This window comes from Mesoplodon densirostris, chromosome 18 (genome assembly GCF_025265405.1).
Source record: "Mesoplodon densirostris isolate mMesDen1 chromosome 18, mMesDen1 primary haplotype, whole genome shotgun sequence".
Taxonomy (NCBI): Eukaryota; Metazoa; Chordata; class Mammalia; order Artiodactyla; family Ziphiidae; genus Mesoplodon; species Mesoplodon densirostris.
This window is the reverse complement of record NC_082678.1, coordinates 6,217,085-6,284,844: the sequence shown is the minus strand read 5'-3', so window position 1 is coordinate 6,284,844 and position 67,760 is coordinate 6,217,085. Positions and strand designations below refer to the sequence as shown.

The window sequence follows — 67,760 nt, the reverse complement described above, 5'->3', positions numbered from 1 at the left end:
CAGGAGAGCCAAGGGGAGGGGGAGAGAGCGTCCTGCCTGAGCATCTGTGCTCACCTTGGGCCGGGGCCCCCAGGCGGAGGCCTTCCAGTGAGGGCTGAGGAGAGGAGCTGGTGCTGCGTCCTGAGGGGGGCGGGGTGGAGGGCATGCCCAGGGTCAGGCAGCCACGGCGGGGAATGGGCTACATGTGCCAGAGGCAAAGGCGGGGATGGGGGGCAGGGGCAGGAACACGGGTGCAGACAGGATGGTGGACACACACTGTGTTCTCGTTAGATGCCACCGTGCAAGGTGGCTCCTGCCGGGTGACAGCGTGGGAGGGATGACTAGGAGCGAACTCCTCACCCACCTCCTCCGGGGGGACCTCGCCATCCTTGTTGAGGTCCATGTCTTCAAACAGGTTGGCAGGAGGGTCTTCGTGCCACACAAACAGGTAGCCTTTGGGCAGCCCATCCTCCCGGGACACCAGCTCCACCTCAAACAGGAGCACAGCACTTCCAGGAACCCCCCGGGCTGGAGGGAGGGGAGGAGGAGAGAGGGAAGGGTCTGGGCCCGGCTTCACTGCCTGCCCAGTGTGCTCCCAGCCTACAGGCCTCAGTTCCTGCCTTCGGGGCTGGAGAGTGGGGCATGGAATGGGAAGCATTGGGAAGGCCTCTCTCACGCCTGCCAGCAGCCATCCAGGCTCCAGGTGGCGGGGCAGAGGGGAGGAGGAAAGCCATCAGGCCAGTTCCTGCTCACCTCCGCTCTCTCCATGTGCCAGGTGCGGGGGGACCACCAGCTGCCGCCTCTCTCCCACACACATGCCCTGCAGGCCCGTGTCCAGGCCTTCGATCACCTTGTGGGCGCCCAGAGTCGCCTCCTGAGGGGCCCCGTAGTCGTGGCTGGGGGGAGAGCAGATTCCTGGGTCAGTGCTCATCCTGGTCCCCGGCAGGCCCAGGGCAGGGTGCGGGGGCCCAGCGGTGCAGAGATAGGATCCATCCCCTTATCTCGTAACTGCCCTGCAGTGTGGCCGGGGGCTCATCTCTCCCTGCTCGTTTCCCTCCACTGAGTGGAACTCGCAGCTCCCCTACTGCTTACTTCACCCTCCCTCTGCCTGTGGACTTAAGAATTTCAGCTTAGATGGGAACTTAGGGAGGAAGGAAGAGTCAGGGGTGCTGCTAGGAGGACTCCCCACGCCTGGGCCCACCCACCTGCCCAGCCCTGGCCCTGCCCCGGACCCACGAGGAGAAGAGCTTGGTGCCATCCAGCAGAGAGCAGTTGTAGTGGTAGCGAACAAAGTCCCCAAGCTTGGCCGTCTCGTTGCAGGTCTCCGGGGGCCGGGACAGTGTCTTGATTTCCACTGGATCTGCAGGGTTGTGGAAGTCGATGATGTGGACGTCGAAGATCAGCACAGCAGAGCCAGGGATCTTGTCTCCTGGGGCCAGAATGGGGGCGTGGATCAGCTGGAGTCTAGGAGGGGCTGCTCTAGGTCTCCATGGAGGCCGCAGACCTTCCCCATCGTGGGGTTTTAAACAAGGATGGGATGGGATGTTTGTCCACATAGTCAACTCCTGTCATATACTCTGTGGTGGTGAGGAGGCAGGGGAGGGGAGGGGCACGCCAGCTGGAAAGCCTTTTCCACATGTATCTTGCAACCTCCCAATAACTCACCCTGCTGATCGATGTGATTAGTTCCATTTTACAGGTGAGCACACAAAGCCTTCCAGCAAAGCTGGCACTCAAATCCAGGTCTCTTTGCTTCCCAGGGCTCTGCTGTTTCTGTTCTTCCATAACCGCCCTCCCTCCCCGAGCTCAGGAGTCGGCTGCCTTTCTCCAGTGTGGAAGGGGAGAAGTGGGGGACTGCCCCCTGGAGAGAAGGATGGAGTCCTTGTGGCAGGAGTTGGCTGGGGGACCAGTGTTTTCGAGGAGAGGGGCAGAGCGATGGCTGGAATCCGCCCCCTTCGCCCCCGCCCATCAGGGGGAAGGTCAGGAGGAACTGAGGTGTTGGCTTGGGGAACAGGGAGCACGCCTACCAGTCCCGTTCTCCCCGTAGGCGAGGTGGGGGGGGATGGTGATTCTCCGGCGCTCCCCCATGCACGAGCCCTGCAGCCCCTGGTCCATCCCTGGGACGATGTAGCCCTGCCCCACGTAGGTATTGTAGGTGTGGTTTCGGGAGTAGCTGCAATACAAGGCGGGGAGGCGGGCAAGGGAGTCACAGCGGCCCCACCCTTCCCGAAGCACAGAGCTGCCCCCAGCCCCCACCGTCGTCCTCAGGACCCCCCCGGACCTGGAGTCAAAGAGGGTGCCATCCATCAGGGAGCCGTTGTAGTGGTAACGCATGAAGTCCCCAGCCACGGCTCTCCGGACGCAGCCAGGTGGTAGCTCCAGTGTCTCCAGCTGGACCGTGTCCTTTGGGTTGTGGACGTCAATCAGTAGGACGTGGAAGACCAGGGAGGCCTGTGGGGGGATCACAGTCCCTGGGGAAGGGATAGGCTTGAATCATACACGTGGAGAGCAAAGCAGGGCTGCTTCTCCACTCAGGAAGGCCTATGTGAGCACCGTGCAGAAAGGTGCTAACCCTGCTTTCCAGAGCCTTTGACGCCCATCAGCAACCCTGCTTCTTCCCCTGTGAGGCCTGAGCTGAGCTTTCCCCAGGGCCACCACCAGCCCACAGGAGCCTTTGTGTGAATCAGAATAAAGCACCTTTTTTTTTTGGTTTTTTTTTTTGGCTGTGCTTCGAGGCTTGCGGAATCTTAGTTCCCCAACCAGGGATTGAACCCGGACCCCAGCAGTGATAGTGCCGAGTCCTAACCACCCAAGCACCCCTTCTTAGTGAGGTGATCACCAAGGGCTAGATTTCATCACGACTTGCCTCCCTGGCTAGGTGTCCTTGTGCGGTACTCAACCTGAACAACTGTATGTGGCAGCCCACTTGTAGAGAATCCCCAAGTCCCTGCTGCCCTCACCATAGCCTTTCTCGCCATAGGCCAGGAATGGAGGCATGACGATCTTCCTTCTCTCTCCAGGACACATGCCCAGCAGCCCCTGGTCCATGCCCTTGATCAGCCAGCCAGAGCCCACGTAGGTGTCGTAAGTACCACCTTTACTGTAGCTGCAGAGAATGAGGTAGGGGTGAGGCTGCTGTTGGTGGGAGAGGCAGGAAGGCCCCCCACTCTCCCGCTGCATGCCACACTCCCTGGCGCCCCAGGGCTCCTTCCAGCCCTTACCTGGTGTCGAAGGCAGTGCCATCCAGCAGCGTCCCGTTGTAGTGGTAGCGGACAAAGTCGCTGTCCTGGACCATGCGGGGGCACTGGGGCGGGCGCAGCAAGGTGCTCACCTGCACAGTGTCCGCCTTGTTCCACACATCCAGCAGGACCACATCGAAGTAGAGGGTGGCATCCGGGGGAATAAGCCCCGCTGTGTTTGGTGCAGCCCCCAGAGTGGGGGGTGGAGTGGAGGTCTGAGCATCCTGCTTGGCCTCTCCCTCCACCACCCTTAGTTCCCCTTCTCCCAGGTCAAGCTAGGATCCTACCCAGGGCCCTATTATTGCCCTTCCTCCCGCCCCAGGGGCAGGAGACAGAAAAGTCTAGTCCCAGACCTGCCGCGCTATTCATTCTGCTGCGCATGCAGTGTGACCTTGGAAAGCCGCTCTCCCTCTCTGAGCTTCAGTTTTCTGGCCCTGGGCCCTTGCTTCTGCCTCCTGGTCTCCTCCACCCCCATGCCTGGGCCCCAGCTCTCCTCACCCACGCCGATGCTGCCATAGCCAAGGTGCGGAGGCACAATGAGACGTCGCCGCTCATTGACGCACATGCCCATGAGGCCTCGGTCCATGCCGGTGATGAGGCGCCCCACGCCCACCACGATGGCCACCAAGGTGTGGCGGTCATAGCTGGGGAGGGAGGGGGCAGATGGGATACAGTGGCCTCTGCCCATGGTCACATACATGCACGGGTGCACACAAGTGCACACACACACACACACACACACAAAACATCCCCCTCCCTACACAAAGGTGTAGACCCACAGGCTCCTCAACTCTTCAAGCCTCCCTCCTAGGTGGGCCGTGACTCCCACCTTAATAGGATGGGCTGTTACAAAAGGAAGTCCCAGGAGGCCAGGGGCTTTTATCTGCCCTGGGATCGGAGGATGGTGCCAGCAGTCCTATCTGCTGACAGAAAAGGAGCGGGAAGTGCAGACCCAGGGCGGGGGGTGTGGGGAGACCAGTTATCCAGCACTTAAATGATAAGGCCGATAAGGCTTGGCATTTTGCATTCATTATCTTTTTTAAAATATTTATTTATTTGGCTGCGCCACGTCTTTAGCTGTGGCACTTGGGATCTTCGTTGCGGCATGCGGGATCTTTTAGTTGCGGCATGTGGGCTCTTAGTTGTGGCATGCGGAATCTAGTTCCCTGACCAGGGATCGAACCCGGGCCCCCTGCATTGGGAGTTCGGAGCCTTAACCGTTGGACCACCAGGGAAGTCCCTGCATTCATTATCTTATTTAATTCTCTCCCCTGTGAGGTGGGCATTATTCTTATTCTTATTCTTATTTGCCACACCATGCAGCTTGTGAGATCTTAGTTCCCCCACCAGGGATCAAAGCCGGGCCAAGCCGGGCCACAGCAGTGAAAGCGCCGAGTCCTAACCACTGGACCACCAGGGAATTCCCGAAATGGGCATTATTGATTTCATTTTTCTTACGAGAAAAATTGAGACTTGAGAGACCAAATGACTTGCCCAAGGTCACACAGCTAATGTTTGGTCTGTTGCACTCCAAAGCCCACGTTTGGGCCACTGCACCATCAATTCACAGAAGAAGGGAAGGGGAAGCAGAGCTGGCTGGGGATAGGGATTGGTTTTCAATTTTGAAAAAGCCTACTCTAAAATTGCCATGGCTTTTACTTGTTTTTAGTTACAGTTTTAATTTTAAGTTTTCAGAAGTTAAGGAAAAATGGGAGATTATTATTTTGATGGAAGGTGTCATGGGTTGTGAAAGTTTACCAAGCTCAGCACTGCTTGGATCCAACCTGGATCCAAGAGTCCCCATCAGAATCCCCGATAGGGAGGTCACTCCCCAACTTCCAACCCCTCCTCCACTCCTTGGTGGCCACAGGCTCACAGCTGTACTCCTGGCTACTGCCTATGCCTCATTTTGTCCACTGAGCTGGTTGTATGGCCTGCTTCCTCCACAGTGCCATTGTGAGAGCCCAAGCATGGCAAGAAGCTTCTACCAGTTAAACACGACCAAAGTTCTCCCCAGAGTCAAGGCTAATGTGTACTGAACCTGCTTGCAGATTGTAAGGTACTGTGTGAAGTTCACTTTCATTCATCGTCTTGAGTCCTAACATCAGCCTTAGGAAGCAGGGATGCAGTTTTTCAGACTGTTTTTTAATCTCCTTTTTTTCAGATGAGGACAGTAAAGCTTAAAGAGGCAAGGCTCCTTGTCCATGATCACAGCCTGGGTTTGGATCCAGGGTCTTGGTCTCAGGAGTTCGTGTTCTTACCCAATAAACTGCCTGCCTCCAAAGCTACTAATTTCTATAGGCCGAGTTGTGTGTGCGACCTGGACCCAAGGTTTAACTGAGGCTGGCCTGGCCTACAGCCCTGCCCCCACCAAGAAAAAAATGGACTTGCCAGAGCAGACGGAAAGCCTGGACACAGACCAGGAACCCATCTCTCAAACCCCAAGGCTGGCAACATGGGCGGCAGCACTGACCTGGTCGAGCTAAGATGGAGGGAGATGAGGGTGCGGGATCACGGGGAGAGGGAGGCATGAAAACCCTCGGAGGAGCCCAGGGTGGCATGTGTGCCTGTGTGACATGTAGGCAGACAGGGTCCCTACCCCAAGCTATGCCCTGCACTCCCTGATCCATCCTGCTGTCTTAGAGGGCCCACCAGCTTTACCCCACTGGCTGCTAAAAACCCCCTCCCCCTCCCCCCAAAACTCTACTTACTTCTTCTTCTCTAAACACAAAGGCACTGAAACCTGTGGCTGGAACCAGAAAGGGAGTCAGGGTGGATGGAAAGGTAGAGGGTGCTGGGCTGAGACCACTGGAGGATTCACATGCAGCAGGGACCATGCCCTTCCCCCCGACTCTGTGGACCAGAAACCCCCCTCTATGTCTTTAAATAAAGCGCTGGTAAGTAAATAGAGCCGTTGATTCTCAAGCATTCTGAGAGACAGGGAGTTTGTGTGAAAGAAACAGGGGTCTTCTGAGAGGCGAAGGTTTGAAATTGAGGGCAGGGATGTCTGGGGAGATGGACGTCTAGGAGTCCCCCCACGCAGGGTGCTGTGTTTGAGGTTAGCGGATCACGGTGTGAGTAGGAAGCATGCAGACACAGCTTAAAAGCAGCAACGAGGGAACCCCAGGACTGAGAGAGCTTGGTCCCGGGCTCCGGGAAGGGAAATGGTGAGCCTGGGGGCACCCAAGCCATTACCTCGAGTCAAACTTCTTGCCGTCCTCGAAAGTACCGTTGTAGTGGTAGCGCACAAAATCCCCCATCTGCACTTCCCGGGGACAGGCCCTGGGGATGTGGTATCTCTCGATGACCACATCTTCCAGGGGGCTCCCGGCCGGGCTGGCGCGGCCCAGCCCCCTCCCCACGGCCTGCAGCAGCAGCAGCAGCAGCAGCGACTGCAGCAGGGGAAGCCGGAGGACGGTGTGGCTGGGGCGCCCCGCGCGGAACATGGTGCCTGGAGCTGGGACGGCCGGCAGTGAGGGCGAGCGAGAGAGCTGCCGCCGCCGCCAGACTCCTTCCCCCCACTCCTCCCAGAGCTGGCTCCCCCTCTTCCTGTCCTCCATCCTCACCCCCGCCCTGGCTGGTCCACGTGGAATGGGGGCTGGGGAGGCTGAGCTGGCGGGGCGGGGTGGGGGGGGGAAGGGGTGTGGAATAGGAGGAGGAGGACCAGGCTGATAGCGTTAGAGTACGAGGAAAGCGCCACCAAGCCCTCCAGATTTTCCCCCACCCGCATCCTGGGGCTGAGAGACCTGGGAGGGGTAGGGAAGTTCCGGAAAGTTGGGAAAGTCGGAGCCGACTTAAAAAAAAAAAAAGTTCGGAGTCTTTTTTCTGGAGCCCCCCGGGTCCTAAAGCCGGACTGAGGCATTCCTTGTTTCTTTGGCTGGCAACCCCAAATCTAGGTCTCTCCGGGTGGCTGGTGAGGCTCCAGAATCGGAGGGGTATCTCAGTGCTCCCTCCCACCCCTTCTGCCCCAGGGACGGCCTCTCCAGGGACGGGCTGCTTTGTCCTGCAAAAGCTGGACTGCCAGAGGACTTTCTGACGTGGGGATGGAGATCGAGTGGGAGGTGGTGAGAGTGGAGGATGTGCAGGGTAAAACCTGGGGTGTGCCTCCCCGTCGCGGGCTGGGGGGACACTTGGAGGAATCTCTTCGGGGCTGGGAGTGGGGAGTGAGCGGAAGGACCGCTCTGATGGAAGGAAGAGCAGGTTCCAGGGCTTGGGTAAAGTAGAGAGAGGTGGCACTTCCCTCAATTTCTCTATATTAAGGTCTGGGGGGGGGGGCTGTCTTTGTGTGGGAGGGGCTTTCTGGGCTCCGCATCTCTGCGGGAATTGTTCCTCCACCCTCTCACCATCTGCCAAGGGGAGGACCCCCAAGGGCAGGAGGTCGGGGACTCAGGATAGTGTTGGCTTTCTGAGAAGAGTGGAGACACAGCCCTCGGCCCCTCGGGGGATCTGACTCAAGCCACGACCCCGCCTCGCTGTCCCCGGTACCAGGCGCTAAGACCCAGCGGGCGCGCCGGCCAGTCCCTGGCCCCAGAGCCCGCCAGCCTGCCCGGCAGCTGGGCCGGGACGCCAGCTCGCGGAGGGAAGAGACAGCGGCGCGGAGGAGGCTATGGGTCGGGCGGCGTGGGGGCTGCTGTGGCTGCTGCTGGGCAGCGCCGGGGCGCAGTACGAGAAGTACAGCTTCCGGGGCTTCCCGCCCGAGGACCTGATGCCCCTGGCCGCGGCCTACGGGCACGCTCTGGAGCAGTACGAGGGCGAGAGCTGGCGCGAGAGTGCGCGCTACCTCGAGGCCGCGCTGCGGCTGCACCGGCTGCTGCGGGACAGCGAGGCCTTCTGCCACGCCAACTGCAGCGGCCCCGCGCCGCCCGCCGCCAAGCCCCCCGAGCCCGCGCCCCCCGGCCCCGACGGCGGCCGCGGCGACGAGTGGGCCCGCGAGCTGCGGCTCTTCGGCCACGTCCTGGAGCGCGCCGCCTGCTTGCGGCGCTGCAAGCGTTCGCTGCCCGCCTTCCAGGTGCCCTACCCGCCGCGCCAGCTGCTGCGCGACTTCCAGAGCCGCCTGCCCTACCAGTACCTGCACTACGCGCAGTTCAAGGTGCGCTCCCAGCCGGCGGTGCCTCCCAGTCGGGTCGGGGGGAGCGCGGCTCCTCGCGTGTGCTTGGGGCTGCGGGCTCTGGCCCTGCTGACCGGCCCTGTCCCCACGCCGCAGGCGAACCGTCTGGAGAAAGCGGTGGCCGCGGCCTACACCTTCCTTCAGAGGAACCCAAAGCACGAGCTCACCGCCAAGTATCTCAGCTACTATCGCGGGCTGCTGGACGCCGCCGACGAGCCCCTCACGGACTTGGAGGCCCAGCCCTATGAGGTGGGGTGCCAGGGTAGGGCCAGCCCTGACGCAATTCCCTGAGTCCCCCCCATAGGGCCCGTGGGGGAGGGGAGGTGCGGGGGTCCCCCTGACCCCTGTGCCGCGTCCCCTCCCCCTAGGCCGTGTTCCTCCGGGCTGTGAAGCTCTACAACAGCGGAGATTTCCGTAGCAGCACCGAGGACATGGAGCGGGCCCTGGCCGAGTACATGGCCGTCTTTGCCCGGTGTCTGGCTGGCTGCGAGGGGGCCCACGAGCAGGTGGACTTCAAGGACTTCTATCCAGCCATAGCAGGTATCCACCCCGGTGGGCATCCCTTTCATCCGCAGGGCCCTGCTTCCCAGAACTCCTAAGGCACCTTAACACAAATATTCATTCCATACACATTTATGGGGCGCCTACTAAGTGCCTGGGAGGCGGACAGGCATAAGGTGTTATACCGACCCTCAGACCCTTCAGTCGGCGTTGGCTGCAGAGGGGCCAACAGAACGCCTGCCACTGGGTGCAGAGGGCTGCGGTAGGGAGTGTCCAAGGTGCTGGGCATCGGTGCAGAGAGGAGGTGACATCCCAAAAGGGTCTGGGGAGGTTGGGTTCATGGGCCTTCCAGGCAGAGGGCAACGCAGGTGCAAAGTTGCTGAGGTGGGAAACGACCCAGCAGGTGTGTGCAGAAAGCAGTTTGTGGCCAGAAATCACACCTAGTCTGGGGGTCCCTAAGGGCGGAGTCCCTCAGCAGGGGCAGAGGGGACTGTCCTGAGCTTCTCTCTTTGGCCTTCAGTCCCACCTCCAGGCCTCACCTGCCAACCTCCCAGTGTGCCCTGGCTTCCTCTGGCTTTGGGGCGGTGGGTGAGCTGTGGGGGTGATAAGTCAGCCCAGGCCACTGTAGGCTTCCACAGCATCCCTTGTCCCTCGACTGTCTCGTGGGATCAGCAGGCAGAGCTGGGACTGGAAGTCATCGGCCGTCATCCCCATCAGCGGGATGGAGCTGTTCAGCACACCAGCTCCTCACCGCTGCCACCCCCACCCCCAGATCTCTTTGCAGAATCCCTGCAGTGCAAGGTGGACTGTGAGGCCAACTTGACCCCCAACGTGGGCGGCTACTTCGTGGAGAAGTTCGTGGCCACCATGTATCACTACCTGCAGTTTGCCTACTACAAGTGTGAGCCTCCTGGTGGGCTTGGGGTGGGGAGAGCACTGTACTGGGAGTGAAGCCGAGCCAGAATTGAGGACCCTTGGTGATGGGAGGGAAGGCTGGGGGTGGTGAGGCCGGTGAGAAGCTTGTGGCGGGGAACAGAGAGCAGCCTCAGGGGAGAATGCCAGGGCCTCTTGGGTAAATGACTAGATAGTCAACAACTGCACAGCACTTGATAGTTTACAAAGCCCTGCCACATCTGTTTATCTCACTTGATCCTCTCACCAGCAACCGGTAGCTGGCGTTAATGGACCCATTTTTCAGATGAGGAAACCGAGGCTCACAGAGGGTAAGGGGCCATTAGTTACATGGCTAATAAAAAGTAGCACCAGGACTTAAGGCTCTCCTCACTTAAGGGGGATTCTGGCATCAGCCGGGGCTAAGGTGGTCAATCTCCAGGGTCTCTGCAATGCAGAGATGCCAAGATTCAGTCAGGCTGGAGTTGGAGAGGAGGAGCTGAAGACCAAGGGCCAGGATACCCTTTGTGTTCTAGTTGGCAGACAGGTTGAGGTCTGGGCCACCGGCTTCTGATTCCCCAGAACCATCATGCCATCATTCTCCAGCTGTGTGAGCTCAAGCAGTTTACCTGACCTCTCTGTGCCTCAGATTTCTTATCTGTAAAATGGGATGACAGTAAGAGTGAGGCTTAAATGAGTTACATGGGGCATAGGGTAAGTGCCCACTACATTCTAGCTTGTATTATTATTGGGTGGGGTGAGGCACCCAACAGGTATTCTGGGAGGCAGCTGGGCAACCAGGGGCACTGGACTAAATTTGGGGAGATAATAGGGGTGGGTTAGTTGAGGGTTATCCCTGAAGGTGGGGAAGTGCCAGGGCCACTACTCACTCCTGTCCTGCCTGCAGTGAACGATGTGCGCCAGGCCGCCCGCAGTGCCGCCAGCTACATGCTCTTTGACCCCGAAGACAATGTCATGCAGCAAAACCTGGTGTATTATCGCTTCCACAGGGCCCGCTGGGGCCTGGAGGAGGAGGACTTCCAGCCCAGGGAGGTGGGCATCGCCGAGGCATTCTTAGGATATGTGATTTGATTTTTTTTTAAAAAAAGGGCTTCCCTGGTGGCGCAGTGGTTGAGAGTCCGCCTGCCGCTGCAGGGGACACGGGTTCGTGCCCCGGTCCGGGAAGATCCCACATGCCGCGGAGTGGCTGGGCCCGTGAGCCATGGCCGCTGAGCCTGCGCGTCCGCGTCCGGAGCCTGTGCTCCACAATGGGAGAGGCCACAGCGGTGAGAGGCCCGCATACCCCCCCAAAAAACAAACAAAACAAAACAAAACCCTGCCTTCCTCCAAAGGCAGGGTGAGAAATAAAAAGAAGGAATTTGGGTTGTAGTTGGAGTCCTAGGTTCAAAGCCACCGGCTGTGTGGTCCTGGGAACACTACTGGCCTTTACTGAATCTGTTGCCTCACCTGCAAAATGGGGGTGGAACAGCCTACGTCTCCAGCACAGTGCCAGGCATGTGGGAGGTAAAAAATATCTGTCCCTGCCTGCTCCCTTCCCCACTCTTACCATGCTCACTGCTGGCCTTTGCCCTTCTTCCCCAGGGACCCCATAACCTGGACCAACTGAGGAACCCCTGTGGAATTCTAGGGCAAGACTGGCAAATATGGGGCACGTGGTGCCACTCCCCACTTCCTTGTCAGTGGCAGACATTGCGAATAGATTTAGGCACTCTTTCTCACTGAGCCCTCAGAATCCTTCTTAACCCGGCACTTCAAGCAGCTGTGATTTTTCGACCAGCATGTGAACTGATACCTGTTCCCTGCTCCTCGAGCTGTAAAAGGGCCAGAGGGCCCAGATCCTAGGAGCTCTGGCTCCTCCACCATCTGGCAGCAGGGCCTGGCTTACCTCACTTTCCTTCCCTCCTCCCAGGAGGCCATGCTCTACCACAACCAGACAGCTGAGCTTCGGGAGCTGCTGGAGTTTGCGCACATGTACCTGCAGTCAGATGACGAGGTAAGTGGCCCCTTGCCCTCCTGGCTTGGGTGGTGATGGACACCCCTTGATCCTCTTCCTGGGGCCGCTGTGCCAAATCTCAGCCTCAGCTCGTGGCAGTCAGCCATTGTGAAGCAGAGAGATTTCACCTGTCCCTTGTTTACACCTGCCCTCCTCTCCCCACTCCGTGTTCTCACACCCCCCTTCTCTACATGTCTGAGTCTCGCTTCTCCTGGGCCCAGCTCTGGTGGCGCCTCCTCCAGAAGCCCTTGCTGAACGTCCTGGCTCTGTCTTCTGGGCTTGCAGTGCCTACTCTGACCGTCTGTGCCTTCCTGGACCGGAGTTACTTACAGCCCTCGTCTGTCTCACCCCGCCCCTTTCTCCAGCCAGCCTCCTAGAGGACTGGGCTCCAGGACAGGGACCAGGTTATTCCCAGCTCTCCCACAGCACCTGGCACAAGCTGGCCCTCAGAAACTGGGATTGAAGGAACCAGTGAGTGAATGAAGGAACACAGGACGCCAGGAAGGAAGGACTACAGTGTGTTATTACATTGATTCTAAATGAGGGTTTGAGAGCCTGAATTCTCTGAGGTGTTGCTGCCCAGTGCTTATTTATCCATCCCCTCCGTTGTTTGTGCACCCATGCCCCCCCTCATCAAACAGGGGGCCAGGTCTGCCCAGTGAGCCCCCAGGCTTTGGTGCTTACCAGACTTGGCTCCACCATTTCCCAGCTGGATAGCCTCCAGGCAAGTGTTAGGTAACCCTCTAACTTCCATTTCTTCATCCATGGAACGGAGAGAATAACGGCCATCTTACACTGTTGTGGTGAGAATTCAATGAGATCTAGTATGTAAATCACTTACTGTAGAGCTGGCACATAGTAGGTGCTCAGGGGGTGGTAGCCATTTTGATTACTGTTATTTGTTGCTTGCTGTTTGCCAGACACCGTGCTTGGGGCTGTGGTCAATTGATGAAAGGCACAGTCCCTCGCCCAGTCAGCTCACCGTTAGTTCAGTGCAATGGGAGAAGTCAGCACGGGGCACTGGACGAGGCCTCCAGACCCAGCCAGGGTCACCAGCAAGGGCTGCATCCTGGAGCTGATGCCTGGTGTTGGAGGGATAAACAAAAGCTATCCAAGCACAGGGGAGTACAGGTGTTCCTGGCCAGGAAGCAGCATGAGCAGACAGTATTCATGGACTAGCAGTGTGGCCTGTGTATTTATGCTTAAAAGGTGGGCTGTGGAGAGGAAGAAGGTTACACCAACCCTGAAGCTCTGCTGGTGGAGCCCCAAGCATCAGTTCATTGAGGGGGCAGTTTGGGAACAGGACTTAGGGAGAAACCCTCCAGTCTTTCCTGTGTGAGGTCTTGAGTGTGACTGGGAAGGAGGGGTTTGGGACCGAGATGGGATGGGAGGGTCCCTTGGCCAGGAAGGGAGCCGATCTGGGTTTGTGCCTGCTATGACTTGGTTTATCCTCCCATCCTGGGGCTGCTCTAGATGGAGCTGAAGGAGACAGAACCGCCCGTGGAGCCTGCGGAGCCCCCGTCTGATGCCGAGTTTGAAGGGGAAGGCGACTACGAGGAGAGCATCTATGCTGACTGGTGGCAGGAGCCAGATGCCAAGGGCGACGAGGCTGAGGCCGGTCAGCGACTTGAGTCCTGGTGGAGGGGCGGGGATGCAGCCTGGGCTGGACGTTAGGGACAGGAAGATCCAAGCACTGGGCTGCAGAGGCTGTGGAGTAGCTGTGCTGGGTGCTGGCGCCCCTCTTCTGGGGGCTTTCCGGCCTGTTAGCAACCCCTGTCCCACCTGGTAGAGGGGTGGGGGTGACATCCTTCCTGGAGCAGGGACCAGCTGAGACTTGTTCCTGGGGACCCTCACTCCTGTCTGCGCCTCACCTCCCTGAGGACAGCACCCAGAAACCTGTTGGGGATGGGAAGCTAACCCCAATGCTCTGTCCTTTCATTTTTCAGAGCCGGAGCCTGAACTAGCATAAGAAGAGGGCCCCCGGCGCCGCTCAAGAGCTTTGGGAATCCCGGGCCCAGTGGCACCACCCCCACCAGCCTGAGCAGCAACAACTATTTATTAAACATGTCAATGGACATAGCTGACCAGGCCCCATCCTGTCCCAACTGTGAGCACTGCTCCCCAGACCCCTCTTGCCTCCTCTCTGGGTCTCTGGACCACCGGATGATGGTGCTGCAGCTGCTGACGGCCTGCCTTCCTCCCAGCGTCCTCCCCACCCAGTGGGGCAGTCTCCTGGAGGAGAACATGCTAGCTCTTCCTAGTTGGGGGTCTCAGCCTGAATTGCAGACACAGCAGAGGGGCAGCTGGCATCACAAAGAGCACTGGACCAGGAGTCCAGCGGTTCCTGGCACACTGGCAATTGGTGCTCAATAAACATTTCTTGTTGAATGAATCACAGCATTGGGGTCCAGACCCCCCTGGGCAGAGTGGTGAGGGTGCAGGTCCTTCCCTCCCTCCCTCTGCACCCATCTCCCCTCATCAGTAAATGTGGAGACAGGTGAGGGGCCACAGTTTGGCCTCTGTGGACCCTGGGTGTTTGCGACCACGAGGAGCATCAGCCTGCCATTGCAATCTGCCACTAGGGGGCGTGAGGATGCAGCTCTGCCTGAGTCCTGGCAAGATGGTGGTTTCAGATTTCTAAGGTGGTATGTCCTGTATTTTCCTAGTTCAGCATCGCTTCCCTCAGGGAATGTGGGGAGGGGGCCAAGGACACCTACTTCCGGTTTTTACTTTCCAAGCGTTTACTGAGTCAGAGCAAGCATGCCCTGCGCTGCCCTCTCTGCCCATTCTCCCATTCACTGCACAGCAGGGAACAGACCCTCTTAGTGGCCAGAGGGACCCTAGGGATACGGCTTGATAACATGAGACTTTGTGGTGGCAGTGGGACTGCCAGACCATCTTGCCCAATCTTGCATTGGCTCTGGGGGGCAGAGAATTTGGAGGTGGCTACCACCCACCCTGTGATTCCCCCCCACTTCATGTTCCAGAGCAGGGAAGTAGGGGCAAAAGGGGTCTCTCTGGGGAGGGACAGCGGGCTAGGGCCGGCCAGGTGACGGTTCTGGCCCACTGCCCCCATTTCTGTTCTCCCAGCGGCAGGGTGGTGGAGGAACTTTCTCCTCTTATGGAAGGTGGAGCGGAAGCTGGTAAGCCCAGTTGTCACCGTCCACACCCCTGCCCAGATGTGCCAGCTGACGTGGCCTGGGCCCTGCCCATCGCTGTGCCCAGGAGGACTCCCTGCCCTACCCCATGCCCTTCCCCTGGGCCTTTGGTGAAGATGAAGAAAGGAAGGACGGAGTCGGAGTGTGGAGCACGGGCGGGGTCAAAGCTCGGGGCGCTGGTGACCTCACGCCTCCCTCCCTCCCGTAGGTGGGTCTGCAGTCGCAGGGTCTCCAAAGAGTTCCCAGGTACCAGGGCGGCCCTGCCCCACCCCACCCCTCTCAAGCTGCTGTGTTGTCAGCTTCCACCGAGGCCCCGCCCCCTGTTTCTGGGAGGGGCTGCCCTCCGGAGGGTGGGGAGTGGGGACGTGCTCCAGCATGCCTGCGTGAGTAGGAGCTCTGGAATCTGCACCGCTGGGTTTGAGTCTGAAAGCGCCTGTGTGCGGGAGCGAGAAGGCCTGTGTGCTTGTGTGTTGGTGTGGATGTGAACGAGTGCCTGCGTGCACGTGTCTGAGAACGTCCGTGGCAGCGTCGTGGGCGACAGCGGGTTTGCGCATGCGTCCCTGAGAGTGCGCGCATTCGTGACCCTAACCCTAGAATATGTGATTGTACTCAACGCTTATCTGTTGGGCACCTACTACGAGCCGGGTACGTCGCAGGTGCTGGGCATACAATAGTGGGCAAAGCAAGCCAAGCACCCCCTGCCCTCCTGGAGCTTGCATTCCAGCGGGGAGACAGGCAGTAAACAATAAATGTTATAATGAATGAATTATCTGGCTATGTTACATAAGTGCGTTGGAAAAATAGAGCAGGGTGAGAGGATCGGGAGAACAGGGCGGGAATGGGGGTACGGTTTAAGAAGTGTGTTGATGTGTGTGTCCAAGTGTGCATCTGAGGGTGGCATCTGAGGGTGAGGGTGTGTGTGTGTGTGTGTGTGCGCGCGCGCGCGCGCGCGTGTCCTGGGAACAGAAGGCCGCCCCTCTCTAGGTACTCACCCACATCCCGGCGTTAGCCCAGGCCCACCCCTTCCAGTGGGCCTTACACAGCTTCTCCATCCCTGGCAGCCTCCAGCCACTGCCACCTCTCTCTGATGCCAGCGTCTCCCCATTGCCCGGCCAGCTCCCCAAACCGGTGAGACCGAGTTCTAGCGAGTCCCAGCGTGGGCCCTCTGGGGCCCTCCAGCCCATTCTCCCAAGCCCACCCAGCCCAGACGCCTTCACCTCCTCCACATCTCTGTCTCACTCGGTCCTCTCCTTACCCCGCTCCCAACTACCCACCCAGCACCTCAGCAGCCCTACCATCTGTAGCAAAATGGCTAGAAGGGTAGAGACAGCCAAAAAGGCGCTGGGGATGATGACCTCACATAATAGGGCCAGACTCAGATGTCACAGAGGCGTCCTGGACCCAGAAAGACCCCGTCCCAAGCAAAGCATCACTGCTACAATGTATTGAATACCTACTGTGTGCCGGGCACTTGGCAGGTGCTTTACAGGCTTCAAAACAGTCTTCCGGTTCCTGGACTTCCCTGGCGGTCCAGTGGTTAACACTCCTTGCTTCCACTGCAGGGGGCAAGGGTTTGACCCCTGGTCAGGGAACTAAGGTCCCGCATGCCATGCGGCCAAAACAAACAAAAAACAGTCTTGCAACATAGATACCAATTCCCTTCTGCCACAGGTGAGGCTGAGGAAGGAGAGCAACCTGTCCAAGGTTCCTCAAGGTGGGGGGTGCCTGAGCTGGGTTTGAAACATTTCTCCCTAAATCCATGATGCTCAGAGAAGGGAGAGCGCAGAGAACACCCTGGTCTCCTCTCTCTGGTCCCCGGAGCTGGCTTTTTCCCTTTATGCTGTCAGCTGGGGCTGAGGAGAGGAAGGTGAGAACCAGATGTGGAGACAAAGCCCATACATTGCCACAGCTCACCGAGGGAGGCAGAGAGTTCCAGAAGGGAGAGAGGGAAGGAGGAAGGGAGGAAAGCAGGAAGAGGAGAAAGAGCAGGCATTCGAGCCTCACTCTCAGGCCTGATTCCATAGCCCAGTCCCACTTCCCGCTGTTGGCTCCCTGGGATTGGACCAGATGTTAGAAGGCCTGGGGACAGACTCGCTGGGGTCATTTAGACCAGCCTCTTCTTGAATCCTGAGAGGTGATGGCCAAGGGAGGTGGGGGAGGGAGGGTCCTATGGGATTCCCCCAAATTCTTGCAAATTCCAATGGAAGAAATTCCCCGCTTAGGTTTGAGAACTAGTTCTTGAAGTCTCACCCTAGTGTTCTCCTCCTCAGGGAGAGTAGGGTCCCCCTGACCCCTCCTGTGTCGGAAGGCTGTGTCCAGTTGGCACTGGGGTCAACCTCATAAGCTTCCTGGGGGAGTCCTGGCAGCCGCAGGGCCCAAGCTCTGTGCAGCTTCCCAACTCAGGGGCCTTCATCCAGGCCTCCTCTTGCAGCTTCTCTCCAAGGATGGCTCCAGCAGATGGCCCCAATTTCATGGATGGGGAAACTGAGGCCCAGAGAGACTAGATTGGGCTCCCAGGGCTGCATGATAAAACTCCAAGATGACTTGGGGATTAGATGGGAGTATGCTGAGTGCTGGGGCTGTCCACTGGAGCCAGCCCCAGCCCAAACTGGGGACACATCACCCCATAATCACCACCTGCCTGGGTGCCAGCTGGCGCCGGGGTGCCTGAATAGCATCTCTTCTGACCCCCAAAAAGCCCTTGGGGTGGGAGCACCTTTCATGCCCATAACTCAGGTGGAGAAACTGAGGTAAAAGGAGGACATGGCTGCTTGTTTACCCCCCTCCCCCACCCCATATACTTGATCCTCTGAATCTGTGGAAGAACTCACTAAGGTATGTCCCTTGGTAAAGAAGAGGCCAAAAAAAAAAAAAAAAAAAAAAAAAAGAGGCCAAGAGAACTTGACATTTTCTATTTTGGGTCATCTTTTCAGCTTTCCTTTAACACGAAGAGTGCTATGTTATGTTCCTGGAGCAAAGTAAGTGGTGGCCATTTGAGATTCTTTTCTTTTGGGCATTTGGCTAAATCCTGGTGGCTTTCCTGGAGGAGGAGGCTAGGAAGGAGTGAGGTTCAGACAGTCTAACTGGGGAGTCTGGCCTCTTTCCCTGGCCCTGGGTGGGTATGGGGAGCAGGGGGTCTTTTTGGAGGTTTCACAGCCATGAAGGAGATAACATAAATTTTTTGTTATCTCCAAGTGAGGTTATGCACACAGTGACGGAGACACAGGAATGAAGTCAGAAAATGCTTGTCATGTAACTTTAATAACCCCCCCTTTTTTTTTTTTGGTAATACCTTGATATCCTCAAAAATGGAAATGTCCCTGGTCTTGGAGCTCCTCCCCGGCCCCCAACACATACTTTGGATGGAGCTGGCTTCACAGCCGGGTCCAGGCTTCACCCGCCCCCACTCTCCCTGCCCCTCCCCCTCACTACTTCCAGGTTCTCTGCTGGGGCCATAAATTATCCATGAGCTGTAAGTTGGCTGCTTCTTCAACTGCAGGCTGAAGTGCTGATGAAATATTCAAGGATCTCAACTCTCACATTCCCTGGTGGCCGCAGGATGGGACTAGGGAAGCTGGGATTCATGTACAAGGATAGAGGCCTCCAAACCTTGGCCCTAGTTCCCACCGAGGTGGAATCCAGGTCAGGGAAACCGGGAAGGCCAGTGCGCGGGAGGAGGTGGGGGAAGGGTCTCTTTGTATAATCGATGGCGGTGGGTCTGTGTAGGGCCCTCGCCGGCTTAGAGGGTTTAGAGGAAGTGAGGGAAGGTACTGATTTAGTCCCTGAGGAGGGCCGGCCAGCCCCGGGCTGCCCCACCCCTCCCCCAGCCTTGGCTGTAATCCGGAGGTTTGCCTGAAGTCACACCTCCAGCTGACTTCTCCCAAGGTTGGTTCTCATCTGCCCCCCTCCCCGCCACTGCCAGGAGTTTGCTTGTGTGACCTTGGGGAAGTTCCTGTCTTAGCTCCAAATTTAGTGTCCCCAAATATACAAGGAAGGGGGCTCTGATTAGAGTTCTCCTCCCTCTTCCCAAGGATTCTCAACAGGTGGGGGAGAAACTCCAGCCGTGTGTGCGTGCGCGCGCGCGCGCGCGCGCTGACACGCACGCACGCATGCGGGCCGGGGAGGGCTGGCCTCTCGGTGGGAAGGGTGCCTGTCGGGGCAGGCATCGCCCCTGGCTTGTTGTGGGAGGGAGGGGCACGCAGGCTGGCAAGGCGGGTGGGGCCCCAGCTGTGTCAGCCTGTGAGTGGAGTCGCCCAGGCCAGGAACAGGAAGCGGGGTGACTCAGGCGGCAAGGCCTCGTCCCCTCCCTTCCCCCAACCCACTCAAGACGGGCATAAGGTTGCTCAGAGACCCAGGGAGACCCAGCTCCAGAATAGAATTCTGATGCTTGGGGCCCTGCCTTTTGGGCTCCTGAAGCCCTGAAATCGTACTTTGGGACGGTTGAGGTAGGGGAGGGGGGAGGAGGGGGCCGCTCGGAGATGGACATTCTCTGGAGAGGTCCTGACCCTCCTCCAGCCTTTCCGTCCACCACCACTGGCCCCTGGTATCTCGCCCTCGCCTGTGCTATTTCTGGCCCATCCTATCTCTGTTTTCTCGTCTCCCTGTTTTCCCTTTGACATTCCATCCCCGCCCACACACCTCGCCTGGCTGGGAAGTGTGGCTGGAGCTATACCTCTGCTATTAAGAGCCCTCCCCAGGCCGGCTGGGCACACACCCACTGGGCCAGGCCGTGGGCAGCCTCTGGCCTCGAGGTTCCTCCCCTTGGACAAAGGGGAGCAAAAATGGCAGGAGCACACCCACCCTCACCTCTGGGGCCTTGCACGGTGCTGCCCTGTTCCCACTCCTGGCGATGCTTGGGCCCACTCCAGCCAGAGCATTTGGGAGACTCTTCTGTAGCCAATGTCCTCTCCCCAGGCCTGAAGGGGTCACCCTGAGCAAGTCCCCTCACCCCAACGCCAGGGGCAGAGAACAGGGGCAACAGTGCAAACGGAGTTGCACATACATAGATCTACATAAGCGACAAGTCAAGCTAACTGTTCAAAGCTACACCTTATTACTGACAAGGACCTACTGTATAGCACAGGGAACTGTACTAATTTTGTGATAACCTATATGAGAAAAGAATCTGAAGAAGAATGAATATATGTATACGTATAACTGAATCACATTACTGTACACCTGAAACTAACACAACATTGTGAATCAACTATAATCCAAGAAAAAGAAAAAATGGATACGTGAAAATGCTTAGAGAAAATGCTGGAAATATATACAACAAAATATGAACAGAGATTATTTAACTATGATGGGAATATAGCTGATTCTTTTTCTCTTTTTTTTTTTTTTTTTTTTTTGCGGTACGCGGGCCTCTCACTGTTGTGGCCTCTCCCATTGCGGAGCACAGGCTCCGGACACGCAGGCTCAGCGGCCATGGCTCACGGGCCCAGCCGCTCCGTGGCACGTGGGATCTTCCCGGACCGGGGCACGAACCCGTGTCCCCTACATCGGCAGGCGGACACTCAACCACTGTGCCACCAGGGAAGCCCGGCCATGTGTATTTGAGTGTACTGGGGAGAGAGTGCTGACATGGCTGGGGTTTGTGTGTCTGAATCTGTGCCTGTGAGTGTATATCCCTGAGGTGTGAGCATGGAAGGTTGTGTGTGTGTGTGTGTGTGTGTGTGTGTAACGTGTGCAGATCTAAATGTCTACTTGCTTCTGTCTGGGGAAGGGGCCTCCACAGAGAAAGGACTGATTGTGAACAGACAACAGAGACTCATGCACCTCCTTATATGGCCCAGAGGCCCCGTGGAGGTTGAGAAGAAGGGAGAGGAGCTGAGGGGGACAGCCGGGCTGCCTCGGTCACCTTTCTCCAGGGAAACGCCTCCCATCCTCCACCGGCTCCCCTCATCAGACGGGCCCCTCTTTGCCAGTAACTCCTGTCTCTGGGGTGACTTGGGAGGGGCCCCTTGATGCCCTTTCCTTCTTTACTCTGAGGCCCCACAAATCTGCAAGGTTGAATTAACTCCATGTGTTCTTGGTGGCCCAAAGACTCTGCTTCCACTCAGCTCTGGGCAAGAGAAATTAGTTTAAACTGCAGGGATATGAATTAGGGCTAGACACCAGAAGGAATTTACCAGTGTTAGAATAAGGAGACAAGGGTATTCATATAAGGGAGGCTGGAGAATCTCCTTTCCTAGAGATTTGTCAAACAGAGAAGTCCCTGCCTTTAAAGGCTTGGAGGCAGGGGACCGGGTAAGATGGTCTTGTGGCCTTTCCTTCAAGTTCAAGCTACAGAGGAGACTGTGGCCACAGGGACTCTCATCCCTATCCCTAGGCACCTCCTTGCCCCATGAGACCAAATCCCCTATACAGACAGCTGATTCTAGTAAACATCATTTTCTGATTCTTTTCTGTATCCTACAGATGAATCCTCAGTGCCTAGCAGGCAACAGTAGGTGCTTCATAAACATGCAGAAACTCCCTTGATGTGGGAGATGCAGCTCTTCGCCCAGTCTTTCCTGCTGCTGTGGTGATGCCTCCACCCAGTCTCAGGCTGAGTTTTGGGGCCAGCCTGTTGCAGCATGTTCTAGGCTGACATGCAGGGAGAATTCTGGGGACACACACATAAACACACAGGCTTTATTCTGAAGCCTTATTTCTGTCTCTCCACCCCACCCAGGCTTCTCCACCCCTTTGCAGTCAAACAACCTACTGAAGCCAGGAGAAAGGAAGGGGTTAAGCCAGGCTTAGGTCTGGAAGTGTGTGTTGCCTTGTGTGGGGTGTGTGAAGTGGGCAGGGGAAGATGGGAGGTGGGAGGGGAAGATGAGAGGTGGGAGAGGAAGGAAGAGAAACCCTGGAGGGGGCAGCAGCCTAGGACTGGGAGCTCTTTTCCTCCCAAGCTGGGGGCTGGCTGCTGCATGGCGCGGCAGGGTGGCAAGCAGGTGGGTGGGGCACAGGGAAGGTAGGGAGAAAGAAGTTGGGGAGTAGGGGAGACAAAGCACAGGGCAGTGGCCAGGGCATGTGGATGGTGACTGGCTGGGGATGTTGATGTCTCCCTGGCCCCTTCCAGGAAGACTTGGATGGCACAAGCCTCAGAAGTGAGACCGTTTGGCCATCATGCCTTTCTCTGGTGGAGAAAGTGGTCAAGGATGGACCTACCTCCATGCAGCCCATCCTGAGGGCTAGCTTTGGGGATATAAAGGTTTTTTGAGCGGGGGACCCTTTCCTGAACAATCACCCCTCCAACACCAAAACACACAGAGTGGCTAAGATGACCTGTTTACACTTGGCCCTCTGGAAGCCCTTTGAGGGTTGGGGTCATTTTGATTTTCCGCGTCACCAGGGTCCTACCCAGTGTCTAGCATACAGTTGGTGCTCAATACTTGTGTTTTTAAAAAAAATAAATTTATTTATTTTTGGCCATGTTGGGTCTTCATTGCTGCTCACGGGCTTTCTCTAGTTGCGGCGATCGGGGGCTACGCTTCATTGTGCTGCGCGGGCTACTCATTGCGGTGGCTTCTTTTGTTGTGGAGCACGGGATCTAGGAGTGAGGGCTTCAGTAGTTGCAGCACGCGGGCTCAGCAGCTGTAGCTCACGGGCTCTAGAGCGCAGGCTCAGTAGTTATGGTGCACGGGCTTAGTTGCTCTGCAGCATGTGGGTTCCTCCAGACCAGGGCTCGAACCCGAGTCCCCTGCATTGGCAGGTGGATTCTTAACCACTGCGCCACCAGGGAAGCCCAATACTTGTGTTAATAAATGAATATCTGTAAGACCCTTGGCACACTGTACAGCAGGCATTCATTTCATCAACCACAGAAAGACCCTTGTCTTCTCAACCCGCCTACTGGGAAGTTCTTTCTTTTTTAAAAAAAATTTATTTATTTTATTTATTTATTTTTGGCTGCGTTGGGTCTTCGTTGCTGCACGCGGGCTTTCTCTAGTTGTGGCGAGTGGGGGCTACTCTTCGTTGTGGTGCGCGGGCTTCTCATTGTGGTGGCTTCTCTTGTTGCGGAGCATGGACTCTAGGCATGTGGGCTTCAACAGCTGTGGCTCGCGGGCTCTAGAGCGCAGGCTCAGTAGTTGTGGTGCACGGGCTTAGTTGCTCTGCGGCATGTGGGATCTTCCCGGACCGGGGCACGAACCCGTGTCCCCTGCATCGGCAGCCGGACTCGCAACCACTGCGCCACCAGGGGAGCCCAGGGAAGTTCTTTCTGATAACTAACCCAGACTCTTCCACTACTGAGGAGCCTGCCGCCCCATTTCTTTTATGCCAGGGTTGATGTCCTTTAGATCTGCTGCCTGGCTTTTTCCAAACCCACCAATACTTTCTCTTTGACACACATCGTGGCTCTTCTGTCTCTCCCCAGAATATTCATTTTTGCCTTTTCCCCAGCCCCTCCCCACTGCTTTGACATTTTATGTCTATGCTATTATTCCACCAGGAGAGCATGTGGTTTGGTGGACCTTGAAGTTAGAAAAGGGTTCTAGTTTAGGATGTGCCATTTTCTAGTTTTGTCATCTCTCTGAAGCAGTTTCCTCATCTTTGAAATGAGGACCATTTTGTTGCCCTAACAATTTTTCAGAATTGTCATGAGAATTTTTTTTAAAACCCATCATTAATTTAACTTTAAGCTTTAGCAGTTGTCCAAGTGACTTCACAAAACTTCCTTCACCCCCATGAGAGAGAGATGTAGCTCATAAACCCATTTTACAGGTGTGGAGAAACAGGGTGAAAGACAAGTAATTTGCCTAAGATCATATAGCTACTAAGTAGCAGAACCCGAATCCAGGACTTCTAATTGTAAAGCTCATGAGCACTCCATCTTTGGGGGAAAAAAATCCCAACCCAGAAAAAAAAGCCTATGAAATGCTATACTAATATGTTATTACCACTTTGCGGCAAGGGTGAATAAGCCCAAAGAAGCATCATGCCTGACGCTCAGTTGGCTGGCCAGTGAAGGCGTCTGTCCTTTCCCATAGCCCCTCCTGACTCACCTGTTGGACAGGTAGGGGGAAGGGGAGAGTAATCATTCTTACCTGCTCGGAGGTAGGGTGGGACAAGACACACCCCATCCCTTCCATTGGTTCTTTCCTTAGTCTTACTGACAGTTCCTTGCCCAATCAGGAGGAAGTAACCTTCAATCTGCCAATAGGTGAGGAGTTAGGATGGAATCTCAAGTTGGAAAACGTCCCTAGGGCCGAGTGGCAGTCCCTGGGGCCAATGGCCAGCGGATAAACAGAGGAGGCGGTGAAAGGGGACTGGGCGCGAGGCTCCGCCTCTCCATAGGACAGTCAGGCCAGGCAGCCAGTAAGCCCACATCAGCGGGTGGGCGTCTCCCTCAGGGGCGGAGCTTCGAGGGGGCGAGAGGCGTGGCTTGGCTGTCAGGTCCTTTCGCCTTTTGTTCGGTTACTGAGTTGCTGCCTTGGCCAGAGTCCGGAGCAGCCACCGCCCGAGTGCGCTGATCTCAGTTCGCAGCCCGCGCCGGCTCCTATCCCGGCCCGACCCCTACCCAGCCCGGCCAGGCTCCAAACCCAGGTGAGGACGATCGGGGCAGGTATCGCTGGGGCGAGGGAAGCGGGGCGAGCGGACGAGAGGCCAATCCCCGCCGTCCCCGGGCAGGTGAGGGCGGGAGCCAGGGAGAGCCATCCTGCACCGGCGGCAGGGGGCGCGCTGGGGTCCTGGGCGCGGTGACTAAGTGGGCGCGAGGTTCGCGCGGAGCGCGACTGGGGGCTCCGAGAGCCGGTGTCTGAGAAGGGTGGGGAGGGATCAGGGCAGGTGCCTCCGGGTCGCGCCTCCCCCGGGACCCGCGGAGCTCGCTGGGCGCCGCGTCCCTGACTTTGGCCCTGCCTCTTGCGGGGGAGACTTTAACCTGCTCGGCCTGCGTCCCAGCGATCACTCTGTAATCAGAAATTTACTGTTTGCGAAACTTGCTGCCGCTGGTCTCTTTGGGGCCACCGTCACCCCACCCCACGCGTTATCCTCGCTTTCCCTCCCTCTCTACTCCCCCAGGCCTGGGTGGGGCCCTATTGTCTACGCCCGGCTTGCCCAACTGTGAGGGCTGAGCGCACATTTTCCTAGAGACGCGGGCCCCACCTGCCGAGCAGGTGAGCACACGGAGTCCCGAGGCCCTGCCTTCCAGCTCTGCGAGCCTGGTCGGGACTGTACCTGTGGCGCCTCTCTCCGCTCCTTTCGGGTGGGTGCCGGGCTCTGGCTCTGCCAGCGGAGGCGGGATGGGATGGCAGGGGGATTGGTGCTGGGCCCGGCTCCGCGCTCAGCCGGTGTCTGGCACCCGAGGCTCAAGATAGGGGTCTGGGCGGAGGGGTCGTGCACGGGTGGAGAATTCACCGGCCCAGTTTCCAGTAGCTGCGGCTTCCAGAGTGTTGATATGGGAACAGGACTATCCTTCCTTTCTATCCTCTTCTTGGCGGAAAAATCACCCAGAACAAACTTTCCAGGAAGGAGTATTCACGGCAGCTTTCTCTGGAGGTTTTCCTGCCTCCTTGCCCGGGGCTTCCCGCAGGCTTTAGGGGTCCTTCTCGGAGCAAAGCCCCCTCCCCCAGCCGGCCAGGCTGAACCTGGGCAGTGCCTGCGCTGTGACCCCGTCCTCCCAGCCCCCACCTCCATCCTGTTTGCTGGGCCCCTTGGGGCCTGAGGGGGGGCCGGGGTGGGGGGCCGGGCCAAAGGGGAAGCAGCTTCTTCCTTGTCTTCCTGTCCCCGGGGACCACCACACCCCCTCGCAGGAGGCCTGCCCTACAGGCTCTCTCCCGAGCTCTGCCCCCCTCCCCAGGAATGGGGGTGGGGCAGGGCCAGGCCAAACTGACTGAGGGTGGGGGGAGCGATTGTTCTGGGTTTTTTTTCCCCTCTATCCCATCCCCCACGTTATTTAGCTGGCTGGGGATTGAGTCCGAAGAGCGCGGAGCAATGGGGCTGGATTTCCATTTGATTTCTGGGTTTTGAAGGTGCATTCCTTCTGGAGGCTTTTGAAGTCCTTTTCCCACCCACCCCCTTTCCGGAGAGACTTCGATGGGGAAGGTGGGACTGGAGGAAGGCTTCAGTGCGGAAGGTTTCAGGCAGAGCTGCGTTAGCGGCTGCCCTCCCTACTCCCCCCAACAATTTCCTGAGAGCCCCTTCCCTGGCCTCCTTGGGGAACAGAAAGGGGGAATGTAAACAGCCAGGTTCTCCATTCCTGAGATGAAGGGAAGATGGGGGGGAATCAGGGTTGCTTGCCCTGACTCACTTGGGAAGACCCTTACCGCCCTACAACTCTACCGTGGTAGATGGGAGAGTGAGGGCGGAGGTCAGACCCACCCCATGGAGTGCCCTGGGTCAGGGGGAGCCTGGGTCAGGGGGAGCCTGGGTCAGGGGGAGTCCCATGCCTCTTCTGCTCCAGTGGGTGTCACAAGGGCAAGGAGTTTGGGCAAAATAACCTGTTTTCCCTTTTCTCTGTGCCAAAGTGGAGGAGGGGAAGGCATTGTTAATTACACTGGTTAAATGATTAGGTTAGCTAATCTGGTTCGTGGCTTCGATGAAAAGATAATACTGAGGAAGTATTGTTAGGAGGTGCAAACTGGCCACTTACTGGACTGGAGGGAGAGGGGGAAAAAAGTAGGATCCAAGTGGTCATTTCTTGCTAAATCAAGCTTCAGCTTGGGTGACATGAGCCCTCTCCACGCCTCCACCTGGTCCCACCCCACCCCAGTTACAACCCCATTTCCTCTAGAATCTCTGTTTGGGCTGCCAGGGATGAGGCTTTGAGAGTGCATTGCACGGGAAGGAAGGGGTACTGACTGGGCAGGTACAGGTGACGGGGGTCTCTCCCCGGCCTGGGAGGGCTTGGGGAAAAGAGCCACCTTAGAATGGGGATGGGGCAGTTGACTTCTCTACAGAAGGGCTATTGTTTGGACAGATGTTATAGTGGGGCAGTTCTGAGCATAGGGATTTAGGCTTGGACTGAGCTAGGTTTGATTCCCAGCTCTGTCGCTCGTTACCTGCGCGGACTTGGTCAATTCACTTCACCTCTCTGAGCTTCAGTGACCTCCTGGGCAAAATGGACATAATAGTACCAGCTACCGAATAAGTACTTGATAAATGGTCACTTAAAAGGTAAGAGACTACTTACAGATGCCAAACACTTGCATGAACTGTTCTCACTTAATCCTTAAGGCCATCCCTCTAGGCAAGTATCATTACCCCATTCTACAGGTGAGGAAATGGAAAGGAAACTCGGGGAGTTCAGTAACTTGCCCAAGGTTGCACAGTGAGACCCAAGCAGGGTCAAGGCTGGCATTTGGGTCCTTTGGCGCCAAGCCCAGGTCCCATCTTGCTGTATCACCCCACCATGGCTCTGGGAAGAATTTTTCTGCCATCCCTTTTTTGAGAGTCTCTGCTTAGGAGTTTGGGGAGAAGAGAATTCCAAAGGGCCCAGGGTGGTGTGTGTGTTTGGGGAAGGCGGGGGCAGGTTTCCCAGGTAGGGGTGACTCACGTCCCAGCCTCCTGCCCTCTGAAACCCCTGCCCCTCCCATGGCTTGGTTTTTGGTTCCTGGTGGAGGGGGCTGTCTCCCCAAGGCCAGGGGCTGTGGCGGATGTGTGGAGGGGGTTTTGGCAGGGAGAGGAGGGAAGGGGTCAGAGCTGTTGCCTCCTCCTGGCTTGAGCTGGGCCCAGCCATGGACTGTTCTGGGCTTCTCCCTGTATAGGAAGTGGGAGTTGTCTGCTTTGCTGGGGGCTGGAGCTGGGCCAAGATAAAGGGGGGCCTGTCCCCTGGGGAGTGGAGAGAAACAAGAGTCAGATTTAGGACCGGACCAGTGTCCTGCTGGACTCTACCAGTCAGCACTACCAGGCTGCTCTTGGGCGGGGAGCTGGCTGTCCTCTGGAGCTGGGAGCCCTGGGGGCTGGGAGTAGGTTTTCTGCTGCTGAGGAGGCCTTTCCGGTGATTGGGGTGGGGTCAGCAGGGCCTGGGTCCTGGAGGGAGGGGCTGGTGTCACTGTCCTCAGACCTGCCTGGTTCTGGCACGTCTGCCTACTGGGCACCTGACACCGGAATGGGCCTGGGAAATGGGGCCTCTATCTGTGTCAGTACAGCTGGGTACTGAGCCTATCAACACGGGGCTTCCAGATCCCTTGAGGTCAGGCATGGGGAGTTATTGATCCTGGAGAAGAGAAGGCCGAGGGGACTTGATGTGACAAAGAAAGAAAGAGAATGAACTCAGTCCCGGGTGATTGCTGTGAAGAGGGTGACAGGCTTGCAGTTTTCCAACAGCCCTGAGGACACAAGAGCGATTGGGACTCTTATGGAAGGAATGGAGGCTAGACAGGAGGAAAGACTTCCTGCCTGTTAGAGATGAGATCTTGAGTTGATGAGTAAGAGGGAGATCCTGGTGGAGGCTCAGGGTTGACCCTTCTCTGAACAGGATGAAGCAGGGTCCCATCCGTGTGAGCTGGGGGAGAGCCAGCCTGCCCCAGGAGAGAGGGCAGGTAGGAATCACTACCCTTTGGGGCGAGTCTGAGGTCTGTTGGGGTCCCTGGGGAAACTCTTAGTCTTGTGTCTTTTGGGAGGAGAGACCTGGCCATGTGAGAGGCAGGTAGCCATGAGCCGCTGGCCCAGTGACCCCTATGAAGAGAAGGAGCAGTGTGTCTGGGGCGAGTCATCAGGGTTTGTGTCTCTGCAAGCGACACCATGAAGCCTGCCTCCTGGGACATGGTTGAATCTGGTGGAGGTCTGGGGGGCGTGGACTGTCCTGATTTCCAGCAGCTTCCTTGGCTAGGCTGAAGAGAAAACTCACTGACCACTCCCCCTTTGCTCAGGCTCCTGGCCCCTCAGGCTTTGGGGGCCCTCAGGGCCGGAAGCTCAGCTTTCTATGACCTGCAGAGTGTGGGTTAACAGGTCGACTGTCTTTCCTCACTGTGGAGACAGAGGATTCTTGTCTCTGGTGAGTGGCAGGGACAGGGGAGAATTGGGACGGGGCTGGGCAATCGATACACTGCTTATTTGGGGGTGAGTGGAGGTTGCACTCACTACGCGACTCCCCTCCCACTTGATTGAAAATGTAATATCTGATCATTTTACAAAACAGTTGGAAAGTTTAGGAAAGTTTCCAAGAGCAGAAAAAAGTCACCCGTAATCCTGTTGAGGCATCTAACCGTGAACATTTCTTTCCCTTCTCTTTTCTTAGCGTCCTCTTATTTCTCAGCCTCACTCTTGGATGATCTTATGCTCTGTATACAATAACAAATTTTAACCAAATCTTTATCCGAACCCTAGTTTTCTCCAGCAAATGCTGAACAGGGAAGTAAGAGCTGGGTCTTCCCTGCTTTTCCAGGAGAGGGCCAGGCAGCGATCCTTGCAGAATGAAACCCTGGGGAATCACACCCTGAGGAGTGGACATGAGCTGGGGTCGGACTCCCCAAGCCCCCCTGGGTGGGGGTGGTCAGGTGGGGACAGCAGGCACTTGGGTATTGAGATACGTCACCGACCCAAGTGAATCCTTAGCTGTTGTTTCCTGAGGCTGGTAAAGTGTTTTTCCATTCCCAGGAGTCCCGGTTTAGGGTCATCTGCCGGTTTGGGATTTTTGCCCACCCAGGGTCCCCAGCAGGGAATGGCGCTGCAGCTGGAGCCCTCTCCAGGGGAGCCCGGAGGTTCCCAGGGTCCAGCCACCTGGCCAGGCATTTCCCTCTCCTCCAAGTCCCCTTCATTTTCCCACCCTGGTTTGTTTGCTTTGGGCAGGAGCCCAGAAGGAAGAAAATAAACAGCAGCTGGGTCGGCCTGACCTGAACCTCCACCCGCAGCCAGTGCTGGGCCACAGCTCAGGCTGTCCTCCAGCCTGGATGTGAGGGGTTTCCTCCGGAAGCTCAGGATGGGCTTCTGTATCTTCTCCTGTCCCCAGGACCCTGGCCACGCATGGTACCTGCTTCAGTCCCTGCCCGTTTGGAATGACCAGTCTGATAGGGGAGACCACAGTCTCTGCCAAGGAACATCTAGTCTGCGGGTGGCGGACCTTTCTCCTGGAGCCACCCGTCTGAGGGGAGAGGCCTAGATGGGAAGCCCCAGCCTGATGGGGGAGACAGGGCTCTCAAAGGATGCAGTCCTGTCTGTCTCTGTACTTTTTTTTTTTTTTTCGGTATGCGGGCCTCTCACTGTTGTGGCCTCCCCCGTTGCGGAGCACAGGCTCCGGACGCGCAGGCTCCGGACGCGCAGGCTCAGCGGCCATGGCTCACGGGCCCAGCCGCTCCGCGGCATATGGGATCCTCCCAGACCGGGGCACGAACCCGTATCCCCTGCATCGGCAGGCGGATTCTCAACCACTGCGCCACCAGGGAGGCCCTGTCTCTGTACTTTTCTAGAGTCTGTTTCCGTCTGTGCTTGGGACCGCTCGCCAAATCTCTGCTGGAGCCAGAGGCAGAGTGGGGAAGGGTGGTGGCTGGTGACACTGCGGAGCCCAGCCTCTCCCCTGGGGCTGCTATGTGGGGAATGTCCAGCCCTGACTGGCCTGCCGGCCCCCAGCTGCAGAAGGCAGCACGTGTGACCGGGGAGAGAGGCAGCGCCATGTCTCCACCTGGCCTCCCCTCCCAGGACCTGGCATAACGCGTCCTCCCCGGCCACACCTCCCCCGACCCCAGGGGCTCTGGCCTAGGGCCGGGAGGCAGCTCCCCTCCTAGCCTTCATCTGAGGTGTCAGGGAAAGGAAGTCTGGGTCTTGCCCTGAGTACTGGGTCCCACAAAGCAGGCTGGCTACCGGCTACCTTGCCAGGCCCATCTCTGCTGGCTTCCTCCTCTGCCATTTCTGTGCTTCCCTAGTAGAAGGACGCTTGCCTGGGCCTTTCCTACCAACAGAGGCCTTGCACAGTCATGGCTGTGTACCATCCACACAGCACACAGCTGTCTGAAGAAAGGAGTGTCTTGATTCTCTCTACTTTACAGAGGAGGAATAAGGCTTCAGGAAGTTGCGTGATTTGCCCAAGGGCACACGGCCAGTGAGTGCGGGGGGCTGGATGGAGCCTTCCCCTGACCCCCATGCCCTCCCACCCTGCCCATGGCCCCCTTCGTCTGTCATTGTCTGAGCCTGTGATCCATGTCTGCACAGGGTGCTGGCCACTGGCCCAAGGAACTTCTGGAGGGCCCTGACTGCTCTAATGCAATGTTTCTGAGCCGGTTCCCAGCTCACCTCTCAGGCAGCCCATTCCTGTCCTGGTCTCCTGGTGTCTTACTGACACTTGGCTTCCTGCAGCCCAGCCCAGCCCGTCACTGCGGCAGGTGCTGGCAGGGGGAAGAAGCCTGATGTAGCTCTGGTGGGGGTTCTTTTTATTTATTTTTAATTTTTAATTATTTTTGGCCGTGACACATGGCATGCAGGATCTTAGTTCCCCGACCAGGGATCGAACCCATGCCCTCTGCAGTGGAAGCACGGAGTCCTAACCAGTGGACTGCCTGGGAATTCCTGGGAGTTCTTTTTTTTTTTTTTTTTGCGGTACGCGGGCCTCTCACTGCTGTGGCCTCTCCCGTCGCGGAGCACAGGCTCCGGACGCGCAGGCTCAGCGGCCATGGCTCACGGGCCCAGCCGCTCCGCGGCACGTGGGATCCTCCCGGACCGGGGCACAAACTCGTGTCCCCTGCATCGGCAGGCAGACTCTCAACCACTGTGCCACCAGGGAAGCCCCCTGGGAGTTCTTTTTAATGTCAGAGCTGGGCCACACTCTGCCAGGACAGTCTTAGATTTAGGGTGCCTGCTGCCAGACCCCTGGGTCGGCCACGTGGAGGAGGAAGCAGGAGCGACAGGCAAGGTGGGCCCCAAAGCAGCCCCCTTGCTTGCCTGCAGACTCCGGGCCAGTGTGGACCAGTGGGGGAAGGATCCTTCGCACACCCTCTTCAGGGCCCCTGTCTTCTCTCTTCCTGTCCCTTGCGAGGTCCCCCACCCCACCCAGTGATCTCTGAGCTGGCTTCTTCCTCCTGCAATAGAGACTGCTTGCTAAACAAAGTGCCCCCATTCAACTCAGGGCCCCGCCCTGTGTCTGGCTCTGCCCGTGACTGGCAGGGCCCGTGACTGTCTCTCCTCCTTCCACCCTGGCTCTGTCCAGGGGCATTGTGGCAGGTCTCACTCCAGGTCCAGGGCGGAGAGGGACAAGACTAAACCGGGTGCGGCCTCCTCCACCCTGCAAACTGCAAAACAGCACTTTTGTTTCTTGTGAAAGAATTCCCCTGGGGCTTCCCTGGTGGCGCAGTGGTTAAGAATCCGCCTGCCAGTGCAGGGGACACAGGTTCGAGCCCTGGTCCGGGAAGATCCCACATGCCACGGAGCAACTAAGCCCATGTGCCACAACTACTGAAGCCTGCGCGCCTAGAGCCCGTGCTCTGCGACAAAGAGTAGCCCCGGCTTGCCGCAACTAGAGAAAGCCCGCGTGCATCAACAAAGACCCAACACAGCCAAAAACAAATAAATAAATAAATTTATTAAAAAAGAATTCCCCTGGTTCTCCTGGGGAGTAGGTGGGGAGAAAGGCGGGGCTGCTTGACAGCCCTGCCTGAGGTCTGACTTATATCTTGCCTGTGGCGGGAGTAGCTTCCCACCAGCATCCTTTCTTCAGGAAGAGTTCTGGTGCATGTCCTCTCTGGACTGCTTTCTACCTCTGACCCTGCCCACCCTCAGCCTTTTCTGGTCTGTCATGGGAATTCTGACTCTTTATTCCTAGAATCTTAGATATCAACTTTCCTCTGAGATCACCTGGGCTACGCTTTCTGAAGATGAAGCACAGAGAGGGAAAGCTGTTGCCCAAGGACACCCAGCAAGTTTTGCAGCAGAGGTGGGACTAGAACCTGGGACTCCTGATTGCCGAGCAGCAGGTGCTTGGCTCCACCTGTGCCCCTCCTGCCCCCTGCCCCTCACTCTCTTCTGCAGCAGGGTGTCTGGCATTCTCTCCTTGGTGGGCTGGAGGCTGGTTGGCAGTGAGGCAGATCTGGATTTGAGCAGAGCGCCACTGTTTTTCAGCCGGGAGCTTGTTTCCTCACCTAGAAACTGGGAATAATAAAATGCCGGCCAGGGTTGCTTCTCGGGAAGCATGAGATTCATTTGCTAGTTAAGGCTCTCCCCCCGCCCCCCCTCCCCCGCCTCCCCTCCGCCATGGATCCTTTGACCTCTGAGGGCTCTGTCTTACCCTGGGCAGCTGTCCAGCCCTCAACTTCTCTTGGCTCCAGGCCTGGGCTGGCGGGGGTGGTGAGGGGCCTGCTGAGGAAACGCCCCTCCTACCGCCAGCCTTGACCTCGGTGGTCCCTTTGGATATGGGGCTGGTGAGGGGATTGTCCCTGAGGTTCCGGCCAAGGCCCGTATCCCTCTCACTTGGCTCAGAAGCATCAGGGTAGGCGGTGATCTCTACCGGGGAACAGCTTTTTCTGGCTCGGATGGGGTGTTTTTACTGATAGGGCTGGAGATGTCTAGTTTGTCCTAAGCGAATCTGACTGAGGCTCGGCATCCAGGTGTCGGCTCAGCCCTCTGCCCGGCAAAGTGGCCTTTACAGGGTTAATGCAACTGTATTTACTGACACAGTTTCATCTTCCTTCTCCAGTGCTTGGATGTCCAAGGCCTCCTGCCTGAATTTTCTCCCTGGGGCTTCTGCGACAGGCTTTCTCCTCCCAAACTCTCCTGTATTCTCTGTGTCTGTCTGTCCAGGGAAGGCAAGAGTGCCGGGCAGTGTGTGGTTAGGGCGGGGCCGGGGGGAAGGGCGCCCTCTGAAATAGCCACACTTGGCCGCTGCCTGGAAAGCAGCTGGGCACATCTGGAGGCACCGAGCCTGCTTCTGTGTATCAGCCTGAAACTCTGAGTCACTCGGGGTTTGGGAGGAGGAGAAGGAGTCTGCGGGGAGCTGGTCTGGCTCCTACCTCTGCCGGTTCCAGGTGTGCTCACGGCAGGGGAGGAGCTGGGGTCGCCATAAAAGGCGGGGAGACATGAGGGATCTTTGTCATCCTCCCGGAGGGTGGCACTGGGGCCGTCCCAGAAGACACATCATCCTTGGTGATCTTTGTTCCCGGGGTGGGACCAGGCTCACCGGCCACTCCAGCCTCATCCTTAACTGGTCTCCCAACACAATGGGACAGTGGGTTTGAGGTGCTGGGTGTTCCCAGCCTCACGGGTGGACCAGCCTGGGGTCTCCTTGCCATCTGAGGCCACAGACTCGGGTGTCACTCACACCTGGGCCTGGGCCTGGCTCTGTCATGTCTCTGCTATGCCTCCTTACTGGGCGGAGCCTCAGTTTCCCCATCTGTAAATGCGCGAGCAGAGCATGTGCTTCAAAGCCCACTTGTGAGGACGATGACCTTTTTTTAAAAAAAAATTTATTTATTTTATTTGTTTTTTAAATTTTTGGCTGTGTTGGGTCTTCGTTGCTGTGCACAGGCTTTCTCTAGTTCTGGTGAGCGGGGGCTACTCTTTGTTGTGGTGCCTGGGCTTCTCATTGCAGTGGCATCTCTTGTTGTGGAGCAGGGGCTCTAGGCACGCGGGCTTCAGTAGTTGTGGCACGCGGGCTCAGTAGCTGTGGCTCGCGGGCTCTAGAGCACAGGCTCAGTAGTTGTGGCGCACGGCCTTCGTTGCTCCACGGCCTGTGGGATCTTCCCGGACCAGGGCTCGAACCCATGGCCCCTGCGTTGGCAGGTGGATTTTTAACCACTGCGCCACCAGGGAAGCCTTCTTGAAGGACACCAGGAAGGCCCTCACTGTGGCACAGCCTCCCTTGCCCGTCCTCCCAGCTGCTGGACTCTGGAGGTCAGCACCAAGACGGGAGCCGGACAGACCAAGTGGGAGTCACCACCTCCCTGGTACAGAGTCAGGCCCAGCTATTCATGGGCCTCAAGTGGCCCCAAGTCTCTGAATAGCAGTGACCACCCCAAGGTCTGCCCCACCCCGAGGGAGAAGCAGTACTGATATCTGGCCATGGTCACCAACATTGAACACCTACTGTGTGCCAGGCACCAGGCTGGGTCCTTTACGAATCTGGTCCTCACAACAGCCTACGAGGGAGGTGGTGCTCCCCCATTTCACAGATGAGGACTGAGGCTCAGCAGAGCAGTGAGATGCTGAGTAGTATGTGGCTGAGATTTGAACCGGTTGGTGGGATTCAGAATTCTGGGAAAGGCTTCTAGAAGCTGGAGTGCTGGAGAGATGGGGTTCTTAGGGCCTGAGCCTCTGGGGTCACGCGTGATCCTGCCCCATCTGCAGGAAAGTGAGATCTTGGAGTCTCTGAGGCTTCCCAGAGAAACCTGTCTGGCTGCTTCCCTGCCCCACCCGGTTTCCTGCCCAGTGCCTGGGGTGTAGCTGCCTCACCTCTACAGTGCTTCCCAGGGGGCCCCAGTGGATGGGGGTGGGTCTGCGAGACCCTAGAAGCTGTTGAAGGTCCTGAATGCCTTCTCCTGCTCTGGGGGTTTGGGGCCGGGACAACAAGGTGAGTGAGCTGAGGGCTGGGTTGGGGCATCTGGCTCTTTATGCCCCTCCCACCATTGGGTTCACCCCATCCTGGGCTGGAGGTCAGAGATGCAAGCCCAGGACTCACAGACAGGTGTCCCATCCTGGCAGTCTCTCCCTGGGCTTGGTCTCTCCTGTCTCCCACCCTCCTCCACAGCCTGCTGACGGGCTTGCAGCTGTGGTGAGGGTTAGGGGTGATGGGCAGGGCCTGGGGAGAGGCTGAAGGTGGGGTCTGGGCCTGGTGATGAGATGTCTCACTGCGGCCAGCTAATTTCCTGCCCCTCCTTTGTGTCCCCAGCAGCCACCATGGATGTGATGAACCTGATCGAACAGCCCATCAAGGTGACCGAGTGGCAACAGACGTACACCTACGACTCGGGCATCCACTCGGGGGTCAATACCTGCGTGCCCTCGGTCAGCAGCAAGGGTGTCATGGAGGAGGACGAGGCCTGTGAGCGCCAGTACATGCTCAAGAAGACCACCACCTACACCCAGGCGGTGCCCCAGAGCCAAGGTCGGGATCCCTGGGGACTCTTCCATGGGAATATTCCAGCCAAAAACCAGGCTGGGCTTTGGAGGGAGGTCAGGGTCAGAGGAGGCAGACTTTAGGGGGCTCCCTGTCTGAGGAGGAAGGCACAGGTACTGGTTTTTTTTTTTTAATATATAAATTTATTTATTTATCTATTTATTTTTTGCTGCATTGGGTCTTCGTTGCTGCGCGCGGGCTTTCTCTAGTTGTGGTGCACGGGCTTCTCATTGCGGTGGCTTCTCTTGTTGCGGAGCGTGGGCTCTAGGCGTGCAGGCTTCAGTAGTTGTGTCACGTGGGCTCTAGAGCACAGGCTCAGTAGTTGTGACGCACGGGCTTAGTTGCTCCAACGCATGTGGGATCTTCCCAGACTAAGGCTCAAACCCGTGTTCCCTGCACTGGCAGGTGGATTCTCAACCACTGCGCCACCAGGGAAGCGCCACAGCTCCTGTTCTTAGACTCACCAGTCTGAGGGAGGAGGCACGGCAACTTCAGAGCGCCCCCATCTGGGAGGGAGGCAGATTCCTCTTCCGTGAACCTGTAGTACGGAGCGGAAGCATAGACCCTGCCCACCAGTCTGAAAGAAGAGGCACAGTCTTTGCCTTCCATGAACTTAGTGTGATGAGGAGGCATCATTGCTGCCTTCAGGGAATTCAGGGACTGTGGGGAAGACACAGTTCTCTTGCTCCAGGAGCCTCAAATATGCCGGGGAGCCAGAGCCCAGTTCTGGGGCTTAGTCAGGGGTGGGGATCTCCGCCAGCCCAGGGTGCCCTGCCTCTGGGGGAGAGGAGTATCCAGTCCTGTCTGTAGTTCACAGATGCCTCCAGGGCCCTGAGTGTTGCAGCCCAGAGAGCTATGGGAGCTGCGGAGGGTGCAGGGTAGGCTTTGGCAGCCTGGGCCACGGCAGAGCTCAGCCTCTGCACCCTGGGTAGCTCCTCCTACACAGCAGGCAGAGGGCTCTCAGCTTGGCAGGGCCAGGCATTGTGTTGGTAGCTCAAGTACAGCCTCCGGGTGGGAAAGTCATGTGGATGGTCCCTCCTTCCCGACTGATTGGAGGGTGGAACCTCTGCCTCCCTCTCTTCGGGGCTTTGGGACACTTGCCAGGGCAGGGCTGCCTGGGAAGCCGGGGCACCTGTGTGTGGGACTCCCAGACCCGCCAGGGGGTGGAGCCTGGACTCTGAGCTGAGAGCCCCCCTCTTGCTTGCTGAAACCCACAGTCTGGACTTTCCCTCTGATCTGCTCTATTCTACTGGGTGGCCCTCTGGGCCTCTATTTGCCTGCCCATATAATGGGAGAGTTGTCTCCTTTGGGGAGGATGAGAGTATAATTAGAACCGTGAGATTTCAGGGTTGAAAAGAGACCGAGGTTGTGTCATCCTACCCCTACCTGGTGGTTAAGGGAGGGGCATAGAGTCGGGGTTGGATTCTGGAGTCAGGCTGTCGGAGTTCAGATCCCAGCTTGGGTTCTTATAACCTCTCTGTGTCTCAGTTTTCCCATCTATAAAGTGGAGATAATAATAGTCCTTACGTTCTAGGATTGTTGTAAGATTAAATGAGAAAAGTATAAGGAAAGCACTTAATTCACTGCTAAGCACATAATAAGTACAGGCACACCTCGTTTTATTGCACTTCCCTCTATTACACTTCGCAGATCCTGTGTTTTTGACAAATTGAAGGTCTGTGGTAACTCTGCATGGAGCAAGTCTATCGGTGCCATTTCTGCAACAGCATTTGCTCACTTCATGTCTCTTTGTCACATTTTAGTAATTCTTGCAATATTTCAAACATTTTCATGATTATTCTGTTTGTCATAGTGATCTATGATCAGTGATCTTTGATATTACTACTGTGACTTGCTGAAGACTCAGATGACGGTTAGCATTTTTTGGCAGTATTTTAAAATTGAGATATGTACATTTTTTAGACCTAATGCTATTGCACACTTAATATACTACATACAGTGTAAACATAAATTTTTTTTTTTTTTTTTTTTTTTTGCGATATGCGGGCTTCTCACTGTTGTGGCCTCCCCCGTTGCGGAGCACAGGCTCCGGACGCGCAGGCTCAGCGGCCATGGCTCACGGGCCCAGCCGCTCCGCGGCATATGGGATCCTCCCAGACCGGGGCACGAACCCGTATCCCCTGCATCGGCAGGCGGACTCTCAACCACTTGCGCCACCAGGGAGGCCCAAACATAACTTTTATATGCACTGGGAAACCAAAAAATTCATGACTCACTTTATTGCAATATTCACTTCATTGCAGTGGTCTGGAAATGAAACCGCAGTATCTCCAAGGTGTGCCTGTACTCAAAAAATGTTAGCTATTCCTTTTAATAATAATAATCTCTGAACTTTTTTTAGCAATATGTGCCAGGCACATGTATCCTTTCTTCTTCTTTTTTAAAAAATGAATGAATTAATTTATTTTTGGCTGTCTTGGGTCTTCGTTTCTGTGCGAGGGCTTTCTCTAGTTGCAGCGAGTGGGGTCCACTCTTCATCGAGGTGCACGGGCCTCTCACTGTCGCGGCCTCTCTTGTTGAAGAGCACAAGCTCCAGACGCGCAGGCTCAGTAGTTGTGGCTCATGGGCCCAGTTGCTCCGCGGCATGTGGGATCTTCCCAGACCAGGGCTCGAACCCGAGTCCCCTGCATCAACAGGCAGACTCTCAACAACTGCGCCACCAGGGAAGCCCCCTGCCATCCTTTCTTTTAAGAGCAATTCACAACTTTTTAAAAAAGATTTATTTATTATTTTATTTATTTTTAGCTGCGCTGGGTCTTAGTTGCGGCACGTTGGCTCTCCATTGTGGTGCGCGGGCTTCTCTCTAGTTGTGGCGTGTGGATTTTCTATTTTCTAGTTGTGGTGCGCAGGCTCCAGGACGTGTGGGCTCTGTAGTGGCGTGTGGGTTCCAGAGCGCGAGGGCTCTGTGGTTTTTGGCACGTGGGCTCTAGTTGAGGTGCGTGAGCTCAGTAGTTGTGGCACGTGGGCTTTGTTGCCCCGTGGCATGTGAGATCTTAGTTCCCTGACCAGGGATCAAACCCACGTTCCCTGCATTGTAAGGAGGATTCTTTACCACTGGACCACCAGGGAAGTCCCAATTCACAACTATTATCTCATTTAATTCTTGTAAGCATTCCCTACGACGGACAGAACAGGTGGTGCCCCATTTTACAGATGATGTAACTGAGGCGATGATGCCCTGCTCAAGGTCACTGGTTAAAGGTAGAACTATGAGTGGTGGTCTGGGAGGCAGTCCAGAGGACCCAGATGGGATGCCTGCTCCCCATTGTCCCCCTGCCTGCATCCTGCAGCTCAGTCCCTGCCTGTTGGCCCCCAGGTGACATGGATTACCAGATGTCCACGACAGCTAGAGCCAAGCGGGTGCGGGAGGCCATGTGTCTTGGTGTGACAGGAGAGGACAGCTCCCTGCTGGCCACCCAGGTGGAGGGACAGACCACCAACCTGCAGCGGCTGGCCGAGCCATCCCAGCTCCTGAAGTCGGCCATCGTGCATCTCATTAACTACCAGGACGACGCCGAGCTGGCCACCCGGGCCCTTCCTGAGCTCACCAAACTGCTCAACGATGAGGACCCGGTCTGTGAGGGGTCTGGCCGGGGTGGAGGCAGGGCAGGGAGGGGAGAGGTCAAGTGTCTGCAGGAGAGGGCCTTACCTGGGGTGGAGGGAGGTCATTGACCCAAAGCCCCATCGGTGGGAAGAGTCTGACCCGGCTCTGTCTGAGCTTTGTGGAGGGGTCTCCTGGCCCTTCGTTCTCACAGTGGCAACCAACCTGGCCCATCTGCTCAGATCCTCCCATCCTCCCCCCTCCCCCCAGGTGGTGGTGACCAAGGCGGCCATGATCGTGAACCAGCTGTCGAAGAAGGAGGCGTCTCGGCGGGCACTGATGGGCTCGCCCCAGCTGGTAGCAGCCGTCGTGCGCGCCATGCAGAACACCAGCGACCTGGACACAGCCCGCTGTACCACCAGCATCCTTCACAACCTCTCCCACCACCGTGAGGGGCTGCTTGCCATCTTCAAGTCGGGGGGCATCCCTGCCCTGGTCCGCATGCTCAGGTACCGACCCCTACTCACTGCAGGAGCCTGGGGCTTCCCCTCCCTTGGACTCCCCACCCTGCCCACGTCCCTGGGCTTCCGTACATTTATTGAGCACCTACTATGTGCCAGGTGCAGAACCACACCCAGTCTTGGTGCTCAGCTTCTCACAGCCTAGCAGGGGAGACAGGCATGTAACTCGCAGGTTAGTTATCAGGATACAGTATAGATGAGGGCAAAGGTGTGTCCAAGATTGGTCAGCGGAGCTCCAAGAAGCTGTTCAATCTAATGGCAGGGCGTTGACGGATGAGTGGAGTTTGGCTGGTGTAGATGAAGGGAAGAGTATTACAGACAGAGGGAACAGCATGTGCAAAGTCCCTTGCCACCTTTATCTTTCCCAGCCTTGCAGTGTTGATTGGCCTTTTTCCTTACATCATATTAGGCTGCGAGTTACCTAAGGGTGGAGATACTGACCTTATTCCCCTCTGAGTCCCTTGCAGGGCCTCTCTAGTACGAGGCCTTCCACATGGCAATTACTCAGTAGGGACAGGTGTTGAGGGGACCAACCGTGCGTTTAGCACCCAGCTGGGAGCACAGAGCAGGAGGAGTCCTGGTCCCAGTGGAGAGAGGAGAGGTGCTGTGTGCTTTGTGCCTAAAAATGGGGCTGGTGGGGGCTTCCCTGGTGGCGCAGTGGTTGAGAGTCCACCTGCCGATGCAGGGGACATGGGTTCGTGCCCCTGTCCGGGAGGATCCCACATGCCGTGGAGCGGCTGGGCCCGTGAGCCATGGCCGCTGAGCCTGCACGTCCAGAGCCTGTGCTCCGCAATGGGAGAGGCCACAACAGTGAGAGGCCCGCATACCGCAAAAAAAAAAAACCCAAAAAACAAAAAAAAAACCATGGGGCTGGGGGACTCCCCTGGCGGTCCAGTGGTTAAGACTCTGCGCTTCCACTGCAGGGGGCATGGGTTTGATCCCTGGTCAGGGAACCAAGATCCTGCATGCCACATGGTGTGGCCAAAAAAAAAAGTGGGGCTGGACTCAAGGGACAGCTTTGGGGTGTCAGTACTGGGAGGTGGCCCACGTTTACCTGGGACCTGACTCACGTGAGCCCCCTGCCCCTCCCCCAGCTCCCCCGTGGAGTCGGTCCTTTTCTACGCCATCACCACGCTGCACAACCTGCTGCTCTACCAGGAGGGCGCCAAGATGGCGGTGCGCCTGGCAGATGGGCTGCAGAAGATGGTGCCCTTGCTCAACAAGAACAACCCCAAGTTCCTGGCCATCACCACCGACTGCCTGCAGCTCCTGGCCTACGGCAACCAGGAGAGCAAGGTGGGCCGCATCCCGCCCCCAACCAAGACCTGCAGCCCCCATGGCATCACCCTCCGTCCAGCGGCAGCTTCAGGACACTGCCTTCTTACCCTCTTTAGGTTAAATATATATGTATATACAGATGTACATGTTTCACCATATGACTGGATATTTTGAGGACAAGGGAAAGAAAAAATTCATTATCCTCATACAACCATGTGCTTCTCCAGTGCTTTCCTGTGGGCGTATTTGTACACAGTTGTAGTTATAGCAATTTACAACTTTGCGTCTGTTTTCTGCATGATATTAATTATTTTTTTTTTTTGCTAGACTGTCCTCAAAACCACCCTCTATAACAGCAAATAGCATTTCATTTAAGTGGAGGCCCCAGACTTTATTCTGAGGGAGGGCATCTAGGTTGCGCCCGATTTTCCACCTTTATGAACGAACGATGCTGTAATGAACATATTCAAGTACACAGCCTTTCCCAGAGAGTGGGAGAAGTCTTTCATCAGTGGGGCTGAGGATTTTTAATATCTCTAAGCTTTTACTCAGAGCTCCAGGTACTTTCCAAAAGGACTGCATTATTTGCAATGCCATCAGTGGCAATGTATGTCAGTACTTCACCTCATCCTTTCCAGCATTGTGTATTACCTTTGTTTTTCAACATTTTGGCTTATTTAATGGTCACAAAAGCTATTCAGGTTTTAGAGGAAGCACAGTAATAACAGCTCTGTCACCCCCCCTTCCTTCTTTGTTCCCTGTCACAGTCCCTATCTGTCTCACACTCATTTCCCCTCTCCTTCCACAGCTCATCATCCTGGCCAATGGAGGACCCCAGGCTCTTGTGCACATCATGCGCAACTACAGTTACGAGAAGCTGCTCTGGACCACCAGCCGTGTGCTCAAGGTGCTGTCCGTGTGTCCCAGCAATAAGCCCGCTATCGTGGAGGCTGGTGAGTACTGTGGCCGGTGAGGGTGGCCCATGTGGCCGGGCAGGCGCGGGTAGGGCCCTGACCAGTGACCAGGCTCGGTCAGCAGTGCTCCCCTGTGGCTGACGTGCCCCCATCTCCCACCCCAGGTGGGATGCAGGCCCTGGGCAGACACCTGACGAGCAACAGCCCCCGCCTCGTGCAGAACTGCCTCTGGACCCTGCGCAACCTCTCGGACGTGGCCACCAAGCAGGTGAGGGAGGTCGTGGAGCCCGGGTCTGCCTCTTCAGCCACCTCGTCCTTCCATCTTACCGTGTCCAGCCTCCTGCCTGGGAGTCTGACCTTAGGAGCTGGGGAGGCCTGAGGCCTCTGTATCTTGTTCCACTGTGGCTAGGGATGGAAGTGCCCTGTAGCCCCTCATCCCTTTAGGCTCAAGGCTCTAATCCCTGTTAGGGATTCAGAAAGGGGACTAGATGAAGGAGGCTGATGTTTCTTGGCTGGGGTTCAGGTGGTGTCAGAGAAACAGTTCTGACCTAGACCCTGGGCGGGGAGCAGTAGTGTGCAGGAGACGGCTTGGGGGCCCCCGGTGCCTAAAAAGAGCTTAAGGAAAAATGCAGTTTCAGGACAAGTCTTCTGGTCCCTCCTTCCAACCTGACTGCCATTGTTAAGAATTGCATCAATTGGCTGCTTGTTGAGCACCTGCCATGTGCTGGGCTCCACTAGACACTGGGGACATTGTCTCCTTTACCCCTTTCAGTACTTGGAGTAGAGTGTGGGGCCCATCATTAGATGAAGAAACAGAGACTCAGGTGGTACAGATCCACAGTGGAATATTACTCAGCTTTTAAAAAGAATGAAATAATGCCATTGGCAGTAACACAAATGGACCTGGAGATTATCATACTAAGTGAAGTAAGTCATTCAGAGAAAGACAAATATCATACGATGTCGCTTATATGCGGAATCTAAAAAAAAATGATACAGATGAACTTACTTATAAAACAGAAACAGACTCACAGACTTAAAGAACAAACTTATGGTTACCGGGGGGAAGGACAAACTGGGAGTTTGGTATTACCGTGTACACACTGCTATATTTAAAACAGATAATCACCAGGGCCTGCTGTATAGCACAGGGAACTCTACTCAGCACTCTGTAATAACCTAAATGGGAAAAGAATCTGAAAAAGAATAGATACATGTATAGGTATAAGTGACTTTGCTGTACACCTGAAACTAACGCAACACTGTAAATCAGCTATACTCCAATATAAAATAAAAAATTTAAAGAAAAAGGAAGTTTTCACAGAAAAATAGAAAAAAAAAGAAACAGAGGCTCAGGGAGTTAAGGAATGGCCCTTGGTCACAGCTAGCAGACAGCAGAGCTGGGATTTGAACTCAGGACTGTCTGTCCCCAGATCCTGGGGTCTTCCTGTTCCATCACAGGGCCCACATGGCTCCCCTTGGGAGAATGAGGCTCCTGGGTTAGGGATGTTTCCTGAAAGCAGATTTGGCCTGGGGACCACTGAATGGGCAGCAGCTAAGGCCCAGAGAGGGGAGAAGCGTGTAAAAGTGGGTCAGCTGGGCCGTGGAAGCATGGACCTCCTCATCAATTTCCTTCTGGCCTAGGGGCCTCCCTCGGCCTGAGTAGAGCTCTGTTGGGTCTGAGGACAGGAAGGGGTGGAGGAAAGAGCGTGGAGCTTGGAGACAGGCCTGAGTTCAGATCCGGCTCACTAGCTGTGGGTCTGTGGGCAAGGCCTCAGCTGCCCCACGACCACCTTCTCACGGGTGTTGGCAGGATCACGGGGATGAACACGCACAGGCAGGGCCCATCGAGTGTGAGCTGAGTGGGCTGGAGACCTCCGTAGGCCATCCGTACTCCCGGGTACCCTTGGGAAGACCCTGCGTTTGGGAATCTCCCTCACTCTGCACTGCCTTCCCCGACCCCAGGAGGGCCTGGAGAGCGTGCTGAAGATTCTGGTGAACCAGCTGAGCATGGACGATGTCAATGTCCTCACCTGTGCCACGGGCACTCTGTCCAACCTGACCTGCAACAACAGCAAGAACAAGTCGCTGGTGACGCAGAACAGCGGCGTGGAGGCGCTCATCCACGCCATCCTGTGTGCGGGTGATAAGGATGACATCACAGAGCCCGCCATCTGTGCCCTGCGCCACCTCACCAGCCGCCACCCTGAGGCCGAGATGGCTCAGAACTCCGTGCGCCTCAACTACGGCATCCCGGCCATCGTCAAGCTGCTCAACCAGCCCAACCAGTGGCCGCTGGTCAAGGTACTGCCCACTGCGTGGTGGGGAGGAGGGGAGGAGCTCTGAAGACGGGATTAGGCGTTGTATGGGTTAAGGCAAAGCTGCGGTAACAAAGAGGCCTAAAACACAGCGGCTCCGATAAGACGAAAGTTCACTCCTCTCTCAGTGTTCCGGTTTAGACCTCCACAGTGGCCCTGCTCCTGAGACCCAGACTCCTTCTATCTCGTAGCTCAGCCATCTCCTAGAATAGAGCTTCAAAGTTTAACATGCACAGGACCACCCTGGGCGGTCTCATTCAACTGCGGGCTCTGATTCGGTGGGCCTGGGGTGGGCCTGAGAGTCTGCATTTCTAACAAGCCCCCAGGTGACATTGGTGGTCCATGGAGCACATTCCTTATGCCAGAGGGTCTGGTCATGAGGGTTGTCCTTACACGAACAGTTGGACTACACCATCCCCATAGGTGCCTTTTAACCCTGGAGAAGTAGGGAGGGCTAGCAGCGACCAGAAAGTGGGACACATCACTTCAGCCCATACTCTGGAACTTGGTCATTTGGCCACATCTGGATGCAAGGATGTTAGCACTGTGTTATGTGTCCTGCTCAAACTCAGGAGGGTTGCGAAAAAGACGAAGGGTAGAGAGGATTCCGGGGACACTTTGTGTCTGCTACTGGGAACCAGGGTGGAGCCTTCTTCTCAGGAGGCTGCCTGGGTAGAAGAGAGATGTGTATCAGTTCCCTGTCACAGGCAGGGGAGGTGAGGGTGAGCCAGGGCAGAGCTACCGGTGTGTGTGACACCTGGTGCCAGAGAGTGAGGAAGCTGCCATAGACTGGGGTCTTGTCAAAGGGCACAGGAGCCAGCTGGCAGGGGCTCCTATTGACTACATTTTCAACAATATAACAGTCCAGATAAGAATGACTCTAAGTGATTATATATATTGTATTTTAAAGAAAGGGCAGGGCTTCCCTGGTGGCGCAGTGGTTGGGAGTCCGCGTGCCGATGCAGAGGACGCGGGTTCGTGCCCCGGTCTGGGAAGATCCCACATGCCACGGAGAGGCTGAGCCCGTGAGCCATGGCCGCTGAGCCTGCGCGTCCGGAGCCCACAGCGGGAGAGGCCACAGCAGTGAGAGGCCCGCGTACTGCAAAAATATAAATAAATAAATAAATAAATAAATAAATAAAGGGCAGCACACGGTCCCTCCCCTCCTTGGTCTTGGTCTGCAGCACAAGCTCGAGGTGGGCAGAGGGTTTGCACCCTGACCCAGCAGCTAAGTTGACAAGTGACCTTGGCAGGTCATCCACCCTGTCCTCATCTCCCCCATGATTTTCATCCCTGCCCTCCTGGTTTCTTGTTTTGAGGATCAAATAAGATGATAAATTGCTCCCCAAGGAGCCCCGGGAGGCCAGAATGGCTCCTGGGAGTTGGAGGACCCTGGGGCAGAGACCTCTTCCCAGAGCCGCCTGCTGGGGATTGAGTACAGTGTGAGTGTCGCCAAAGCAGGAGGCTTCGGGGTCAACCCTAGTGAGGACTCCCTCTCCCTGATAATCAGGGTCGTGGGAACTATCAGAAAAACAAGACTATGTTGTCTGTGAGTGGGAGGTAAGAGAGAGGGGACAGGGGGCAGTGTCAGGGCCTGGGGGCTGATGGAATATTCTGGAATGGGGTATCATTTTAGCAGGGGCTCTAAGAGTTAGACATGAGGACCCACAGATCATATGGAATAAGGGGCATGGGCTGGGGGTGATCTCATTCTCTGGAGATCTTCCAGCATGTCTGTGGCTGGCCTCGGGGACAGAAGAGATGAGAGGGGAAGGAGGAGATGATGCTGGAGAAGTGATGCCCAAGAAGTGGCCCTTGATGAGTGTCCCTTTTCTTGCCAGGCGACCATCGGCCTGATCAGGAATCTGGCCCTGTGCCCAGCCAACCATGCCCCACTGCAGGAGGCGGCGGTCATTCCCCGCCTCGTCCAGCTGCTGGTCAAGGCCCACCAGGATGCCCAGCGCCACATGGCTGCAGGCACACAGCAGCCCTGCACGGTAAGTGAGCTTCAGGGGCCTGTGACCCTCTACCCGGGGAGTCAGAGTGTCCCCTGTGTGAACGTGTGCGCATGCGAGTGTGTAAATAGGGAGGCGAGTTGCAATTGATGCCAACTCCCAGGACCAGTGAGGTTTGCCAGTGTCATGGGAGTGTGTGACCACTCCCAAGGGCTACCTGTTGCTATGCCCCAACGGCTCCTCTTGTACAGGATGGCGTGAGGATGGAGGAGATCGTGGAAGGCTGCACCGGAGCCCTGCACATCCTCGCCCGGGATCCCATGAACCGCATGGAGATCTTCCGACTCAACACCATCCCCCTGTTTGTGCAGGTGAGTCTGGGTCAGGTGGGCAGGAGAGGTTCCCCCAACCCCTGCTTCTCCCCACTGCTGAAAGGGGAAGGTTGACAGCCATGGGTTTGAGGGGGTCTGAGCCAGGCATCAAGAGGTCTTTGGAGGAGTTTGGAGAAAAGTGGCCGCACCAGGAGTGACCACTCAGCAAATGCCAGCAAACGAAAACAAAAGCTATGTTTTAATGTCCGAAAAAACCTAAAAGCATTGAAAAGTAAACAGCAAACTGGGAAGATAATTGCAAGCATCACAACAGACAAGAGTTAAATATCTTTCATATAAAAAGAGCTCGTTAATACTAGACCCCAGTGCTAGACCCCAGTAGTTATATAAGAAGAGGCATATGCAATTCCCAGGTGGCTCATAAACAAACAATGCTCGGGACTTCCGTGGTGGTCCAATGGCTAAGACTCCGCACTCCAAATGCAGGGGGCCCGGGTTCAATCCCACATGCCGCAACTAAGAGTTCACATGCCACAACTAAAGACCCTGCATACCGCAACTAAGACCCGGCGCAGCCAAATAAATAAATAAATATTAAAAAAAAAAAAAAAAAAAAAGCAATGCTCAGCCCCATGAGTTTAAAGAAATGAAGCTTACCCTGCAGTGAGAGCCCATTTTCCATTATCAAATTGGCAAAGAAAAAAATGGGAGTGCTTGGGCTTCCCTGGTGGCGCAGTGGTTGAGAGTCCGCCTGCCAATGCAGGGGACATGGGTTCGTGCCCCGGTCCGGGAAGATCCCACATGCCGCGGAGCGTCTGGGCCCGTGAGTCATGGCTACTGAGCCTGCGCGTCCGGAGCCTGTGCTCCGCAAAGGGAGAGGCCACAGCAGTGAGAGGCCCGCATACCGCAAAAAAAAAAAAAAAGGAAGTGCTTTGTGCTGATGAAGATGTGATAAAATGGGCAGTCTTATACCCTGCTGGTGGGAAGATAAGGTGGTAAAACCTTTCCAGAAAGCAGTTTTGAAATATGTATAGACAGCCAAGTAGTACAGGTTTGGGACTCTGTCTTTGTGAAATAGCATAATGTAATTGAAAACATGGCAGAGATGTATGCACAGAGCTGACAATTGCAATGTTACTACTAACAATTAAAAATTAACCGACTGTCCAATGATAAGAGAATGGTTAAAAAAGGAATGGTCCATTATATCATGTGGTCATAAACAATGGTGTTGAAGAAGAACCTTTAGTTTTTGAAATTTTTTTCCTTTAATTATTAATGTTCAGAGTAAGGAATTGGTGCCGGTAGCTACCTTCACTTGCGATTGATGAGGTTTTTTACTTTTTGTTGTTGTTTTGCTTTGTAGCATTCTCTTTCTCTCTCTCTCTTTTTTTAATTTAATTTAATTTTTTATACAGCAGGTTCTTTTCTTTTTTTAATTAATTTATGTATTATTTTTGACTGAGTTGGGTCTTTGTTGCCGCGCACAGGCTTTCTCTAGTTGCAGCGAGCGGGGGCTGCTTTTCGTTGTGGTGCGCATGCTTCTCATTGAGGTGGCTTCTCTTGTTGCGGAGTGCGGGCTCTAGGTGCGCGGGCTTCAGGAGTTGTGGCTGGCGGGCTCTAGAGTGCAGGCTCAGTAGTTTTGGCCATGGGCTTAGTTGCTCCGCGGCATGTAGGATCTTCCCGGCCCAGGGCTCGAACCCGTGTCCCCTGCATTGGCAGGCGGATTCTTAACTACTGGCACCGCCAGGGAAACCCCTATACAGCAGGTTCTTATTAGTTATCTACTTTATACACATCAGTGTACACATGTCAATCCCAATCTCCCAGTTCATCCCACCACCACCACCCCCACTCCCCCTGCTTTCCCCCCTTGGTGTCCTTACTTTTATTCTCTATATCTGTGTCTCTGTTTCTGCCTTGCAAACTGATTCATCTGTACCATTTTTCTAGATTCCACAAATATTAATAGTTAATATACGATAATTTGTTTTTCTCTTTCTGACTTACTTCACTCCGTTTGACAGTCTCTAGGTCCATCCAAGTCTCTATCTCTTTCTCTCTTGAGTATCAATATGTACGCATAGATTTTTTTTTTTTTTCGGCGCTCTGTGCTGCTTGTGATTTGTTCTCTGACCAGGGATTGAACTCACGCCCTTGGCAGTGAAAGTGCAGAGTCCTAACCACTGGACCGCCAGGGAATTCCCATGAACTCATAGATTTTTAAAGAAAAGTTATTGAATAATGTGGGAAAATGCTTTATGCTACAATGTTTGATAAAAAAACAGGAATCAAATATATGTATATGACTATGATAAAAATCCAATGGAAAGAAGCTGTGTCTGGGTGGGGGATTGTGTCCAGTGTGCTTTTCCATTTCTTTATACTTTTCTTAGACTTTTCACGCTTTCTACTATGGGCTTGGGTTAAATCCAAAAAAGGGAGGCAGAGATGGGCAGGGCGGTGAGGTGCCTCATGCCTGCCTGCCTCACGCCCGCCCCACGCCCCCTCTCCCCAGCTCCTGTACTCCTCAGTGGAGAACATCCAGCGTGTGGCCGCCGGGGTGCTGTGCGAGCTGGCCCAGGACAAGGAGGCGGCCGACGCCATTGATGCTGAGGGGGCCTCAGCCCCACTCATGGAGCTACTGCACTCCCGCAATGAGGGCACCGGTGAGGGGCTGGGCTGGGGGCGAGGGGGGCGAGGGGGGAAGCTGGGCTTTGTTCCCCCAGCCTGGGTAGAGGCAGGCCCCTGACTTGGCCTGTCCTTTTCTCTGCTCAGCCACCTACGCTGCTGCTGTCTTGTTCCGCATCTCCGAGGACAAGAACCCAGATTACCGAAAGCGTGTGTCTGTGGAGCTCACCAACTCCCTCTTCAAGCACGACCCTGCAGCCTGGGAGGCTGTGAGTATCCCGGGTTGGGCTGCAGTGTCTGGTTGTGCAAGTTGCGCACTGCACAAGGATTGCACTTTTAGGGAGGCCTCTACCATCCTGTCAGCTTCATAGATTGTTATTTTATAATTGGATCATTTATGACCATCCCCAGCAGATGGAAGTAGTAGGTTGAACCATCTACTGTTTTTGACCTACAAAATGGCAATTTTATTTTGTCCAAACGAATACGAAGTGTTGGGGCAGGGGTGCCTTTCTCTAACTTGCACTAAGGTGCTGTACAGGCTGGAGGCTGCCCTGCTCCTGGGTGGGGCAGCTCCTGGCACCCATTCTCTAGTCCTCTCCCCTCCACTCCCCTCCCCCCTCTAGTTCTGCGGGTGCCTCCAAGCATGAATGGTGGGACCCTCCACCCTGGGGAGGTGCCTGAGGAGAGGAGTTCCTCAGAGCACTGTGTAACCCTATCTCATCTTCTGCTCCGTCAAGGGGTCTTTGCCCCCAGCCTGGAGCCTGCGTTTTCCACCCTTCCCCTCCCCCAGTGTTTCTCTTTGTCTCCATCCTCAGGCCCAGAGCATGATCCCCCTTAATGAACCCTACGCAGATGGTAAGTGTGTGCAGAGCCCAGGGCAGAGGGGGTGCTTGTGTGGGTGTGAGCAAGGGGGCAACTTTGTGACCCCAGGGCCAAAGGACCAGTGACAGCCACTGTCGTGTCCACATGCACTCCTGTCCGGGTCCCTGGTGTGAGAGTCTGGGGAAGGGGGCAGACCCCCTGGGGGCGGGCAGAGATAGAAGGTGTGGCTGAGGGCTGTCCAGACCCCCCCGCAGGGTAACCTGAGACCCTGGATGGAGCTCCCTTCTCCTCCCCAGACATGGATGCCACCTACCGCCCCATGTACTCGAGCGACGTGCCCCTGGACCCCCTGGAGATGCACATGGACATGGATGGGGACTATCCCATTGACAACTACAGCGACGGCCTCAGGCCCCCCTACCCCACTGCGGACCACATGCTGGCCTAGCTGCCTGGACCCTAGTATGGCGAACCCTCCCCGCCCTGCTTTGCAGCTCTTCCTTCCCCCTGTGGGCTGCTGGGGCTCAGGCTTCCCCTTCCCTTCAGAACCTCCTTCTCATGGAGGCCCTCTCAGGTTTCCCCTGAAACTCTGGCTCCTTTCTGGGGGGAACAAGTGTGGGGCCTCTTGGTGCTGGGCTCCCCCAGGGAAGGTGTGCCTCGCCTGCTTCATCCTGTCATCTTCGCTCGAGGGGAGGTGTCCCGCCCCTTCTACCATGGTGGCCGGGTTACGCACGAGCTCCTTCGGGCCACGGGGCCGGCCTGACCCCTCTGTGTCTGCCCCTCCCTCCAGGTGCGGTTCCCCATCTGAGAGGCTCTCCTCCCAGGCGTTGGGGCGAGATAGCCAAGTGCCTGAGCCTGGGCAGGAGGGCTGCAACTTCCTGCTGAACCCCGCGCCTTCAGAGGTCCTCTGTAGGGTCTTTCTCGGGATGGCGATCTGCTCTTGCTTTTCTGTTCTGGGCTGTGGGTCCAGGGCCCGACACCCCCTCCCACCCCCAAGGCCCTGGCACTAAAGCTTTAGACTTGAGGCCCCCACTTTGTGCCCCCCTCCTCCTGGGCTGCCCGTCTCCATAGAGCTGTGGTTCCTTCTCCGGCTGGCTCCGATTTGGTCACTGAGCTCCACCAACTGTACTGAGCCCCGGGGGTCTCCAGGCCCCAGGTTCAAGGCCCAAAGGCCCAGAATCCAAAGCTTATCTTGAAAAGTTCAGGGATCGTCTGACCAGGGGGATGGGGCGGAGATGCGGAGAGTGCCTCCCCTGCTCCAGGACATGGCCTGCTCCCTCCCCAGGATGCGCAGTTGGCTTTGGCCCCTCCCAGGGTTAGCAGCTCCCTTGCACCTGTCCCGCCCACACAACTGCCCTAGCTGACCCCCTGAGAAGTGCTCTTGGCTGACCCCTCTGGTGTGCGGTGAGGGGCTTTCTCTTCCCCTTCCTGTTTCAGACTCCCCCCAACCACCTCCTGCACACGGGTGTGGGGGGCTGGGGAAGGTCCCAGTAGAAAATTTTATTATTATCGCTTTATGTTTTTGGTTATTGGTTTTTTTGTATAGACCAAAGCAAAGAAAATAAAACTAAGGCACAGATCTGGTGGAGACTGTTTGGGGGAGAGGGGTTGGGGGACGGGGCTCCCTTAGCAGCCTGATGCCTCCTCGGCTGGATCCCGAGCGTCCACGGCCGCCTCGTGTGTGGAGAAGGCAAGGTGGGGGGTGGGCGGGGGGGAGAAAGGGGACTTCCAGGAGCTGGAGTTGATTTAATTTATTTTTTTTTCTTTTTTTTTTTTTAATTAGTTTCTGCTTTATTACAAAGTGAATCAGTCATACTGATTTAATTTAATACACACAACTTGGAACCTTAGGAGGCTAGGAGGGGTGAAGAGATGACTGGGGCTGAGTCCCCCCTTTTGGGCACACCAGGCCGTATTTATCTCTTCAGTGGGCAACCTCCTGGCCGGCCTCTCAACTTCCAGCCTGCTCCGCCCCCGTCCAGCCTTAATGAACATTGGCCCATCTCTCCAGGGCAGAACACTCCCCCACTCCGTGGCCTGTGGCTTGGAGTCCAGGCCCCTTATTGGTCGGTCTGTGGTGGGCCCGCCCCTGCCCCTGCACCCCTCCCCTCCATCCTATCAGCCAACATCCTCCACACTGTTTCTTGCCTCCTGATCTTTGTCCATGCTGTTCCCTCTGCTCTCATTTCACCCATCACGGTGCCACTGTCAGCTTATGTGACGGTCCCCCACCCATGTCCCCAAATTCTCCTTCCTGGGGAGGGCTGAGTATAACACACATGCCAAGCCTGGAACATGTGGCTCCTGTGGGCCTGCTCTCACCAGATCCGTTGCCTCATCTCTATACCTGCCTGGAGCTTGGGCAGTGGAGGGAGGTCATGGCCTTGTTCTTGGAGGAGCAGTGGCCCAGGTCTGGTGTTGGGGGCAGGGCAGGGAGCCCAGTTAGGCGGCAGCTGAAGGGTGCAGGGGAGAGGTGATGAGATGCTGAGCCAAGCTCTGCTGAGAGGGGCCGTGGAATGGGAGGGCAGAACAGAATTTTCAGAGATCATGAGAAGGTTTTTTTTTTTCTGGCTGTGCCTTGCGGCTTGTGGGAACTTGGTTCCCCTACCAGGGATTGAACCCGGGCCCTTGGCAGTGAAAGTGCAGAGTCTTAACCACTGGACTGCCAGTGAATTCCCACGAGAAGATCTTTTAACAATGCGCTTTCTGTACTCTGTGTTCAGGGCCTGCCTTAGTCTGCTCGGGTTGCTATAACAAAATACCATAGACTGGTAGCTTAAACCCCGTTTACTTCTCTCAGTTCTGGAGGCAGGAAGTCCAAGATCAAGGTGCCAGTAGATTCCATGTCTGGTGAGAGCCCACTTCTTGGCTTGCAGACAACAAGCTGTGTGCTCACATGACCTTTCTTTGGTGCTGGCTGAGAGAGAGAGAGATTTCTCTCCCTCTTCTTATAAGGGCATTTCTCTCCCTCTTCTTATAAGGGCACAAATCCCATCATGAGAGCCCCACCCTTGTGACCTCATCTAAACCAAATTATCTCCCAAAGGCCCTATCTCCAAATACCATCACACTGGGGGCTAGAACTTCAACATAAGAATTCAGAGGGACACAGACATGCAGCCCATAAAAGAGCCCTGATAGGAAACACTCAATGTGGGTAATTTGAGAATTTGCTAAAGGGACAGTTTGACAAAGGTGTGGGCAGGTATAGGAAGCAGGAAGGGAGAGGGTAGTATGCTGGACTAATTATGGTGGCCTCACCTTCTCTAGCCTCAGGCTAGAAGGGAAGGAGTGCTTGGGGCCAGGACCCTGTGGATGAGGTTCCTGACAAGGGAAGGCTGTGACCTCACTCCTTCCTACTGGTGCTCCCTGTTGGCCAAACCCAAGCAGAAAACCAGAGAGCCCATCAATGTGGTCTATCCATGTTGTATCCTGCTGCCCAGAGCAGAGTGGAGAGTAGATCTGGGAAAGCCAGTGGAATATACCTCTCTCCCACCCCCCATCTTTCCAAAAGAGGATTGGAGACGGCTTGCAAGAAAGGATTGCTCTTTCAAGTCTCAAAACAGGCAATGACGACCAGGGAAAGCAAGGGGAAGCAAAGCACCCATGTTAAGGGTTCATACTAGCCATGCTTGAGCTTCCTCATTAGACGCTGAGCTTCCTGGCAGCCTGGTCAAAATGGGAAACAATGCAAGTTAAACTCAATGGAGTGAGTTGACTGCTTCTTCAGTTTTCACGCAGGAGCTGTCTGAGCCCCACAACCTTGAGAAAGTCAGTTCACTTCTCTGAACTTCAATATCCTCTGTAAAAAGGGGGTAATGCCTGCTCCGCCTACCGAACATGAGGATGAAAGGAGAAAGCACAGCGATTCCAGCAAGAAGAAGGGGAAAGGGCCAGAGGCTTTTTTCTAGAGAGACATTGCCTTTTCATTTTCCAGAAGGGACATCCACTCCAAGGACGTATCTGGACAAGGGCTGGACACTGTCACATGGCCATCCCTTGCTGCAAGGGAATCTGGGAAACAATATTTCAGCTGCACATGTTACCTCCTTGATAAAAATCAGGTTTCTGAGAGTAAGAAAGAGAGGGGACATAGAGGACCAGGGGTAGACCACCAGCCATGTCTACTGCGACTGGGAATGAGTTCCGGGACCAACTGCTGCCTTTTTAGGTAGGTTTGTTGGGGAAGCCAGCAGAAGAGCTGAGTGGGTGTCAGCAAAAGAACTGACAGAGTAGCAGACCAGAAGGGAAATGCAGGCTTAGGTGAGGTGGGCAGACCTGATTGAGCCACATCCAAGGAATAGGAACCTGGCCCTGTCCGTCTAGAGGGTCTGGAGGAAGGTCTCTGCCACCCACATGATCAACATCTCCACCTTGGTATCAACAGTACCAATGCAGACAGACACCCACCTATGACAAGGGAGGGTCACTTGCTAGATGGCCGAACCAAGCCCCCACCCGCCCAGAAATGACGATGGGCCAGAATGAGGGGCAGAATCCAACAAGGTGGGATTAATATCAAGTTACTAAAATACGTCTTTAAAGGACTTCCCTGGCGGTCTGGTTAAGCTTCCGCGCTTCCAGTGCAGGGGCCATGGGTTTGATCCCCGGTCGGGGAACTAAGATCCCACAGGCTGCATGGCGCAGCCAAAAAAAAAAAAAGGTTCTCATCTGTGGACTTAAAATGGCTCTTAAAATAACGTCTGTCAATTAAAAAAATAAGTTATTAAAAATAAGTTATTAAAGGGAGTCTTACACTAAACATTTAAAAAACATTTCTGCATGACCTCATCTCCAAAGTATATAAGTTGGCTTAAAAGCTACAATCAATAAGATAAAATAACTAGGTAGGAAATAATTAGATGGAATCCTAAATCCTATACTTTAATCTAAAAGCAGCTATGCACATATAGGAAATATGGGGAAATTCAGCTACACCCAGAACGTGTGGGAAAGATTAGCTGCCCCGTGGCATGTGGGATCTTAGTTCCCCAAGGGAGGAACTGTCTCTGGAGGAACGCAGTAGCCCTGCGTTGGCTAGATTTGTGGATCATTCATTCATTCATTCATTCATTCATCAACTGCTTCCTAAGGGCCTGCTGTTTGCCAGGCTTTGTTCAAGGCACCGTGGGTAGAGACGTCCATGTTCTTGCCTTCCAGGGGGAAGGTGGATGGACAGTAAACCAAGACCAGCAGGACACCATGGAAGGGAGCATGTGCTTAGGAGTCTGGGCGGGTCCAGGAAGTCCGAGAGGGAGTGGGGGACAATTGAGCCTCATTGTGAATAAGGAGGAGGTATTTGCTGGGCATCACTGGGAGGCACCGGCATTCCTGGCAGTGGGAACAGCAAAGACATGGACATGGGGATCTGGGTGGGGAGTTCAAGAAGAAACAGTGGGGCTTCCCTGGTGGCGCAGTGGTTGGGAGTCCGCCTGCCGATGCAGGGGTCGCGGGTTCGTGCCCCGGTCCGGGAAGATCCCACGTGCCGTGGAGCGGCTGGGCCCGTGAGCCGTGGCCGCGGAGCCTGCGCGTCCGGAGCCTGTGCTCCGCAACGGGAGAGGCCACAACAGTGAGAGGCCCGCGTACCGCAAAACAAAAAAAAAAAAAAAAAGAAGAAATAACAGTGGGTTGGTGTGCCCGGCCCATAAGAGGAGGGGGGCGGTACAGTGAGAAACAGGCTGAAAAATGGGGCAAAAGTCAGATGGCAGAAGGCCTTGTGCATCTGGCCAAAGCGTGTGAACTTGATCCTGGATAAGATGGTGTGTGTGTGTGGGAAAAAAAACCACTGAGGTTTTAACCAGAAGGCAGCAGTGACCCCACGTGGAGGGTGAGGTTCTGTCTTGAGGTCATTCCTGGAGGGCCGGTCGTAGTAACCGTCAGTGATCATAGCCATCATCACCCATTTACCTTCTTCTTAGTACCGGACCCTATGCTAAGTGATTTCCTCACAACTTTGAGGGTGAGGATAATTTCCTCTCATTTCACTTTTGAGGCTAAAGACGTTCCAGTGACCTGCCTATAAGTCTATAGTTTTAACTCATATTAACAACAGCAGTTATGAGCCCTCAGGTGCAAAGTACTTTACTGAATAATCTCAGTCCCCACGTCCCTGTGAGGTGTATACAGTGAAGGTAAATTATACAAGGTGCAGCCCCCGAGACTCAGAGAGGTTAGGAAACGTGCCGAAGGCAGAACAGCTGTGTGAGCACCAGGGCTGAGATCTGAATCCAGGCCACCTGACTCTTTTTCTTTCTTTAATTTTGTCCTATTTCTTTCCCTTTTCTTAAATACATATTTATTTATTTGAGGGCTGTGTCGGGTCTTCGTCGCGGCATACAGGATCTTTCTTTGTGGTGCGCGGGCTTCTCTCTAGTTGTGGTGCGCAGGCTTAGTTGCCCCGCGGCATGTGGGATCTTAGTTCCCCAAGGAAGGAACTGGCGTCCCCTGCATTGCAAGATGGATCCTCAACCGCTGGATCACCAGGGAAGTCCCCAGGACACCTGACTCTTAACCCCAAGGCACTTTACCCACACCCTGTCCCCAAGGTTGGGACCCTGAGCCTAGGTCTGCGTTGACGCCATGGCCCTACTGGTAACCCCTGGCTGGCCTGGGGCGCCCCCATGAGATCAGGAGGGATGGGGTTCGTGCCCGACCAAAGGAGGCGGGGCCTGGAGGAGAACACACTGGCAAAAGACCTGTCAGATGTGCTAGAGTACTGGGGGCGGTGGGGGGAGCCTCATTCTGGGGATCCCCAGAGGGCGTAACTGGAACAAGAATTGGGATGGCATGTGGGAGTGGGATTACAAAGAAGAAGATCTTTGCTCTAAGCAGAAGTCTTGAGGAAGACTTTTCGAGAATGAGGGCTGTCTGGAAGTGCACAGACTACTTTACTGAGCGCCGCATTACTGGAGATATCCAGGCAAAGGCTGGAGGATGACCTGGTGGGGCGGTGATGGGAGGGGTCCTGCAGCAACTGACAAAGGTCTCCACGGAAGGGCGGGAGTGGCAATGGGGTTGCCTGATAAGGGGACCTCAGGGCATGTTCCTCCACCCGGAATCCTCACTCCTTGGTCAGAGGTGCTAAGCCCCCCTCCTCTGGGGCCAGAACACAGCCCTCTCTCTCCTCCCCACCCCAGCAGCACTGCCCCTCCCCTCTCCCTCCTTCCCTGCCCCCCAACCCCACGAATTCCCCTGGAAGGGCTCAGAGCCTGGACACAGACCCAAGGATCAGAGGGGGCCAGAAGTCAAGGAGCCAAGGGCTCTTTTTTATCCTCCCTGAGGCTGGGGGGAGCTCAGAGAGGCCCGGGAGCAACAGAACATCCTCCCAGGCTCGCCAGCATTGCCTGCCCGGCAGGCTAGACCCGGCTGACGGCACTGCCCTCCTCACAGTGGGTGCTGTGGCTCCCTTCACCCCTCTCCCAGCTGTTCCCCACAGAGCCTCCCAGGGCAGGGCCGGACCTGTGACCTGCCAGCTCCATATCCCACTTAGACCCACAGCTCTGGTCCCTGGAGGAAGTGAGTGGGGGCCAGGCTGAGGGGCTCTAAGTGAGAGTTTGGGGGAGGTGACTGAGCTGGGCGTCCCCCACTGAGGGTCTGTGGCTCCCATCCTTGAATTCCCTCGCTCCCAACAGGCGCTGCCTAGGAGGTTTCCCAGTGGGACTCACCTCTGCTGGGGATTGGGGAGCACTGGTCTGGGAGTCCAGAGTCCTGGGCTCTCACCTTGCCTGGGCAAGTCAGCCCTCTCTGAAGCCTTTGGGGGTCACTGCCCCCCCCAACAGACAGACTCGCCCAGAGAATCCATCGTGTGTTCATTCAACAAATACAGAGTACCTACTCTAATTAGAGTCCTGAGGATACAGAAGTGAGCAAAACAGACACTGCCCTCATTGTTTCTATTTTATTTATTTAATTAATTAATTTAGGCTACTCCATGCAGCATGCAGGATCTTAGTTCCCTGACCAGGGATCGAAGCTGTGCCTCCTGCATTGGAAGCGAGAAGTCCTAACCACTGGACCTCCAGGGAAGTCCCTCATTGTTTTTATTTTATTATTTTTTTTTCAATAGACAGCAAACATGGTCTCCTGTACCCTGAGCTGTATTCTCTTCACTCATTCTTTCTTTTTTTGCGGTACGCGGGCCTCTCACTGCTGCGGCCCCTCCCGCTGTGGAGCACAGGCTCCAGCCGCGCAGGCTCAGCGGCCATGGTTCACGGGCCCAGCCGCTCCGCGGCATGTGGGATCTTCCCGGACCGGGGCACGAACCCGTGTCCCCTGCTTCGGCAGGCGGACTCTCAACCACTGCGCCACCAGGGAAGCCCTTTTTTTTCTTTTTTTAACATCTTTATTGGAGTATAACTGCTTTACAATGGTGTGTTAGTTTCTGCTTTATAACAAAGTGAATCAGTTCCTCATTGTTTTTAAAATAATCAGCTCATGGGTAACTATCTTACAGGTGAACAGTGAGAGGCAGGCGAGGATGCCAGGAGAGGGCAGGTCAAGGAGACACCCTGGTCTCGGAGCAGGGAGGGCTTCTCAGAGGAGGAGGGCAACCTCAGAAGGACAGATGAGCAGGAGTGAGCCTGCAGGCTCTATGGGTGGCAGGGGTTCTACGGAACAAGAGCCCTGTGGGAGAGAGCTTGGTGGGGATTGGAGACGAGGAAATGGCACTCTGCCCAAGGTCCTGGCCATCCTCCCTGGAGCCGCTGCGTCCCACCCCGACCATCGCCCCAGGTACTTCCCTCTGTCCTCTCTCCTTGCTTCTCTGTCTTCACTGTCCTGGCCAACAGTGGGGCCTAGAAACCAGAAGACAGTGGGCTGAGGTGCTCAGGCCCCCAGTGCATCCCCACGTCCTCACCCCGGCTCAGGGGAGGGCTTGGAAGGCTCAGTGCCCCAGGAGTCTGGCTGGGATCCTGGGAAGAGGAATAAGGGAAAGGCGGCACTGAGGGGTGGAGGGACCCGGGGGATTGGGGGTTACACTGTCGTGGCCATTGCCTGGTTCTGCTGGGGAAGTGGGACCAGGAGAGGGAGGAGGGCTCCCCTGAGGCCTGTGGGAGACGAGCAGGAGCGGGGGTGGGGGTGAGAGGTCTGTGCTGTCCCACGTCCAGGGCACCCCTCCGTCCTGCCCCCCAGTCTGATGCAGAAGGTAGGCCTGGTGCCTGGCCCTGCCCAGGTCCCTGCATTCAACCTCAGGAGCTCTTTCCACGGGGAACCCTGTCCCAGGTGGCTTTTTCCAGGTTCAGGCCAGGGGAGGTGGCCTGAGCTGGGTGTGTGTTGCCCAAGGCTAGGGATCAGAGTGTCTGTGCCCCAAGTTCATGGCTGCGGTGAGGAGTAAGCCTGGCAGACTTGGGCAGCAAGTGGCAGAAACCCAACAGCCAGACCGAAATGCCTATTGCGGAGGGACTGGGGGTCTGAGACCTGGTTTTTCCATCTGAAAAATGGAGTCACCATCGCTGCACTGCCTCTTCTGTGGGGTGATGACCCTGCACGCGAGGGAGGTGGGGTGGGGTGTGGTGTGGGTTGGGGCATGTGGACTGGCACTGCCCTCTGGTGGCTACAGTGAGAGTTGCCAGGCACTAGTGCCTGGTCCTAGAGGGTGTTGTTACCTGGGAGCCTGATGGGTTCCCTTCAACTCTGTCTTCTCCATCCCACTTCCTTCTTCTTTACCCCACACTTCCCAGGGGTCTCAGGGCTACTTTCTCAAGGACTGGGATAATTCAGTTCAGCAAACATCTATTCAGCAAAAATTGAATGGGCCCCTACTCTATGTCGTGTTCTGTGCTTGGTGTTGGAGCTACAGAGATGTCTCAGTAAGACTGTCCAGGAAGCTAGTGGCTAGTGGGGGAGCCACTCGACAGAGCTGCAGAGCTGCAGCCTCATGAAGTCCGGGCTGTGCTGATGCCCGGTCACGGCCACCTCCTGGTATTCTCCAACCTCCCTGTCTGCAGCAAGCCCTTGGGGTTGGGTTGGGTCTTCTTTTTTTTTTTTGCTGCATGCGGACCTCTCACTGTTGTGGCCTCTCCCCTTGCGGAGCACAGGCTCCGGACGCGCAGGCTCAGCGGCTATGTCTCACGGGCCCAACCGCCCCGCGGCATGTGGGATCTTCCCGGACCGGGGCACGAACCCGTGTCCCCTGCATCGGCAGGCGGACTCTCAACCACTGCGCCACCAGGGAAGCCCTGGGTTGTGTCTTCTTAAAACTTCTTGTTGACAGACAGAGAAAGACAGATATCAAATTATATCACTTATATGTACAGCCTTATATGTAAATAAGTCCACAAATGGACTTATTTACAAAACAGAAACAGACTCACAGACATAGAAAACAAACTTATGGTTACCAAAGGAAGGGCGGAGGGATAAATTAGGAGTTTGGGATTAGCAGATACCAACTAGTATATATAAAACAGATAAGCAACAAGGTCCTACTGTATAGCACAGGGAAATATATTCAATATCTTGTAATAACATAATGAAAAAGAATATATATATATATATATAACTGAACCACTTTGCTGTACACCAGAATCTAACGCAACATTGTAAATCAACTATACTTCAATAAAAAAATAATAAAAAACTTTTTGCTGACAAATAAACCGTAGGAAAAACGTGCACACTTTATGCACCCCTATGTTCATAGCAGCATTATTTACAATAGCCAAGATATGGAAGCAAACTGTCCATCAACAGATGAATGTATAAAGAAGATGTGATATATACATATATATATATATATATATATAATGAAATATTACTCAGCCATAAAAGAGAACGAAATCTTGCCATTTTCAACAACATGGATGGACCTAGAGGGTATTATGCTAAGTGAAATAAGTCAGACAGGGAGACAAATACCTATGATTTCACCCATATGTGGAATCTAAAGAAAAAAAACAAATGAACAAATATAACAAAACAGAAACAAGGTTATAGATAAGAGATACAAACAGGTGGTTGTCAGAGGGGAGGAAACAGAAAGTTGAGGGAGATTAAGAGGTACAAATTTTCAGTTGCAAAATAAATGAGTCATGGGTATGAAATGTACAGTGAGGGATCTAGTCAACAACTATGTAATATCTTTTTCATTTATTTATTTATTTATTTATTTATTTATTTATTTATTTATTTATTTTTGAGTGTGTTGTGTCTTCGTTGCTGTGCACAGGCTTTCTCTAGTTACAGCGACCGGGGGATACTCTTTGTTGCGGTGTGCAGGCTTCTTATTGCGGTGGCTTCTCTTGTTGCAAAGCACAGTCTCTAGGCACACAAGTTTCAGTAGTTGTAGCTCGCAGGCTCAGTCGTTGTGGCTCACGGGCTCTAGAGCAAAGGCTCCATAGTCGTGGCACACGGTCTTAGTTGCTCCGCAGCATGTGGGATCTTCCCGGACCAGGGCTCGAACCCGTGTCCCCTGCATTGGCAGGTGGCTTCCTAACCACTGTGCCATCAGGGAAGCCCCTGGAGTATATTGGTTTTTTTTTTTTTTTTGCAGTATGCTGGCCTCTCACTGTTGTGGCCTCTCCCCGTTGTGGGGCACAGGCTCTGGACATGCAGGCTCAGTGGCCATGGTTCATGGGCCTAGCCACTACACGGCATTTGGGATCTTCCCGGACTGGGGCACGAACCCGTGTCCTCTGCATCGGCAGGCAGATCTCAACCACTGCACCACCAGGGAAGCCCTGGAGTATATTCTTGACAGAAGGAAATTTCCGTTTTGACTAAGCATTGAAGAAAACTGAATCTTTGACTTATCTTTCACATGTCTGATGATTGAAATAATTTTCCACAGAATAACTTCTGGTTTTATACTTTTCAGTTCTTTTTTTCTTCTTCAAACACACATGCTTTGAGAACTGTGAAGTGCAAGACATGGCTATATTGTAAGGTGGTTTTTGTCCTTACGCTTCTGTGTCTTGTGCTAGTTATGTCAGTAGGGTAGTCAGTAAGAGTACTGGAAGTTATTCCTGAAGAAAAAAGCCGTCATCGATTTTAAGTCCAATGGGCACCTTTATGATAATCGGATTGTGCTGAATGGCATCGACCTCCAAGCATTTCTTGATAGTCTATCAGATGTGCAAATAGTCAAGATGAAATGTCCTGGGTAGGGCAAAGCGGAGAGACTCCCGCACAGAGGAGCGGCGCCGAGCGGCACCCACCAGCCCGAGAGGCCTGTCCGCTCCCCCGCCGGGGCGGGCGGCGCTGGAGCTGAGGCTCGGGCCTCGGCCAGAGTGCAGCGAGAGGACTGGGGCTGGCGGCGAGAACTCAGCCCGAAGGGGGCTAATGTGCCACAGCTAGCCGGGAGGGAGTCCGGGAAAACTCTGGAGCTGCCGAAGAGGCAGGAGACCTTTTCTTCCCTCTTGGTTTCCTGGTGCGCGAGGAGAGGGGATCAAGAGCGCCACGCAAAGGAGCTCCAGAGACGGCCGCGGCTCGCGGCCGGAAGCGCGGAGCCCAGAGACAGGCATGGGACGCCGGGGTTGCTGCTGCCGCCGCCAAGAAGCCTGTGCGCGAGCACAGGTCACCGTCCACACCGCCCTTCCGGGAGCCTGTCTATGTAATATCTTTGTATGGTGACAGATGGTGACTAGACTTATCATGGTGATATATGTAAATATATATATATATATATATATATTTTTGCGGGGGGCTGCCGCATTGTAGGACTTGTGGGATCTCAGTTCCCCGACGAGGGACTGAACCTGGGCCACGGCAGTGAAAACCCGGAATCCTAACCACTATGCCACCAGGGAACTCCCATGGTGATCATTTTGAAATGCATGGAAATATTGAATCACTGTATTGTGCAACAGGAATTAACACAGTGTTGTAGGTCAATTATACTTTAAAAACAAACACATAGAAAAAGAAATCAGATTTGTGGTTAACAGAGATGGGGGGTAGGGGAAGGGGGAAGTAGGGGAAGTCAGTCAAAAGGTACAAACTTCCAGTTACAAGATAAAGAAGTACTAGGGATGTGATGTATAACATGATAAATAGAATTAACACTGTTTTATGTTATCTGTGGAAGTCGTTAAGAGAGTAAAGCCTAAGAGTTCTCATCACAAGAAAGAAATTTTTTTTGTTTCTTTAAAAAAGATCAGTGGGGGACTTCCCTGGTGATGCAGTGGTTGAGAATCCACCTGCCAATGCAGGGGACACGGGTTCGAGCCCTGGTCTGGGAAGAACCCACGTGCCATGGGGCAACTAAGCCCGTGCGCCACAACTACTGAGCCTGGGCTCTAGAGCCCACGAGCCACAACTAATGAGCCTGTGTGCTGCAACTACTGAAGCCTGTGCGCCTAGAGCCCATGCTCCGCAACAAGAGAAGCTACCGCAGTGAGAAGCCCGTGCACTGCAACGAAGACCCAATGCATTCAAAAATAATAAATAAATAAAATAAATAAATTTATAAAAACATAATAAAATAAAATACAGCTGCTATAAAAAAATACAGCTGCTAGAACATTTAAAATTACATGTGTGGCAAAACAAAAACAGACAGACATAGAGAACAGACTTGTGGTTGCCAAGGAGAAGGGGGTGGGGGAGGGATGGATTGGGAGTTTGGGATTAGCAAATGCAAACTATTAGATATAGAATGGATAAACAACAAGGTCCTACTGTATAGCACTGTATTCAATATCCTGTGATAAACCACAGTGGAAAAGAATATGAAAAAAATTACATCTGTGACTTGTGTTTGTGACTCCCATTCTATTCTTATTGGACAGAGTTGCTCCAGAATTCATTCTTTACCCAGGAGCCAAAGTGACCTTTTCATAAATGTAAGTGAGACCATGTTGCTCTCCTGCTGCAAAATCCTCGGGGGTGTCCCATCCCACGAGCATCCAAGCAGGCACGCGTCTCCAGGTCTTTGTACTTGCTTTTCCTCTGCCTGAACAGCTCTTCCCTCATATAGTCAGGGCTCACTTGCTTAATTCACTTTGGTCTGTGCCCAAATGTCACCTCCTCAGGGAAGCCTTCCCAGAACATGCTTTCTGAAACAGTAACATCTGTTCCTCCTTGTCCTTACTTGGCTCTCTTTCTCTCCCACAGTGCTTATCACCACAGGATATTATACATGTGTCACTATATGACATTATAGGTGGTGTTACTGTGTCTTACTTCCCTAGAGTGGAAGCTCCTGGCGGTAGGGACTTGTATTGTTCATTGCTGTATCCCCAGTTTCTAGAACAGTACCAGGCTCTTGGAGGGGCTCATTGAAGACTTGTTTTTTTTGTTGTTGTTGTTTGTTTGTTTGTTTGTTTTTGCGGTACGCGGGCCTCTCACTGTTGTGGCCTCTCCCGTTGCGGAGCACAGGCTCCGGACGCGCAGGCTCAGCGGCCATGGTTCACGGGCCCAGCCGCTCCGCGGCATGTGGGATCTTCCCGGAACGGGGCACGAACCCACGTCCCCTGCATCGGCAGGCGGACTCTCAACCTCTGTGCCACCAGGGAAGCCCCTGGACACTTTTTTTTTTTCCTGGACACTTTTAAATGGTGAATTTTATGGCATGTGAGTTATATCTCAAAAAAGCTTTTATTTATTTATTTATTTTTTTGCTTTACGCGGGCCCCTCACTGTTGTGGCCTCTCCCGTTGCGGAGCACAGGCTCCGGACGCACAGGCTCAGCGGCCATGGCTCACGGGCCCAGACGCTCCGTGGCATGTGGGATCTTCCCGGATCGGGGCACGAACCCGTGTCCCCTGCATCGGCAGGCGGACTCTCAACCACTGCGCCACCAGGGAAGCCCTTTTATTTTTTTTAAAAGAGTCATAGGGTTGTTACAGACTGTTTTGTCCTCCACCCGCCTCTGCAATTAATAAGCTGAAACTTCAGCCCCAATGTGATAGTATTAAGAGGAGGAGGCTTTGGGGAAGTGATTATGCCATGAGGGTGGAGCCCTCCTGAATGAGAATTGCGGCCCTTATAAAAGAGACCCCAGAGAGCTCCCTTACCAGGTGAGGACACAGTGTGAAGGGAAGAGGGCTGTCTATGAACAAGGAATTGGAACTCTCACCAGACACGGAACATGCCGGCATCTGGATCTTGGACTTTCAGCCTCCAGAACTCTGAGGAATAAATTTCTGTTGTTTATAAGCCATCCAGTCTATGGTATTTTGTTAGAGCAATCTGAATGGACTAAGACACCCCCTACTGGCTGTCTATTCTCAGCCAAACAGCCAGAGCCTTCCTGTTAAAGCTTAAGTCAGGTCACATCACTCCTCTGATGTAAAGTCCTCCACTGACTCAAATTAGGTCTAGCCCATGGGGCCCTGCTGTTACCTTTCCACCTCCCTCATCTATAGTCCCCTTTGTTCATGTCATTTTAGCCACTGTGGCCTCCTTCTCTGGCCTCGAGTCTTTGCATTTGCTGTTGCTGCTTCTCACCCTCTGTTGGTGAATATTCTCCCCAGCTCCCTCCCTCCTTCAGCTCTGGACTTAAGTGACTCTTCAGTGAGAGCCTCCCTGACCACCCAAATATTTAAACTTGCAACCCACAGCCCACCCACCCCTCCCAGGTCCCCCTGCTGCTTTCTTTTCTTCTCCCAGCACGTTTCACATCATTTATGCTATGTGTTCGACTTCTTTGTTTATTATTTGTAGCTCTGCATTGCATGTGGGCCCTATGAGGGCAAAGATCTTTATTTTGTTTCACTGATGTGTCCCCAACACCTGTCACAATGCCTGGCACCGGGTGCTTGATAAATGTTTGTTGAATGCACACCTATGTTCATAGCAGCACTATTCACAGTAGTCAAGACATGGAAACAACCTAAATGTCCATCAACAGATGAATGGACAAAGAAGATGTGGTACACATATACAATGGAATACTACTCGGCCATAAAAAAGAACAAAATAATGCCATTTGCAGCAACATGGATGCAACTAGAGATTATCATACTAAGTGAAGTAAGTCAGAAAGAGAAAGACAAATACCATATGATATCACTTATATGTGGAATCTAAAATATGGCACAAATTAACCTATCCACAAAACAGAAACAGACTCACAGACATAGAGAACAGACTTGTGGTTGCCAAGGGGGAGGGGGAATGGGGGAGGGATGGAGTGGGAGTTTGGGGTTAGTAGATGCAAACTATTTCATATAGAATGGATAAACAGCAAGGTCCCACTGTATAGCACAGGGAACTACATCCAATATATTGGGATAAAGCCTCTGTCCTGGGCTCCGGCTTTGAGTGGTGGCTGTAGGAAAAGGGCTCCTGGAATTCCTTAGCTAGGATAGGGGTAGGAGTGAGAGAGATGGGTTAGAGATGGAGTCATGTGGATGGGGGTCGGGTGGGTGGGAGGACAGACTCACAACAATCTAGAAGAGAGAATGAGGCCTCAACAGCAGAAGGGCTGAAAAGGAGGTGGCACATTTGAGAACTATTTAGGAGGCAAATTAAGCAGGATTTGGTGATTGACGGTATTGAAGAGAAGGAAATTGGGGCACCAAGAATGATCCCAAGGCTTTAAAAGAATCAGTGCCGCAGCCATTTCTTTTGGCCTGTAGGTTCCTCCGGTCCAAAGGCACAGAAATGGCCACTGGACTCCTCTGCCGCTCCACAGTTCATTCAGGACTTACGGCGACCCGCACAGGTATCCCGTCCTGTGCTGCGCTCTGAGGGACACGCTCCCTGTGTTGAAGGGACGCACGTCTGGTCTCGGAGACAGACACAGTGTGACCACTGAGGCCATCGCATAAAGGATGCTGTGGGGCCGAGAAGGACGGGGTCGGAGGAGTCTTTACGCGGAGACACCTGAGTGGGGTCTCCCGGAAGAACAGGTGTTTGCTAGCGTGGTATGAGGTGGGCAAAGTGAATGAGGGCGGAGGTAAAGCACTAGGAAAGGCAATAAAACGACTTAAGAAATAAGAAAGAGGTCTGTCAAGCGGCTGGAACACCGGGGGTGTGAGCGCCGGGATCATGATGCCTCAGACTGGGCAGCGCGTGGAGGCCGTACTGGAGTTTGGATTTATCTTCCAGCCCACGCGGGAGAGACACAATACGGCCCCAACTTACAGGTCAGATCCAGGGAAGGCAGCCGAAAAGGCTCTGGCTGGAGCGGAGCGAGGGGATGCCCCCAGTTAGGGACTTCCAAGTCCCCGTAACCAAAACCCCGGGAAGCGGCGGCTTTGGGCAAAACCATTCTCCGGAGGTGGAGAGGGGAGAGAAGGCCAGCACTCGGAGCCCAAGTCCGCTGAACCAGCTGGAACTCCGCTCGCCTCTTCTCCTCGCTCTTCTTTTACTTTTGCGCTCTGCTCCGCCCCATCAGCTCGCCTTCTGCGCGCCCGCCAGTGCCGGGCACCACCAGTTGCTCCTCGGCCGCCCCCTCCCGCGCGTGGTACGGCCCGGCGGGCGCGCTTCCAGGCACAGGTTATAAAGGCCCTGCTGCGGCAGCCGACTGCGGACTCAAGATGCGCCCGAAAGAGTTGGGGCAGGGCTCAGCCGGCGACTGGCCGGGACCCGGCGATCCGGCAGCAGTCACCCCAGCTCCTCCGCCCGCAGCCAATCCCGCTCCAGAGCCCTCCGCCGAGCTTGAACCCGCCCCTGTGCAGGTACCCGCGGCA

At 55.1% G+C, this 67,760-nt stretch overlaps 4 protein-coding genes across 5 annotated transcripts in view; 3 read left to right on the top strand and 1 right to left on the bottom strand.

Moving 5' to 3' along the window:
• FKBP10 (FKBP prolyl isomerase 10) overlaps positions 1–6,759 on the bottom strand; it is a 7,841-nt gene extending 1,082 nt beyond the window's left edge. The window contains exons 1-9 of the mRNA XM_060081872.1: positions 6,414–6,759; positions 3,717–3,862; positions 3,201–3,390; positions 2,940–3,085; positions 2,261–2,450; positions 2,007–2,152; positions 1,216–1,408; positions 733–875; positions 344–507 (exon numbers count right to left, since the gene is read on the bottom strand). Coding sequence (XP_059937855.1) covers positions 344–507; positions 733–875; positions 1,216–1,408; positions 2,007–2,152; positions 2,261–2,450; positions 2,940–3,085; positions 3,201–3,390; positions 3,717–3,862; positions 6,414–6,664 — 1,569 coding nt within the window. The 5' untranslated portion in view covers positions 6,665–6,759. The remainder of the gene's footprint in view (positions 1–343; positions 508–732; positions 876–1,215; positions 1,409–2,006; positions 2,153–2,260; positions 2,451–2,939; positions 3,086–3,200; positions 3,391–3,716; positions 3,863–6,413) is intronic.
• A 756-nt stretch (positions 6,760–7,515) lies between these two features.
• Positions 7,516–14,123, top strand: P3H4 (prolyl 3-hydroxylase family member 4 (inactive)). The gene is made up of 8 exons (XM_060081873.1): positions 7,516–8,307; positions 8,422–8,574; positions 8,694–8,865; positions 9,599–9,727; positions 10,625–10,770; positions 11,648–11,731; positions 13,205–13,349; positions 13,678–14,123. Exons 1-8 carry the CDS (start codon positions 7,825–7,827, stop codon positions 13,698–13,700), a joined length of 1,335 nt encoding a protein of 444 aa, XP_059937856.1. The 5' UTR covers positions 7,516–7,824; the 3' UTR covers positions 13,701–14,123.
• A 10,158-nt stretch (positions 14,124–24,281) lies between these two features.
• JUP (junction plakoglobin) lies at positions 24,282–51,766 on the top strand. 2 transcript variants are annotated; one of them, XM_060082389.1, is made up of 15 exons: positions 24,282–24,423; positions 35,627–35,839; positions 39,189–39,445; positions 39,684–39,922; positions 41,029–41,230; positions 42,021–42,165; positions 42,291–42,394; positions 44,092–44,430; positions 46,286–46,441; positions 46,651–46,770; positions 49,250–49,400; positions 49,510–49,631; positions 50,181–50,220; positions 50,484–50,649; positions 50,978–51,766. In XM_060082389.1, exons 2-14 carry the CDS (start codon positions 35,632–35,634, stop codon positions 50,633–50,635), a joined length of 2,235 nt encoding a protein of 744 aa, XP_059938372.1. In that variant the 5' UTR covers positions 24,282–24,423; positions 35,627–35,631; the 3' UTR covers positions 50,636–50,649; positions 50,978–51,766. The 2 variants fall into 2 exon arrangements, with proteins under 2 accessions (XP_059938372.1, XP_059938371.1); XM_060082388.1 differs by having other exon boundaries at positions 35,624–35,839.
• Positions 51,767–67,607: 15,841 nt separating this feature from the next.
• Positions 67,608–67,760, top strand: part of HAP1 (huntingtin associated protein 1) — a 7,645-nt gene continuing 7,492 nt past the window's right edge. Inside the window, 1 exon segment of the mRNA XM_060081851.1 lies at positions 67,608–67,760. This exon segment is cut by the window's right edge and continues 319 nt beyond it. Coding sequence (XP_059937834.1) covers positions 67,608–67,760 — 153 coding nt within the window.

Coding starts and splice junctions, on each gene's coding strand:
- P3H4 (XM_060081873.1), top strand. CDS start 7,825: ATGGGTCGGGCGGCGTGGGGGCTGCTGTGGCTGCTGCTGGGCAGCGCC. Junction 8,866..9,598: donor CTTCTATCCAGCCATAGCAG/GTATCCACCCCG, acceptor CCCCACCCCCAG/ATCTCTTTGCAGAATCCCTG. Junction 11,732..13,204: donor ACCTGCAGTCAGATGACGAG/GTAAGTGGCCCC, acceptor GGGCTGCTCTAG/ATGGAGCTGAAGGAGACAGA.
- JUP (XM_060082389.1), top strand. CDS start 35,632: ATGGATGTGATGAACCTGATCGAACAGCCCATCAAGGTGACCGAGTGG. Junction 42,395..44,091: donor CGGACGTGGCCACCAAGCAG/GTGAGGGAGGTC, acceptor CCCCGACCCCAG/GAGGGCCTGGAGAGCGTGCT. Junction 46,442..46,650: donor GCACACAGCAGCCCTGCACG/GTAAGTGAGCTT, acceptor CCTCTTGTACAG/GATGGCGTGAGGATGGAGGA.